Source organism: Talpa europaea, assembly GCF_964194135.1.
Source record: "Talpa europaea genome assembly, chromosome: 3".
NCBI lineage: Eukaryota > Metazoa > Chordata > Mammalia > Eulipotyphla > Talpidae > Talpa > Talpa europaea.
The window spans coordinates 148,343,917-148,404,864 of NC_140069.1; the positions used below are offsets into that span (position 1 = coordinate 148,343,917).

The window sequence follows — 60,948 nt, forward strand, 5'->3', positions numbered from 1 at the left end:
AGACACTCTCGCTCTTGGGTGTGGAGGTAAAAGCACATCCTCTTTCTCAAACAGGGAAGACAGGGTCAGGTTTAGTTGCCCAGCACTGCCTAGAGGACTCCTCTCTGTGGGTTTCAAATTCTAAGGAGAAGAGACTAGATCCAAGAGAACGATTAGTACGTGTTGTTATTCCCGTCCAGCTCTGTACATGATGGGGTGAGATAGCCCTAGAGCAGGGACAGAACTGAGAAGGATAGACGGAAGCGTGAAGAAGTTAATCAGAAATCCCCCCCCAAATTCAAGAAGGATTATGGCCTCTCTGCCTCAGAACTGTGGCTTTTGCTTAGTCCACCGCATCTCCAGGGCACAGGGTGAACACATATTTATTGAGGGCCCCTGCATGCCAAGACAGTGGTTTGTGTGGTGAACAGGGAAAAGGTGCTGCTACCCGCTGCTGTGGCCGTGGACTAGTGGACTGAGACAGCAGGTTAGGAAAGCGTGACAATAAGTTAATGCTGGGTCCAAGCAAATCCAGCGTCAGACGGGGGAGGGGGTGTCCTCCCTGACCTGGGGGAGGGAGTGATTTCCACGGGCAGATGAGACACCTGTGTGGGTGCAGCTGTACTGGGTCCTCTGCGGAAAACTGACCCCTTGGGCCCTCCCTCTGGCCTTCCTCTGCCTCGTGTGGAAGGAGCCTGGAAGGACCCCTCCTCACCACTTCCTCTGCAAGCCCTGGTCAGAGTCTGTCCAAGAGAGATGCCCTTGAAGATTTGGAGGACAGAGGACAAGGATGCCCAGGCACAATGCAACCAGACAGGAGGCGCATCTCTAGCTGCTGGGCCCTGGGACCCACGCAGCTGGGCCCAGTGCGCCTCAGACCCTCCACCCCAGCTGGGAAACCTCTCCTCCCTGGGCAGAAGCACGTCTGTTGTCGATACCCAGCCACTTCGACCCTCCCAGCCGGCCACTCTGCGCACGTGGAGGGAGGTGACATGTTTCTGGAGACTGAGAGTCCAGACAAGCAGACCTGCAGCAGCAAAGAGCATTCGCAGAGATTCTGGAGTGGGAGGTGCGAGGAGACCCGGATCTAAGGCCAGGGGAAGTGTGGGGTGGGAGGGTGAGGGGGGGGAGGGGGGGGGATGGAGGGTGGGGGTGACCACAAGGGGATTTGGGCCCTGTAGCTGCTGAATTCTCATCTGATACGCTTAGAATTTTAAAAGTCTCTAAAGCTAAAAATTAATTAATTTTACCATGTGTTTGCCAATCTCTTCATAAATGTGGGTACCCGCAGCCACGCTCCAGGGTCCTCTCAGGAGTGCCTTGTCACCCTGAGCACACAGCGCCGAGGAACGTCACTTGCACTTTTCTAAATTTCAAATCAAGTCATCTTTGATGTCGGTCAAAGGGTCTGGTCTTCACAGGCAATTGCTCCGTGTCTTCATGAAGGTTGTTCATGCTTTGTGTCCTTTAACATTTTTCATGTTTTCTTAAAAATTTCAAACAAAATTTCCATTGCCAGTTCATAACTTCCTTTACCATCCAGCCTCTAAAGCGGCTGGGAGTGGGGGGATGGGGGTTGGAGGGGTAGGGGAGGTGGGGGGGGGAGCGTGGGTGAGGGAGGGTTGTGCAATAAGCCAAGTTGTTTCATATCTCACTCAAGTTACAAGTTCAGATCTTATTAAACATCCTTTAGAATATTCTGTTGGCTGTTTCATTCAATACCCAGAGGGCTCGTTTTGTCATTCTGGTTTTGCTTATTGATGGGAAACCATTGGCCCCACTCCCTGTGTATCTGCTGCAGATGCCTGTGATGTCCTGGGTGTTCACTGTATCTCTGACAGCATTTCTGAGTGTGTCCCCCTGTGCTCCAGCAAACTGTTACTGTGCTTGTCCTGAGTGTTGCCATATGTGACCTTCCCTTTTCTCTCCTTCCTGTGGTGGATTCCTTGCTTAGCCCGCAGCTGTTCACTGTCACGCCAGGGTTTTGCCTTTATTTTGAAGGCAAACGTGTCCATACTGCAGTTAGAGGTAATTTAATTTTATTACAGATAATAATCAGTATTTAAATTTAATCACCACTTGCAAGGTAGATCAGCTCATGATAACTCATGTGGTCCATAAAAAATTCTCATGAAAGTATTACAAGCAAGTGCACAACTGCTCATTCAAAGTAAGGCCGTTCCCCACACTGACCAGCTCTGTGATGTGTTCTGCATAATACTGGACACAAGAAATACATTCTCCTTTAGTGCAACAAACATGTGATGGACACTGTGTGTATTTCTACCTAAACAATAAAGCAGTGTCAACGTAAAATAGCCTACTCTGCTTGCAGTTGTAATTTAAAATTAAATCCATTTATAATGAAATAAATTTAAAAATCAATTTCCCAGGAGCTACAGCTGGATTTCTCATGCTCAATAGCCCCACGAGGCAAGCGGCTACCATTCTGGATGGTGTAATTTCTTGAAGTTACTCAAATATTTGGGAACTAAGCACTCTTCTAATTAATTCATGGGTGATAAAAGGCATCACAAAGAAGATTATAGGTCAACAGAAAATAGGTAAATAGGTAAAATAGAGTTAGATTGTGTCACTATCTCGTTGTGTAGGAGAAGAAGAATCAGCAGTGCCCAGGAGACTCCAGGTACTGTCATCGCCTCTGAAACAAGATGCATTTGCCCTGGCAGCAGCTCTACAGCTACTGGTAGATCATGCCCACCTCGGGAAGGCATGCTGAGACGCCTCTGCTAAGGGCTCCTCCACTTTACTCTCCCTCAGGGAGAATCCCTAAGACCTGGTGGGCTTTGACTCCTCAGGTAGGACCCCCCCTTTTTAATTTTATATATATTTTACATCATTCTTCCTTTTTGCACAACGTGTGCTTTCTCCTCTCAGGTGCGTCCCTGTAAAATCCCCACCCCCATTCCCCCCGAGCACCATCACCATGGTCCCCACGCTCTTCCCTCCGCTGTTCTGATCCTTCTTCCTCTGCTTCCCCGGCAGAGTGTCTCTGATTAAAAGTTGCCTGCTAATTTTGTTTTTTAAGTTATTATAATTATTTTTTTCCCAATCCCTTATTTGCTTCCCCTTCATTCCGCCTATAAGTGAAACCATCCAGTATCTTCCTTTTTCTTTCTGGCTTATATCACTGAGCATGATCCCTTCTAGTTCCATCCATGGTGCTGTGAATGGCATGAGTTTATCTTTTTTGATTGCTGAGTAATATTCCATTGTGTATATAGACCACAAAAAATAGTTGACTGGATCATCTATTTTAGGGCATTTGGGGTGTTTCCAGGTTTTACCTATTGTAAACAGTGCTGCAATAAACATAGGGGTACAGGTGTCCTTTTGAATCAGTGTTTTTGTGTCCTTTGGGTAGATCCCTAGGAGTGGTGTTGCCGGGTCATATGGTAGCTCCATTTTTAGTAGACTGAGGAACCTCCACACAGCTGTCCACAGTGGCTGGACCAGGTTGCACTCCCACCAGCAGTGCAGGAGAGCTCCTTTTCTCCACATTCCCACCAACATCTGTTGTTGCCTGTTTTTTCATGTGTGCCATTCTCACTGGTGTAAGGTGGCATCTCGTGGTGGTTTTGATTTGCATTTCCCTGATGACAAGTGATGTTGAACATTTTTCCATATGCCTGTTGGCCATTTGCATTTCCTCTTTGGAGAAGTGTCTTTTTAGCGCATCTGCCCATTTTTTGACTGGATCGTTTACTTTGTTTTTGTTGAGTCGTGTGAGCTCTTTCTAGATCTTTGTGATCAGTCTCTTGTCAGTAGTGCTGTGTGCAAAATTTTTTTCCCCATCAGTTGTGTGTCTCTTTGTTTTGGTAAATGTCCCTTTTGCTGTACAGAAGCTTTTTAATTTGACATCATCCCAGCTCTTCATCTTTTCCTTCACTTTCTTTGCTTTGAGGATGTATTTTAAAGATGTTACTGAGATGTCTGTCGGTTTTGCCTATATTTTCTTCTATATATTTTACAGTTTCAGGTCCTATGTCCATTTCTTTTACCCATTTTGAGTTGGTTTTCATGCATGGTGTGAGGTAGTAGTCTAGCTTCATTTTTTTTGCATGTAGCAGTCCACTTTTCCCAGCACCATTTATGGAACAAACTGTCCTTGTTCCATTGCATATTCTTTGCACCTTTTTCAAAGATTAGTTGTCCATAAATATGTGGGTTTATTTCTGGGTTTTCTATTCGATTCCACAGTTCTGTGTCTCTGACTTTGTTCCAGTATAAAAATTATTATTATTGCTTTGTAGTATAGTTTGAAATCTGGGACTGTGATACCTCTAGTCTCCTTCTTTATAGTCAGGAAAGCTTGGCTATTTGAGGTTTTTTGTGGTTCCATATGAATTTCACCATATTTGTTCTATCTGTTTGAAGAATGTCATTGAAATTTTTATTGGAAAAGGGCTTCCCCTGGTGGTGCAGCGGTTGAGCGCTGGGCTGCGAAGTTGCCGGAATAGTGTTGAATCTGTGAAGTGCTTTCAGTAGGATGGCCATTTTGATAATGTTAATTCTTCCAATCCATGAACAAGGGCTGTCTTTCCATTTCTTTGTGTCTTCTATTCTTTTAATATTTTATAATTTTCTTTGTATAGGTCCTTTGCCTCTTTTGTTAGGTTTATTCCCAGGTGTTTGATTTTTTGTTTGTTTGTTTCAATTATAAAAGGGATGGTTTTCTTCCTTTCTTCTCCTTCAGATTGTTTGTTTGCATATAGGAAAGTTATGACTGTGTGCTAATTTTGTATCCTGCTAATTTACTAAAGTAGATGATTGCTTTGATTAGTTTTTCTGTGGAGTTTTTAGGGTTCTCTGTGTATATTATTATATCATCTGTAAATAGTGATAGTTTTTCTTCTTCTTTCCCTATTTGGATTCTTTGTATGTCTTTCTTTTGTCTGATTGCCCTGCCTAGGACCTCCAATATTATATTGAAAAGCAGTGGTGAGTGGACATCCTTATCTTGTTCTGAAGGGAAAGATTTTCAGTTTTTCAACATTGAGAATGATACTGGCTCTGGGTTTGTCATACATGGCCTTTATGATGTTAAAGTATGTTCCTTCTATACCAAGAATTCATCATAAATGGTTGTTGAACTTTGTCAAATGCTTTTTCAGCATCTACTGATATGATCATATGGTGTTTATTTTCTTTTTGTCGACATGTTGGGTTACATTAATTGATTTTTGGATGCTGAACAATCTTTGTGCCCCTGGAATAAATCCCACTTGGTCATGGTGAATTATCTTTTCAATGCATTGTTGGATTCTGTTAGCTATGATTTTTTTGAGGATTTTGCATCAGTGTTCGTTAGCGAGATTGGACTGTAGTTTTATTTTTGTGTGCGTTGTCCTTGTTCAGTTTTGGTATTAGTGTAATTTTGGCTTCATAAAATGTATTTGGTAGTATTCCTTCCTTCTCAATTTTTTGAAAGAGTTTGTGTAGCATAGGCACTAGTTCATTTCTGAACATTTGGTAGAATTCATTTGTGAAGCCATCTGGGCCTGGGCCTTTGTTTTTGAGGAGGGTATTAATTACTGCCTCAATGTTGCTGTTTGTAATTGGTCTGTGTAGGTGTTCTGTTTCTTCTTTATCCAGCTTTGGATGATTGTATAGTTCTAGGAATTTGTCCATCTCTTCTAGATTGTTGCACTTGTTTGCACATAACTGTTCATAGTAATCTCTGATTATTCTTTTGATTTCTGCTGTGTCTGTTGTAATTTCACCTCTTTTGTTTACTATCCTATTTATTTGTGCTTTCTCCTGCTTTTTCTTTGTGAGCCTGGCTAAAGTTTTGTCTGTTTTGTTTATTTTTTCAAAGAACAAAGTTTTGGTTTCCTTGATCTTTTGGATTTTTTTTTAACTTCTATTTCTTTTATTTCTGCTTTGATTTTTATTATTTCCTTTCTTCTATTGGCTTTGGAGGGTTTTTTTTTTTTTGTTCTTTTTCAGTTCTTTAAGGTGGGAGATTAGGTTGCTTTTTTTTGAGTTCTTTCTTCTTTCTTGAGTTTGTATTGCTATCTATTTTCCTCTTATAACTGCTTTTACTGTGTCACATATGTTCTGGAGAGTTGTGTCCTCATTGTCATTTGTCTCAAGGTATTATTAAATTTCTTCTTTGATCTTCTCATTGATCCAATGGTCTTCCAGTAGTGTTGGCTTCAATCTCCATGATGTAGAAAGGTTCCTTGCTTTCTTCTCATTGTTTATTTCTAGTTTAGTGCCTTTATGGCTAGAGAAGATAGTTGGTATGATTTTGATCTTAGTGTATCTGTTGATGTTTGTCTTGTGTACCAGTGTGTGATTGATCCTGGGGAATGATCCATGTGCACTTAAACAGATTTTTTTGGGTTCAGTGTCCTATAGATGTTCGTTAAGTCCATGAGGTCTAGGTCTTTATTTCGAGCTCTAGTATCCTTACTAATTTTTTCTTGTTGCTCTGTCCATTCATGAGAGTGGTGTGTTGAAGTCTCCTACTACGAATGTATTTTCTCTAATGTCTGCTCAGAGATGATAATAATTGTATGATATTTGTTGGTGCTTCTTCATGTGGTGAGTATATGTTGATGAGTGCTATGTCTTCCTGATGCATTGTCCCCTTAATCATAATGTAGTGATCATCTATGTTTCATTTTACTTTTTTTTAATTTGAAGTCTATTTTATCTGATATAAGTATAGCTTTTCTACCTTCTTTTTTGGTCTATTTGCTTGTAGTATTGTTTTCCAACCCTTTACTTTCAATCTGTGTTTATCTTTTGCAGTTAAATGTGTTTCCTGTAGACAGCAATAGGTTGGGTTCTGTTTTTTAATCTAGTCCACCACTCTGCGTCTTTCTATGGATGAGTTTAGTCCATTTACATCTAGAGTTAATATTGATACACTGGCATCCATATTTGCCATTTTGTTTGCCTTTTGGGGATTATATTCCTTATCTTATTCTGTTCTTCCTATTCATTACTCTGTTGGCTTTGGCTTTAGGGTTTCCTGTAATATTTTTTGGAGTAGGGGTCGTGGCAATGAATTTCTTGAGATTTTGTTTGTCTGAGAAGGTTTTTATTTTTCTTTCCTAGAGGAAAGAGAGCTTTGCGGGGTAGCACATTCTTGGTTGGCATCTGTTGACTTGGAGTTTGTTAAATATGTCATTCCATTCTCTTCTCGCCTGTAGTGTATCTTCAGAGAATTCTTATGTCAGCATGATTGGTTTTCCTTTATAGATTATCTGTTTCTTTGCCCTCATCAGTTTCATTATTTTTTCCTTGTTTTAGACCTTTGGAAACTTCACTATAATATGTCTTGCTGTAGTTTTCCTTTCATTGTGGCGGTGGACACCATCCAATAAGCCATGTGACTTTCTAGAAGAGAGAGTTACCAGGCCAGTGAACAGCCTGTCCCAGACCAGACAACATATTGTACAGAAAGGCCATTCACCTACCAAGGGGCTTCTGGAACAGTCTCTGCAAAGTGCAGACCCTTGGCCCCTTGCCCTTGGCTTCCTGAATCTTTGCTGTGGCTGAGGCAGCGCCTCCCCAACGAGTCTCCTTCCTCCTCCAGGATAGGGGCAGGATGGGTTAGGGAGGGGCCCTGAGGCACCCAGGAGCCAGTGTCCTGCACTCCAGACCCCTGTGTGAGCCGCACCCCAACCCCTGCCTCTCCCCAGCCCTGCCCTGGACGGCGCCCCCAGGGGTGCCGCTCAGAAAAGTTCTGTCTCCAGACAGACACCCGCAGGCATGACTCCCCTGTGGGCTTATCAGGATGAAAGCAAAACTGGGGACACGTCCCCTAGGATGGAGCAGCGAGTCTCCTCAGACAGGCGGGCAGGGCACCCTCACACGCACAGCAGGTGACAGCACAGCAGGTGTTCACCCAAACACACACACAGCAGGTGACAACACACACTCACACAACACACAGACCCACACACCAACCTATGAGCACAGCATAACACATAAATATACATGTAGATACAACACACAGCATCACACCCACCACATACACACAACACAGGTACATGCACACCCGCCACACATATGTTCACACATGCGCACACATATACGACACACACACACACACACATATGAGCAGGCACAAACATCTGTGCACAGAAACACAAATACACACATGCTTCACACCTGACTCACCCCAACCACTCCCAAACACAATTCACATATATACACAGAAAAACACTTACACCTGCACACGCACTCCTGCCCACACAGGGACTTACCAGGCTGCTGGCTGCTGGGCAGGAAGAAAGGCCCTTCTTCCTGTCTCCCCAGGCCCCACTCAGGGAGGAGACCATCCCCCCTACGCCCTGACAGAGGGCAGTACCGGGTGTCCAGAGGGCTGGACACAGGGAAGACATGGCTTATTTTTGGAGTAAAATGTGGTGGAGAGCCCAGCTCAGTCTCTGCCTCCCCAGCACGGGTGCTACGCGGCCTGGCAGCTGTGGGCTGCTGCCGGGAGGCGCCGGGAGTGGTCGGAACAGGCCAGGCCCGCCCGAGCGGAAGCCCTGCCGTCTGCGTGCGTCCACGGCCTGGGAATGCAAACAGGAAGGCAGAGCCCAGCGCTGTGGCTGCTTCCCCTGGACGGGGCGGCTGACCTAGCAGGCTTCCATGGCGTGGGCCCTTCAGAGTACAGTGGAAGGAGTGAATTTTTACTGCTCTCCCTTTTCTGGGACCTGCCCCTCCCCGCAGACCCCCTGCGCCTTCTCTAAGCAGCACTTGTCTCGCTGCTCCCCCGAGCCCTCCTTCCTGTGAACATTCTCTCAGGGCGGGTCTGCTGCTCCTCCTAGCCATGAGCCACCCGCAGGCCTGAGCTGCCCCCTCTTCCAGAGGACGTCCACTCTGTTTGCTTACATGGTTTCCATAAATGAACTGTTTCCTTTCTCTGGTCCTTTTCAAGATTTTCTCTTTGTCTTTGTTTTTTTGTTGTTGTTGTATTGTTTTTTTTTTTTTTGTTTTGTTTTTTGTTTTTTTGGTTTTTGGGTTTTTGTTTTTGTTTTTGTTTTGCAGCTTGAATACTCTATGCCTAAGAGTGGATGCTTTGGAGTTTATCCCAGTTTCTCTTAAATTACTGAATATGTGGCTTGGGTGATGTCATTGACTTTGTCTGCCATTTTCCCTAATGATGTATTTATCATGTTTTATTCTCTTTCCTTTTTGTTTTCAGTTATGTTCCTTTTGAAATGGTCACACAATTCTTGAATATTCTGTTCTAACTTTTCTCATTTTTTAATTTCGATTTGGGGAATTTCTATTATCTTCAAGGTCATTAATTCATTCCATGGCTGTATCCAGCCTATCAATGAACTCACAAAGGTCATTCCTCATTTCTCTTATGGCACTTTTGATTTTGAGAATTTCCTTTTGAATCTTTTGTATTATTTCCATGTTTCTGCTTACATTTTTCATTCATTTTTGCATGTTAGATACCCTTTCAGGTAAATCTCTGTCAAACTATTCCAAAACCTGTCTCATATCTGAGTCTAGTTCTAATGTATTTTGTGTTTGTTTCTTACCTTTTAGCATGACTTGTAGTGTTGTTGAAAGTTGGACATGATATATCAACTATTATGAATTGAAGTAAATAGACCTGTGTGTGAGCTTTTACATTAATATGTCTAAGGTGAGACTCTGTTTAATGTTTGTTGTAGCTGTAAGTGTCAAACATTTTCTTTTATTCTGGTGTCCTATTTTTTTTCTCATCTGTTGTCTGTAGGTTTCCCTAAGAACCTTTTCTTAAGTAGAGTTTTGTGTTGTAGTTCTTTCATCTTTAACTCACTCATTTTATATTAAAGCCCTGTTGACATACTGTCCACTTTATCCATCCTATTTTATTATAGTCTCTTTTCTTAGCTGTGCTCTGACCTTAATTAAGTTCCTTTAATTTCGTGAATAATTGCCTCATCTTTTTTTAATATTTTATTTTATACAATTCTTACATTATTTTTCATTTTTTGCACAATGTATGCATTTTCATTTTGGTTATATTCCCCTCATATTTCTTCTCTGCAACTTCTTAAAGAACAAAGACCTTAACTTTTATCAGGGTGTATTCTCTCAATAAAAATACATTTATAAACAATTTAGAGATCAATATAATCTTGGAGATTCATATTGTTCTCTATTATCACAATTTTTAGTGTTTTTCTATAGGAAATAGACAATGAAACCATAAAAGTCAAAAAGGTTTAGATTTTACTCCTGAAAGACATAATCTTGAATGCTAGAATTTCAAAATGTGAGAATCCCTAAAAGAAAATGATAGAGAACAGAACACCCAAAAATTCTTCCAGATATTTCTTGGACTTTTGGAAAGAGCGTGCTCTGCGTGAGAGAGACGGGTGCACCTGCTGCGCCTGTGTCTGGAGTATGCTGGCTGTCCAGAGTTGTCATCAGGATGTACAAGCCGTATGCTCCAAAGTGTGGTGACACACTGCTGTGGACCCCAAGCCAGGGTCACTTTTCATGGTACCAGTGAGAACGATCTTCCCGGCTCTCCCTTTTCCCCGTGAGGTGGTCACATGTGCCAACTGTGTGAGGGGACACGGCACAGTGCTTTCTCATCCAACCAGCTGGAGTATCTGCCTGTGACCAATTCAGCTCTCTTCCCCCCTGACATTTCACAGACTGCCTTCTCTTTTCCCACGGAGATGGAGGCCTTCAGGATTTCCACATTTTGATCGCTCAGGATTATAATCTTCGGACTTCCAGATATCAGGATTTGATCTTCAAGATCTGGCATTTGGGACTGAGTCTTTCAGGACTATGATCAGAACCAAGACAAGTAAATTGCATATATGAAAAATGTAAAGTGTTTGTAAATTTATTATCATTTATAGATGCTACGATCATATATCTGCAAATATCAAGAGAATACACTGATAAACTATAAACAATGAGATCGTTTCCAAGTTGATGTATGCAAAATTGAATAAAAATTGACTAACATTCAAACAATAGTCAATTAGATATGTTATGATTATTTAAATAATATCAAAAATTAAAAATCCTAATAATAAACTTTATAATTGTGTGAAAACTTTCTATATGAAGAAACCTTTAATAAAATTCTCAGGATAGGGAGCAAACAGAATTTTCACATGGTATTTAATGAAAATGTAAACAGGTAAATCCACTTTGGACAGCTCTGTAGTGTCTAGGAAACCTGCCTGTCTCTACAGTCAGTGTCCAGCTACTGCACCCCAAGGGAGACCCCAACCGAGATATGTGGGTGTGCTCACCAAAAGGAATATCTGTAATATTTGTAGTAGTGCTGCTCAGAACAACAAAAACTTGAAACAATGTAAATATCCATCATAACAATAACTGCTCTCACCACAAGAAAGAAGGAACAGAAAATGGTGACTCTGTGAGATAACAAACATGTAATTAGCTTGGTTGTGGTAAATACGACCCAATTTGTGCACTCATCAAGTCATCAAATTGTATATCTTTAGTATGCATAATTTTTATTTATCAATTATATCTTGATAAAACTGAAAAATAAATTAAAATAAGAAAATATTTTAAAATTAAAACAATATAGTTCAAAATAATTGGGCTGATTTTATAACATATACTCAAACAATACTATAAATTGGGTTATAGTCACACAATGAAATAGTATATTGCAATGAGAATGAATAATTTATTGCCAATATAATGTGGATCAATTTCAAAACAGAATATTAAGAAAAAAACCAGTTGTGTATATTCAATGATTCCACTGATATAAAAATAAAAACCAACTAAAAGTTATCCACGCCACTGGCCTCAGCTAGAGGTTACCCTGGAGGGCACTGGGGACTTCTGAGGTGCTGGTGAGGTTTCCTTTGTCAGAGTGCTAGTGACAATCCAGTGAGTGTAAACACAGATGGCCCCTTTTCTCCATGTATTTAATATTTCAACCAAAAAACCCAGAAAATTGAAAAAAAAAAAAAAAAGACAGTGAGTAGTGGACCCACAAGGACAAGAAATGCAAAGGTGTGTAACTCCATGTTGAGTAAATGTCCTGGGTGGGCCTACGAATTTCCTCTAATGAGGATTTTCTACAAGGCCTGTGCATTTTTCCCCTTCTATCCTGGAGGGGGATGTTTGCTCTGACACACAGCTGTAAACACAGCTATAAGGACAGAGGCTTCAGGAGGACTGACCATCCCAGGACACCACCACCAGGAAGCCCCCAGCCCCGCAGCCCACACCTCACTGCAGCCGCCGCTGCACCGCTCCACTGCGGACTCCCGGCTTCCCCTCTGCTCAGGCAGGAAGGTCACAGGTGCTTCAGGGGGTCACCCAGGGCTCCCCAGGAGGCAGGATCCCCTGGAGCAAGGGCGAGTTTAGGAGGCGCTTTGGCTGAAGCCTATAGGAAGGGGAGGGAGAGGCTTGGGCAGAAGGACACCCTGGGCTGCGACGAGCCCCGGTCACACTCTTGTCACTCAGCACGAGCTGGGGGCTAAGAGGGGCCCTAGAGACACCCCAATTGAGACAGAGTCAGGCCTGTTACCCCCACATCAACACTGGATATAAGATTGGGGGACAGGGACCCGGGGGACAGCTGAAGTTTGGGGACTGGGTGGGCCCTGAGCTGGCAGCATGGACACTCCATATGCTGGGAGCCAGGGCCTCAGCTCTGAAAGTTCGGGGGTCTCAGGACAGAGGTCAGCACACCCAGGACTGGGCACACGGGCCAGGGCCACAGGCCTCCTGGGCTGGCTATGACCCGAGGCTCCTGGCAGAACCAGCAGCAGGACAGGTGCAGGAGGGAAATGTGTGAGCTGGGCCTCCTGCAGCCCCAGTCCAGTGACAGGGAAAAGTTTCCTTTTTCTCTGCAAAGGCAAACCCCATCACTGGCTCCGCCCACCTGAGCTTCCTGTGCTTGTGGCCCAGGGCTCAGGGCTCCAGAAGGAGGAACACACTTGTCCTCACTCACAGCAGAGGCAGCAGCTCAGGGCTCTCCCGGAGAACTCCAGACTCATCGTCTGCAGAGAAGGTGAGGCCGAGAGGGCCGTGGGCGTGGTGATGCGCTTGAGAGTGTGAGTGTGAGTGTGGGGGGACCATGGAGGAGAGCGCCGGCGGGGGCTGGTGTGGGGGGAGATGTGTCAGGAAACCAAGAGATTTACTAGATGCCACACGTCAGTTTAGATTTAATTGCTCATCTCATGCTTCATTGACGGTTTTTTCATTTGAATCAAGATGCCCCCCAAAACTAGTAAGATGATCCCAGGTCATCACTTTGTGCCTTTCCTGTCTCGGGCTGTCAGCCAGGCATTCCTGGGAGAACCCCAAGTTCGTTTCGCTGGAAGATGGTCCTGGACTCTAATCTAAGCACTAAAGGGTGTGTGTGTGCAGCGTGTACAGTCACAGACACACGGACCTTCAGGATCCCACAGTAAATTATAAATTATAAAAAGAACTTAAGGCAAATTTAGTTCTTCTTCACCTCAGGGTACACTTGGCTGGAGGTTTATATTAATGTGTTTTTTTAAAACTTGTCATTTTTCGTGTTTGTAGTTCCTCCTACGATGTTCTCCAGCTCACAGTTCTGCTCCTGGCTTCATTTCATGTTTAAGAATCAATTTTCACTGTATTTTTGCTGTAAAATCATGCACAATCTTTTCATCATTCTAAATTCAAAATACAGTGAATCCAAAGAAGCCGGGTCCTACCCCCCAACCCCCAACCCATCCTCCCCTCAGAGAGAGGGAGAGAGAGGGGGAGAGGAAATGCGTGTCCTGCATCCTGCTGGGTCCGAAACCACATTCTCTCTCTCACCCTCCCCCACGCGCCCTCGCCCCTCCGCCCTGGGCTGCGGGAATGAGCCGCGGTTTTGGGGCGCACGGCCTCTGTCACCCTGAAATGCGAGGACCTGCGGGTGAGGCCCGGGGACCGGGCGGAGCCCGCACCTGCCGGGCACTGTCTGCGGGGTATGCGGGGTTTGCCCGGAGACCCTCCCTCTGGGCCATGGTCCTCGGGGGCGGCGTGTGTGGGTCTCGCCCTGGCGCCCCCTCCCCGACGCGCCCTCACGTCCTGGCCGCGGGGTGGCGCTTGTCCTGCATCCTCCTTTGGGGTCTCGGGGACCCCAGAAGCGCTGCAGGGTCCCCTCTCTCCAGCTGTTGCCTGCGCTCAGGAAGGCGGGGTGCGGCCCAGGTGCCTCACTGTCAGAGCCGCACACCCCAAGTCCAGGTGTCCCTCTTAGGCTCCGTTCGCGTCTTTGTTTTGGGGTAAATTTGGGAAAGTCTCCCCCGCTCAGGCTTGGGGGATGCGGGCCTGTCTCCTGCGGCGTCACGGGGCATCGCTTCTGGGGGTGACATCTGGACTCTCCGGCGTGTCCCCGGGAGTGTGAGGGGCATAGGGCTACTCTCCTGGCCAGTCCGGCCTTCCCCACCCCTACAGGGGTGCCCACCTCGGGCCAGTTGGGCTGGGGGTGCAGTGTCCTGCCCGGTCCCCCTGTGTGCAGACCCCTGCGAAGCCCCCCGGTGAGTCACCACCGCCCGGTGTGTTGTCCCCTCCTGGCCTGTCCTGGCTGCTTCTCCCCCCGCGGACGAGGCCGCGCCGGGACAGATGTGGTCTGGGAGTGAGAGCTCGTCCAGCTGAGGGAGCAGCTGTCTCTGGTGTAGACGGAGAGACAAATAGATCATTAAGGGTGTTGTGATTCATATTTTGGGGAATGTTCTAGAAATGAACAGCTATGAATGGATCATATGGACAAATTTCTCCCGTTGAGCTCCCCCAGGTCAGGCAGCTCAGGGGATGCTCCCCTCCCAGGACGAACTGTCAGGTTTCCTCTCGCCGTCTGGGGGTTCAGTGAGGAGGGCGGGAGTCTGCAGCCGAGGGTTGGTGGGATGGTCCAGGGACAGCTCCAGGCTGAGGCTCCCTGTGGCAGCTCCTCCGAGTACTTTCTCTGTGGAGTCTTCACAGTCGGGTCCTTTTCGGGGCCCACACGGATCCCCTGCATTTGGCTGTGACGCACACAGGCAATTTCAGAAAGAGATGACTTGATCTGTTAGCAGCCAGCGTAGGAACAGCTTTTCAACTTCTGAGCCCGATGCCAGAAGCTCACCTCAAACACTTGGTCACTGTAGATCACAAGACACCCCAGGTTGGTCTTTCTAAACATCAGTGTTTTTAAAACAATGACATCAAACTTATCTTTTTCTGGATAACGAGAAAATGAGACACGCTCGGCGTGTCCACAGAACAAGCACAAACACCAGACAGTGCTCACATCCCACCCCAAGGGGTTATCCCCTCGGGCTGAGCCCCCTGACCCAATGCCCACAGCCAGATGGCACCCCAAGACCCCCCCAGCCCACACTCTGAGTGTCGGATGCTCCTGCTCTTTAACCAGCTCTTCCCTAGAGGGAACACTACCTGCTCCCACCAGCTCCCTCAGGTTTCAGATCAAAAGCAAATACCCGAGTCTGTCCGAGATCAGAAAATGTGCGACTCACAAGGAAAAGGAGGAACAGACGTAACACTGTGGGCGCTGCTTTCCTCACAGGACAGAGGCCCGGTCAGCAGACACCAGAGCAGTAAGACGACACCAGAGAGTGACTTCAGTGAGCCCCTGCCTTAGGAGAAGGGCGCCATTTACACAACCAGCAGGGTGTGCAAAGAGAAAATGAAGACTGGGATATTTACCCTTTTTTTTTTATTTCTTCTTAAAATTATAAAGGTGCCCGCCCTTCAGACCTCCTGGCTGACCATGGCTGACCTTCTGAGGATCGTGCTTGTGGGGAGAACCAGAAGTGGGAAAAGCGCCTCAGGAAACACCCTCCTGGGGAAAAAAGTATTTGAGTCTAAACTTGCTTTCCGTAATGTTACCCCGCACTGCCAGGCCGCAGCCTGGGTGTGGCAGGGGAGGAAGCTTCTAGTGGTCGACACCCCAGGGCTCTTTGACACCAAGGGGAGCCTGGACACCACCTGTAGGGAGATCAGCAGTGCGTCTTGGCCTCCGCCCCGGGGCCCCACGCCGTGGTCACGGTGATGCGGCTGGACAGCTACACGGAGGAGTTGCAGCAAACCCTCGTGCTGATCAAGGACATCTTCGGGGATTCCGTCATGAAGCACATGATCTTCTTGTTCACGCGCAGGGACGATCTGGGGGACGGTAGCCTCAGGGAGTTTCTAGCCCAGCAACACACGTCTCTAAAGAGCATCATCGTGAGGGAGGCCAGGGCCGCTGCTGCGCCTTCAACAACAGGGCGGGGGAGGCCGAGAAGGAAGCTCAGGTGCAGGAGCTGGTGGGGCTGATAGAGAAGATGGTGCAGAGCAACGGAGGGGCCTGTGTCTCTGACGCCATCTACAGGGACATGGAGGAAAGGCTCAGAAAAAAGGAGAACTTGATAAGAGTCTACACGGATCAATTAAATGATGAAATGAAACTGGTGGAAGAGGAAGATGCTGATCAGCCCCAGGAAGACAGGAAAAGGAAAATTGCAGAGCTGTGGAGGCGATATGAAGCGCGAATGAGAAATGCATGGTAAGACGTGAGAACAACACATTGGAAAAGGGAGGGAAGGGGGTCAAGATGATGCTCTGGAATATACGGGAGATGCTGGCATGTCATGTCAATTTCAGGTTTTCTTCTTCATCCGCGATACGCGCTGAGGTGGGGCATGCATGTCCCCATAAGGCGTGACAGTACCTTCTGCCTTTTTCTTCTTACAATCTGACCTTGTTACTCCCTCAGTAAGTTGTGGGGTCCGTGTCCCCTGCCTGAAGTGGATGGACCCTGTGGCTGCTTTGATAAGAGGCAGGTGGCTGACGCAGCCCGGGGGACTACTCAGGTAGAGAGGGAACCTGCCCCCTGCTCCCTTGGGTGCCCCCTGGACTTGGCCACAATGAACCCGGGTAGAGGGGCCCATCCCAGGGGGATCGTCCATGTGCTGCCCACACTGACTGGACAGAGCGGTGGGGGTTCAGGGACAGAGGAGCCGGGACTGACCAGCACCATGTCCCTGCACCTCCCACCTCAATGGCCAGGGTGGGGATGGGGAGGGAGGGCTCCCGGGGCATCCCGGTCACCGGTGACGGGGGAAATGGAGAATCTGGTTGCTGTGTCCTGCCAGCCTTTCCCAGAGAGAAGCTGCGGCCCTGGCGTGAGGTGGGGGGAGAACGGGGTGCTCTGGTGAGGGTGGGCTCCCTAAGGAACAACGTAAGTGGAGCCTCCACCCTCTGCCCTGAGTCCAGGCTTGCTGCAGCTCCCCGTCAGGGAGAGAGTGGGCTTTGCCCCCCGCCCTGGCCTGTCTCTGCTGTGAGGTCACCCACATTTGGAATCCTGGGCCCGAGAAGCAGCCAGGGGGAGGCGGGAGTGTGAGTGGCTCAGGGTGGATGTGGGGTCACGGGGACTGAAGTGACCCCCTCTGCCAGCACCTGTAGCAGGCGACCTGGGCACTTTCCTCAGCGCTGTACGTCACCTCAGATTTCCAATGTTAATAGATGGAAAAACAGAATTAGCTTCCCCACGGGCTGCTCGTCGTGAGTGAATGAAACAAACGGCTCCAGAGCATCACCAGTTCCACAGCCGCCCCAGAAGTCATTTCAGCTCGTACATCTGGGGGTGATGGTGCAGAGACCACAGGCTGAGCTGCTGAGTCTCTGCACCCCCCCGCAGGCCCAGGACCCACCCGCCTGGTTTCCTCTGTTGCTCTGTACTCAGCTCCCGCCCCCTCGCTGGTGCCTTAACCCTGGAGCCACAGAGGCCACTGCCCGGGAGAGCCGGCTCCCTCGTGGCTCTTGGTCTTGCTTGTCCAGGCCAGTTTGTGCCTCTTTACCCAACTGAATATTGTGATGGACTGAGGTAGCTGCAGGGGGTAAGAGTGAGGACAAACTTCTTCTATATAAATTTAACAGTTATACTAAAGAAGTGTCTGCTAATTCCAATCTTACACCTGGGTCAGAGTTGAATTTGCTCCATTGTCTCTTATTTGCTCAACAGTCTCTTTTTCGTCTAAATCATCGTACAAAGTATTGTGCGTAAAAATCAACTTTCTCGGATCCTGAGATGGGTCACACTCCTGCTGTGTTACTGTCAGTGTCTAATCAGTTATTTATGATTCTCGTATCAATATTCACCCGTGACCCACCTGGGCAGGATTACTGACTTGTGGAATCTTAGCCTCAGAGAAACATGATAAAGCCTGACGGGGAGCTGGAGGGTCCCCCTCAGTTCCCTACAAATAGGTCGCAGAGCACAGAGATGATCAGGTCAGTCTCTAGAGGCTTAAACGAGTCCCCTGGGAAAGCAGCTGGGCCGGGTGCTTGTAGCGGCAGGAGGACACGGAGCAGGTTCTCTATGACCTGAGCAGACGGGGGAGGGAGGCGTCCTGGAGCCCTCAGTGGCTTTTCAGACTTTCACTGGGATGTACCAGGTGCACGGCAGGCAGGGGTGCTGGGGGGCCAGGAGGCTGGCGGCCTCTCAGCCCCCAGCAAGTGTTCACTCTACCTGGGCTCTCCAGCGTTCTCTGGTGGCCTTGTTCTCTGCTGCTCTCGGGGTTCTCTATGCCTCTCTGCTCTCCTTCGTTCTGCTGGCGTCCCCGTGATGCGGCCCTTAAAACCCAGCCTTAACCCAGCTGTACCCACTTACGCCTGCCCACACCCTACTCCAGGTGGCCGCCGCCAGGCATGCCTTCGGGACCACAGGGTTCCGTTATCCATCCTAATGGCAGGAGGGCAGAAAAGCCTGATGCTTTTTCACTTCCCCTACAGTGCTCCTGGGAGGGAACCCTCTGGAAGGACTGTATTATTCCCTCCATGGTGGGGGACGGTTTCCTCTTCCAGCCTCTCCTGGCATCAGGGAGGACACAGATTAGACTTTCAGGGGGAACAAAGGAGAAAGCGGGCGGGGCGGGTTCCAGGGCCTGGACTGATCCTTCCCTCTTCTTGTCCTTCAGGCCTGTTAGGAGCCTGCCCGCCGGAACCTCCTGGGTGACCACGGCTCAGAGCGAGCACAACGTTCTGAGGATCGTGCTCGTGGGGAAAATTGGAGGTGGGAAAAGCGCCACAGGAAACACCCTCCTGGGGAAAAAAGCATTTGAATGTTAACTTGCAGTGGGCGCTGTTACCCAGCACTGCCTCGCAGAGTCCCGGGGATGGCGGGGGAGGAGGCTTCTTGTGGTCAACACCCTGGGGCTCTCTGACACCAAGGAGAGCCTGGACACCACCTGCAGGGAGATCAGCCAGTGCGTCCTGTCCTCAGCCCCAGGGCCCCACGCCATTGTCATGGTGGTGCCGCTGGGCCACCACACAGAGGAGGAGCACAGAACCGTGGCGCTGATCAAGAACCTCTTCGGGGAATCCGTCATGAAGCACATGATCATCTTGTTCACACACAAGGAAGAGTTGGGGAGTCGCAGCCTGAGTGACTTCATAGCACAGTCAGGTGTGAAGCTAAGCAGCGTTGTCGGGGAGGCTGGGGGCCGCTGCTGCGCCTTCAACAACAGGGCGGGGGCGGCGAGAAGGAGGCTCAGGTGCAGGAGCTGGTGGGGCTGATAGAGAAGATGGTGCAGAGCAACGGAGGGGCCTGTGTCTCTGACGCCATCTACAGGGACATGGAGGAAAGGCTCAGAAAAAAGGAGAACTTGATGAGAGTCTACACGGATCAATTAAATGATGAAACGAAACTGGTGGAAGCGGAAGATGCTGATCAGCCCCAGAGAGACAGGGAAAGGAAAATCGTGGAGCAGCAGAGGCAATGTGAAGAGCGAATAAGAAACATGAGGTAATAGTGGAGAGCAGTGTGTTTGGAGATGTTGGGAATGTGTTTAGAAGATGCTGTCACGAATATGGCAGATGTTTGGGAGTAATGTCAGCCTCAGCTTCCTTCCCAGTCTGCGGTGACGCACTAATGTGGTACGTGTGTCCCCACGTGAGGCCGTGGCAGTGTCTCCTGTCTTATTTGTCCCTGCACCCTGACCTGTTCCCTGCCGTTGAGCTGTGGGGTCTGTGTCCCCTATCTGACGTGGGTGAACAGCAGGTGACTGACGCAGCCCCAGGGACTTCTCAGGTGGAGCCGGAACCTGCCCTTTGCTTCCTTGGGTGCTAGCCCTTGGCCTAGGCCTGTGTGGAGAGGCCCTGTATTTGCTGGCCCATCGCCTGTCCATCTTCCATCTGCTGACCACACTGACTGGACAGAGCAGTGAGGCTTCAGGGTCAGAGGAGCCGGGACTAACCAGCACCATGTCCCTGCACCTCCCACCTCACTGGCCAGGGTGGTGCTGGGGAGGGAGGGCTCCCAGGGCATCCCCATCACCAGTGATGAGGGAAATGGAGAATCTGGTTGCTGCGTCCTGCCAGCCTTTCCCAGAGAGAAGCTGCGGCCCTTAGCATGAGGTGGGGTGAGGACGGGGTGCTCTGGTGAGGGTGGGCCCCCTAAGGGACAACGTAAGTGGAGCCTCCACCCTCTGCCCTGTGTCCCGGCTTGCTGCAGCTCCCCATCAGGGAGAGAGTGGGCTCTGCCCTCCGCCCTGGCCTGTCTCTGCTGTGAGGTCTGCTTTTGGAATCAGGGGGAGGCAGGAGATTGAGTGGTTCGAGGGGGATGTGGGGTCACAGAGACTGAAGTGACCCCCTCTGCCAGCACCTGTAGCAGGCGACCTGGGCACTTTCCTCAGCGCTGTACATCACCTGACAGTTCTCATTTAAAATCTAGATAAATAGTCAGCTTCCGTGGCTGCTCTCGTTGAGAACCAAGCAGGTAGCGTCGGGGCTCAGGGTGCTGGGTGTGGACACGACACGGGCAGGTCTCACTGTGGGAGCTTTAATCCCTCACAGCCCAGGAGCACAGCATCAGGAAATCCCTGTGCCTCATACTGCAGTGTACTTGCCAGTGATGCACACGCGCACACACACCCACACACACGCACACACACACATGCCCGTGCACGCGTGCACACACAGATACACACACGCGTGCACACACACACACAGCCCCAGAGTAGGGATCCTGAAAGCTGCATAAGGTTTCTTTTGCAGTTTACTTGGTGGCGCCGTAAGGCCCACCCTCTGGGTAGACAGAGAATTGCTGCGTTTTCAAGTCTCTTGTTCCATTTTTTGTACATTCACCCACCATATGAAATACCACTAGGTTCACCTGTCTCGTTTGCTTCTGACTTTTATTGTGTCTTTAACTTTTTTTTGCACAGCTGTGTAAGCTTCGTGTGTGTGTTTAAGGTCAAATCTATGAAATCTAAGAATATTAAAAAACTCCGGTTTCCACGTTGATCCCTGTCCCCGCCCCTGAGTCTCCTGTCCCCGGGGAAGGACGTCACGTTTGTTGAGGTTTCAGATCCTCCGCCTGCTTTTCACACAGAGGGAGCGGTGCTTCTCCCGGCAGGGAGGATGTTGTGTCACAATAGGATAGACATAAAATAGGACATATGTCTTAATATATATCTTAATATGTCTTAATAATGTCTTAATATGTCTTATATGTCTTAATAATATAAAGATATAAATATCTTTATTTGTGAAGCCACAGGACACTGCACACAGTTTCCCTTCCTTTCTTCTGCTGCCTCAGGACCCCAGGGTCTCTCCCCATGAGTGGACACAGGAGCTTCTCGTCCCTCCACAGCTGGTGCATTCGCGCTGTGAGCAGACTCGGCCTGTGCCGCCGTCACCTGCGGGTGGCCTCGGGGGCGGCTGGCCCTTTTTTGGCACCAACAGGGCTGCACTGACGAGCCTTTGCGTGGTTTTTCTGTGTGGCTGTCAGTGTAGCTTCGGGACAAATCCTAGAACTGGCTTCAGCCGGCAAAGGGTCAGTGCAGATGGGCTTTTGCCAGATCTCAGACCTTCTCCTCCCCGGGCTTAGCCAGGTCTGGCGGCCACTAACATCTCTGGAGCCTGTTTCCCTGCGCTGCTGCCACACGACCCCTGCACACGGCGTCTGTGCCAGAGACTGTGGAACTCGTTAACCCTGTAGGGAATAACCAGTGTCTCAGGGACATTCAAATTAATTTATTGAACTATTTTTTTTTTCAGTTATTTTTCTTTATTGTGATTGAATCTTAATGTCTGTTTACATCTTCAAGGGATGTTGTGCTATTTTGTTCAAGCAATTTATTCACATTTCTTGTCTCATTTTCTCTTGTATTATTGGACTTTTCTTTCTCTGGTTTTAAAATTTCTTGCATCACAGGAAATTAACTGTCCACAATAGCAGCTGGAAATAGTATTTTCCCCAGTTTGTGCATTAACTTGTCTGGGGTGTTTTTAGCCTCACATCACATTTTAGATTTTGATGTTGTCAGATTGATGAGTCTCCTCCTCCCTCTATTTCAAATCTTGGAAATATTTTCCTCACTCGGGTTACAAAGAATTTTTCCACATTTCTTCTATTTATATGGATTAATTTTTTTTACACTTCAGCCTGTAATGAGTTTAGAATTTGCTTTCTGGTGACTTAGAGCTACCCCAGTGTTGCTGACTGCTCCCTCTTTCTCCCCACGGACGTGAGGTGCTGAGTGAGTGAATATCGATGTGACACAAAGTGATGAATTAAATGTGAATGAAGAGAGTCTCACCGATTTGGTCTATTTCTGAGTTTTGTTTTGTTTCGTTCTATGTCTCAATGCACGCACCAGCATTTGCTGCCTTAATCATAGAAACCAAATGGTTTACCCCCTGGGAGAGCCAGCTTCCTCGTTTTCCTTTTCTTGATTGTCCTCACTAGTTTGCTTGTCTTTATCCAAATGAATCTTATAATTGATTACTTTAGCTGTGGGGAATTAACGATGATTACAAACCATTTTCAATTTATATTATACAATTACATTCAAGAAGTATCTGTTAATTCCAAATTTTATAATGCTTTAAACATGAATCAGAGTTGAGTTTGCTCGAGTCCTGCATCTAAGTCATTTTCTTTTTGTTATAAGATGAATGGGGTGTAAAATTCAGTTTCCTCAAGCTCTGCAATCACTCACACTCACACTGTATTATCTCTAGTGTCCACTAAGTTGTTAGGATTCTTGTATCAGGTCTCACAAACGGCCCACACTGGCAGCTTTATCTACTTGTAAAGTCCTAGCCCACCTTCCATAAATGTGGTGACACCTGGCAGAATGTGGAAGGCTCATGAATGGGTGACAGAGCACGGAGAGGATCAGATCTTTCAGGGATAAGATGAGTCCCCTTGAAAGCACCTGTCGCTCTTTGCTGGAAAATTCTGTAGCCTGTTCCCTGGGCAGTAGGTGGACTGTTGCATGTTTCAGATTCTCCAGGGAGCAGCAGGACACAGACGACACTTTCAGGGGGACAAGAGAGAAAAGCGGGCGGGGGTGGTTCCAGGACTCACACTGACCCTTTCCCTCTTCTCGTCCTTAAAACCTGAAACCGCCCGCCCTCCAGACCCTCCTGTGTGGACACGGCAGCCAGTGAGGACAACGCTCTGAGGATCGTGCTCGTGGGGAAAACCGGCAGTGGGAAAAGCGCCACAGCGAACACCCTCCTGGGGAAAAGAGTGTTTGAATCTAAACTTGCAGCCCATGCTGTCACCAAGCACTGCCAGGCAGCATCCCGGGAATGGGGGAGGAGGCTTCTAGTGGTTGACATCCCAGGGCTTTTTAACACCAAGGAAAGCCTGGACACCACCTGCAGGGAGATCAGCTGGTGCGTCCTGCACTCGGCCCCGGGGGCCCCACGCCGTAGTCATGGTGATGCAGGTGAGCCGCTTCACAGAGGTGGAGCAGCAAACAATTGCACTGATCAAGAACGTCTTCGGAAAGTCCCTCATGAAGCACATGATCATCTTGTTCACGTGCAAGGAAGATTTGGAGGATCGCAGCCTGAGTGAGTTTATAGCACAGACACATGTGAGTCTCAGAAGCATCATCAAGGAGTGTGGCGGCCGCTGCTGCGCCTTCAGCAACAGGGCCGAGAAGGAGGCTCAGGTGCAGGAGCTGGTGGGGCTGATAGAGAAGATGGTGCAGAGCAACGGAGGGGCCTGCTTCTCTGACAACATCTACAAGGACATAGAGAAAAAAATTAAAGAAAAAAAAGAGAACTTGAAGAAAATCTACACAGAGCAATTAAAGAAAGAAATTAAGCTGGCAGAAGAGGAAGATGCTGATAAATCCCTGCAAGAAAGGGAAAGAAAAATCGCAGCGCTGTGGCGGCAGTATGAAGAGCGAATAAAACATATAGAGGAAGAATCCGGGAGCAGTGTGTTTGAAGACATTGGGAATGTGGTCAAGAATATGAGACTATGGTAGATGTTTTGGGAGTAATGCCAACCTCAGCTTCCTTCCCAGTCTGCGGTGACACTAATGCGGTATGTGCGTCCCCACGTGAGGCCGTGGCAGTGTCTCCTGTCTTCCTTGTCCCTGCACCCTGACCTTGCTCCCGCTGTTGAGCGGTGGGGTCTGTGTTCCCTGCCTGATGTGGGTGAACAGCAGGTGGCTGACGCAGCCCCAGGGACTACTCAGTGGAGCTGGAAACTGCCCCCTGCTCCCTTGGACTGGCCACCATGTTGTGAGCAAGCCCAAGGGGCCTCCAAGAGTCCCTCATGGAGAGGAGTTCGGCTCACTGGCCCATCTGGCTGATCATCTATCCCCGACACCTGTGAGGAACACGGACGTGGACACGCCAGCTGCCCGAGGGCCCTCCCATGAGGCTAAGAGAGCAACGATGAACCCCCACCCTCCCCCTGACCTGTCCACAAGGGGATTCATTAAAATAAGTGATGCGTCTTTTGAACCACTAGGTTTTAGTTTGTTTGTTTTGAAACTTTTTTTAAAAAGATTTATTTATTCATATAAGAGCTGGGGTGTAGGCCAGAGGTGTGCAGGATTAGCGGATTCCCCAGAGACAGAGTGGGGGACAGAACAGACAGATCTACTGAAACCACTGCTGAGGGCAGCAGCGGGGAGACAGGAGAGGTCTGTTGCACTATGTGGGTAGCTCTCTGGCAGGGGACTGAACTCATGCTGCAGTAGCTGATGATAGCTTGATAGCACTGTGTCTTTAATCCCTGCGCCACCAGGGAGGCCCTGCTTTTAAACTTTTTTACTTTCTTACTTTATTGTTGATTTTTGCACAGTATTTGATCTCTCCCCTCTGGTGTACTCCCCATAAATCTCCCACCACAGCACCCGCGATCCATCACCACAGTCCCTTTCCCCTATCCTGTGCTCTTTCCTCCCTGTTTTGATCCTTCCCCCACCCTCTCCCCTGCCAGATGCCTCTGGTCTATAATTTCCCTGCAAGTTTTATCTTTTTTCTCACCCTTGCTGATTTCCCTATATTCCTCCTATAAGGGAAACCATCCAATATTTTTCTTTTTCCTTCTGACTTATTTCACTGAGCATAATCCCTTCCTGCTCCATCCATAGAGTTTATCATACCATTGCTGCCAGTGCCATGAGTTTATCTTTTTTGCTTGCTGAGTAATATTCCATTGTGTATATAGACCATATCTCCATCCTTCTTCTGTTATGGTCAGTTAGGTTGTTTCCATATCGTAACTATTATAAATAGTGCTACAACTAACATAGGGGTGCAGGCTTCCTTTCGAATTAATGTTTTTGTGTCCTTGGGTAGATTTCTAGGAGTGGAATTGCTGGGTCATATGGTAGATCTATTTTTAATAGCTTTCCACATGGCTTTCCATAGTGACTGGAGCAATTTGCATCCCCACAGCAGTGTAAGGGGTTCCTTTTGTCTACATCCTTGCCAGCATTTGTTGTTGCCAGTTTGTTTTTTTTATTTTATTTTTTAAAGATTTATTTATTTATACAAGAACTGGAGTACAGGCCAGAGTTGTGGGGGTGTGAGAGGATTCCTCAGAGACAGAGTGGGGAGCAGAACAGGCAGATCGACTGAAATACACTGCTGAGGGGAGCAGCGGGAAGACAGGAGAGGTCTGCCGCACCATGTGGGTAGCTCCCTGGCCGGCGGGGCTCAAACCTGAGCCGCAGAGGCTGCAGACAGCTTAACAGCGCATCACTCAACAGTGCCACCAGGGAGGCCCTGCATTAAAATTGTGAAGGTGTGAAATCAACCTTGCGTTCATTCCTGGGATGAATCCCGCTTTTTCATGGTGTAGATGGATCTGGTGTGCTCATATTTTGTTGAGGATTTATGCGTCCATATTCACAAGACATATTGATCTATAAGGGTTTATTTATTTATTTATGATTTGTGTGGGGGTGGAGGGGTGGGGTGAGGGAGATACCCCCTTAAATGCAACTGTCCCCGGGGGGTGGTTCTGTGGAGATTCCCTGAAGGCGCACTGAGGAGGGCCAGCAGGTGGCAGCAGAGACCCTCCCCGACAGGCCCCAGAGCAGAAAGCAGGGGTGGGGGAAGCTTCCCAGGGGGACCCAGAGGGACCCATGGGATCTAGAGGCAGGCGGTGGCGAGAAAAGGGCAACTGGCGCTGGACCCACCTGCTCAGATGGTCAGGAGGTGGGAGGGGCTGGGGGGCACCATCCTGCCTCCCTCCTGGGCTGGGTCCAGCTTTGTCTGCCCTGAGGCTCATGCCCTTGTCCCCACCCGGTGCTGCCACTTGCACAGTCCCGACCTTATAACTCATCAGGCGTCTGGGGCCGCGTGTTACTAGATAACGTGCAGGGCCTGGCCAGGGGCCCTGGGTGCTTCACCTGGCGCTTAAATTCCATTTTAAAATCGGAGGCTGACTTGACAACCTGCAGCTGCGCTGAGGCCGCATTCACGTCTCAGCAGTGGGGAGGAGATGAGCACCCCCCACGACCCAGTGAGGCTCCTTACCCCCCAGGCCCACGCTTGTGCGTTAGTGGTGGTAACACGTGTGGCCTCGTCTCTTAACTTCAGATACCGGAGGAAGCTAATCGTGTTCTCTGCATCTCAGCAAGGATCAGCTGAGGGTCCCCCCGAGAGGCTTGTGGGGGGTCTGAAGGTCACCTTCTGCAGGCTAGGCCTTACCATGGTCCTCTGGGCCCCTCCCCACTTTGCTCCCCATCCCACTGCCCACTCTGGGGGCCTCAGTTCTGCCGTCACATTTCGTGAGTCTGTGTGTTTCTCTGGAGAAGCCACTGGACTTTTTGTCGGGCTGGGGTTGAATCTGCAGATTTAGGTTGGCCGTTTTGACGATGTCGATTCTTCAGTTCATGAGCAGGGACTGGCTTCCCACGTCTCCATTTCTTTGTGTCTTCTTCTATGTCTTTCAACGCTGTTTTATAAGTTTTCTTTGCAGCGGCCCATCACTTTCTTTGTTAGGTTTACTCCGAGGTTTTTAAATTTTTTTTTTATTTTGGTGTGATTGTAAATGGGATCATTTTCTTAATTCCCCCTCTGCTAGCTCAGTGTCTGCATAGAGAAAGGCAATTATTTTTCTGTACTGATTTTGTAACCCGTCACTTATTTCTTTATTTTTTTAAAGATTCATTTATTTATGCATACAAGAACTGCGGTACAGGCCAGAGGGGGGGTGTGTGTGTGTGGGGGGGGGGGTGAGAGAATTCACCAGAGACAGAGTGGGGACAGAACAGGACGATCTACTAAAATCCCCTGCTGAGGGGAGCTGCGGGTAGACAGGAGGGGTCTGCTGTGCCATGTGGGTAGCTCCCTGGCCGGGGATTGAACTGGTGCTGCAGTGACTGCAGACAGCTTCATAGGTTGTGTCTTAACCCTTTGCACCACCAGGGAGGCCCTGCCACTCATTATTTCAATGAGTTTTTCAGTAGACTCTTCAGGGCTTTGTGTGTATATTATCACATTGTTACAAATAATGAGAGTTTTACTTTCTTTTTCCCAGTTTGGATTCCTTTTATCTCCCTCTCTTGGCTCATCGCTCTAGCTAGGACTTTTAACACCATGTGTGTCTTGCACCAGATCTTAGTGGAAAAGCTTCCAGCTTCTCACCATTAAGAGTGGTTAGCGTGGCCTGTCCTAAATGGCTCTTGTTATGTTTAGATATGTCACATTTCCCTCCAGTTTTCCAAGGTTTTTTTTTTTTATTATCATAAGTGCATGTTGAATCTTATCAAATGATGTCTCTGCATCTATTGTTCTGATCCTATGGTTTGTATCTTTCTCTTTGTTGATGTGGTGAATTACATTGATGTTCAGATGCTGAGCCAACCTCGTGTCCTGGTGTGAATCCCACATGGTCAGAGCGGGTGGTCTGTGTGATGCTTTCTTCGGCTTGTCAAGATTTTATTGAGGGTTTTTACCTCTGTGTTCACTGGGGAGGCTGGTGTGTAGTTGAAGGGGTTTTCTGTGTTTGGTATCAGAGTGATGTTGGCCTCATAAAATGTTCTTGGAACATTTGTTTTCTCAATTTTCTGGAAGATGAGTTTTTTCTTAACTCTGTTCACCGTCTCCTCTATTTAGGGGAGATGATATCCCACCCGCCTGTAACTTGCCCTTGAGCTGACCTCCACTTCTGCCAGTGACACCCAGGATGAGCCACGCTGACTGGGGAAGGCTTGGTCTGGTCACTTGAAGAATTGATTTGATGGTGCAGGGGTGAAAGACAGCGCGATCAAGCTGCCGCCAGTCACGGCAGCACGAGTTCGAGCCCTGGCCAGGGAGCTACCCGCGTGGCACAGCAGATCTCTCCTGTCTCCCCGCTGCTCCCCTCAGCAGTGGATTTCTGTGGATCTGCCTGTTCTGTTCCCCACTCTCTCTGGTGAATCCTCTCCCCTCCCGCACCTCTGGTCTACACCCCAGCATTTGTATGCATAAATAAATAAATCTAAAAAAAAAATTGATGTGACTGGACCTAGTGCCCAAGGCGGGTGGGGTCAGGACTCTTCCTGGAGTTCAGCCTTTTTGGGGGGATGGCCACTAGAGTGGGGGATGGGAGCGGCTTTGTCAATTTTCCCACCAAGGTGTAGCCCCAAGCCCCTAAGCCCCCAGGGCTCCCTAGCCCCCCATTCCATCCTCCCAGCCCCAAGCCCTCGGGACCTCGAGCCCCCGGTCCTCCAGGCTCCCCAGCTTCCGCAGTCCGCCCACCGTCCTCGTCAGCAGCCGCAGCCCGGCGGGGCGGGCTGAACCCCAGAGGGCGGCTCCCGCGGAAGGGGAAGAGCTGCGCGTCTCCACCAGCGCCCCTCGGGCCGGTGCTCCCGGAGCTGCCCCCCGCCAGCTCCCCCCAGGGCCTCGGAGCCGGAGCCGGGTCGGGAGCCTCTTCCCGCGCAGACGGCCGCGCGGAGCCATCCCGCCGCCTCCCGCTCCCTCCCGCGCGCCATGGAGCCCGGGGAGCCGGGGCCCCGCGGGGACACTGCGGCCGCCACAGCCCGGGCGCCCGCTCCCAGGTACGGCCAGCCCTGGGGGGGGGGGGCTTGGCCACCTGCAGGGCTGGACTCTGGGGCGTGGCGGGGCGCCCCGCTGGGGCGGCAGGTCTGAGGTGGGGCGCAGGGCGCACAGCCCTGGGGAGCCCCGCCAGCAGCCAGCAGACTGCCCGGGCCGGCGTGTCTGGAGGGCGCGACCCCCTCCCGGGCTGCGAGAGGAGGTGTGGACGGGCAGGAGGGTTCGGCTCCGGCCCGGAGCCCTGCCGCAGAGGGTCCTGGGGCAGCGAGGGGGGCTCAGGGGAGTCACTGGGCCTGGTGTGCTGGGGGGAGGGGGGGGAGCAGTAAGAAGGGGGCAGGGACTGGCCGTCTTGAGGTTGATTTCCAACACCCCGTTCCTGACAGTCCCCTCTTGCTGCTGCTGCCTCCCCTGCTGGGCAGGGGTGAACCTCCCCAGCCAGGGCAGAGAGAGAGAAGGGGAGAGGAAGAGAGGGGGAGAGGGAGAGAGAGAGAGAGAGGGAGAGAGAGAGAGAGGAAGAGGGAGAGAGAGCTAGGAGCGCACACACGCGCGGAGGCTGCCTGTGGAGTCTCCACCTGTGTCTGCAGAGAAATCTCTCTCTCTCTGTCCCTCTGCTGTGTCTCTGGGGTGACCAAGGACGCGTCAGAGGGGCCTGGGGGTGTCAAGGAGAGAGGGAGGGAAGGGGCATTTGGGTTCCCTTTGGGCCTTAAAAAGTTTTTGCTCCATGCCTGGGAGAAGATGGTCCCTGGGCTGTTGTGAGTGTGGGGGGTGGGGACGCTCATTCAATATGGTGTCGTGGGCGGCAAGGGGTTCAGCAAAGACTTTCATTTGGGGCCACTGTGATGGGGACCACGTGGAGCAGCCTCGCTTACTGGGAAGATAAATTCTCTCTCCTCAGACCCGCGCGCTCCCCTGCTCTGCTCCAGGGCCACGCTGGCCAGAGCTGCTCACCCCCCTTTCTTCAGCTGCTTCCTTCCCTGTCAGCCCCCTCCCCAGGCCCCACAGGCCCCTCCCCAGGCCCCCTCCCCAGGCCCCACAGGCCCTGTGGGGGATTTCCTAGGGAAAGTGACGGGTTGTAAAAGTCCCAGAGAAGGTTAAGCAGCCGTGATGACAAGGCTGGCCCAGAGCCGGGCCTGCTTGCTCAGATCACGCCATCGGATTTTCAAGTGCAGTAACCGAGCCGTGCTGGTGTTGGCAGTGCAGGGACTGTGCTTCGGGAGCAGACTGAGTCAGATGGGCACACGGCGATGTGGGCGCCAGGTCAGGCAGAGCCGGGGGGAGGGCCTGGGGGTCAGTGGTGCTGGAGACTTGGGCTCTTGTGTGGCTGAGCCAGTGAGGACCCAGTTTTTAGCTAAAGGTGTCGCCCACCAGCGCTTCTCCGCCTTGAACGTTCAGGAGAATCTCCTGGAACTTGTAAACTACAGACGCTGACTCAGCAGGTCTGGCAGGGCCTGAGACTCTGCATTTCTCACACAGCCTCGGTTGCTGGCAACATCTCTGGTCTGTGAACCATGCTTTGAAGTGCAAGCACGTGAGACTATCCAGTGTTTATTTAATGGAGAGGTGTCTGGGGGTCACCTGGCAGCTCCCTCATGTCATTGTTGTTAGTCTCTTAGTCAGGGGACGAGAAGGATCCTGGGGTTGGAGAGAGAGACCGGCAGATGGTGGGCACTGACCTGGGGGATTTTCCATCTCCCTGGAGCCTGGAGGGCTGCCTGTCAAAGGGGGCACCTTGTGAGGGTTTCATAAACTGGGCTGTGCTCCCACAGGTGCCGTGGAGCCTCCAGGTGAGGCATCTCAGTCTAGTCTGTGGCCCAGAAGCTCTGAAAGTTGAGCGTCTAAAGGCGGGCGGAGGTGTGAGGTGCAGCCAGCTCTGGGGAGAGGAACACATTTTATTTTGCTCCTGAGACAGTATCTCAGGGTTTCCTGTACACAGCTGCACAGATGTAGATTCCCAGTTTTGCGCTTTATAGGATAATGTTTCCCAAATTTGTCCAACCATGACAGCTACTTGGGTAAAAACCAATTTCTAGGCACCTCCCTTTGAGGTTCTGATTGGGCAGGTGCGGGCTGGGCCCAGAAATCTCTATTTAAAAGTCTGACCAGGGCCTCCCCGGTGGCGCAACGGTTGAGCGCTGGGTTGCGAAGCTGCCCGCAGCCTCTGCAGTGCCGGTTCGATCCCCGGCTGCTCCCCGGCCACCAGAGGAGGGTCCCACATGGCGCGCAGACCTCTCCTGCCGCCCGCTGCTCCCCTCAGCAGTGTACTTCGGTCCTTCTGCCTGCTCTGCTCCCCGCTCTGGCTCTGGTGAATTCTCTCACCCTCCCGCGCTTCTGACTGTACCCAGTGCTTGTATAAACAAAACAAACAAATAAATAAATCATAAATAAATAAAAATGCATGCCTCTTTAAAAAAAAAAAATAAAATAAAAGTCTGACCAGGGCTTCCCTGATGACCAAGGGGTTAATTAAGTCTCAGCTCTATCCCAGCTAAGTTAGCCCCAGTCAGATCCCCAGCCAGGGAGATACCCACACGGCACAGCAGACCCTCCTGTCTCACCGCTGCTCCCCTCAGCAGTGTGTTTCAGTAGATCTGCCTGTTCTGTTCCCCGCTCTGTCTCTGGTGAGTCCTCTCACCCCCCCGCACCTCTGACCATTATCTTAATGACCATCGTATCTCAGTTATGATATTTCTTTCAACACTGAAAGTTGGAAGGCATCTTGGGCTGCAAGCCACAGATAAGACAGAGAAGGGCCTCCCTGGTGGCGCAAGGGGTTAAGCACCAGCACCATGAAGCAATCTGCAGCCTCTGAAGCATGATTTCAATCCCGGGCAGGCCAGGGAGCTACCCACATGGTGCGGCAGACCTCTCCTGTCTTACCCGCTGCTCCCCTCAGCAGTGTTTTTCTGTTGGTCTGCCTGTTCTGTTCCCCACTCTGTCTCTGGTGGATCCTCTCAACCCCCGCATCTCTGGCCTATGCCCCAGCTCTTGTATGCATAAATAAATAAATCTTTAAAAAAAGAAAAGACAGAGAAGACAGGAAGTTCCCGGCACTCACACACTGCTCTTGTTCCCGTAGCACCAGCCAGAGCACCCCAAGTCCTGAGAGCAGGATCCCCGACAGCGCAAGACCCAAGCGCGGCCCGCAGCTGGGGGGCGCCCCACCAGAGCTGAGGCTGCTGCTCCTGGGGAAACGCGGTGCAGGAAAAAGCGCCACGGGGAACAGCCTTCTGGGCAAAGCCGTGTTCACGTCCAAGTTCAGCGCGCAGCAGGTGACCAGGGCGTGCCAGCGCGAGTGCCGGACCACAGGAGGGAGGTGGCTGGTGGTCATCGACACCCCGGCCCTGTTCTCCCCGCCGTGGGACCCCCAAGCCCGGCGCGGCCACCTGGAGCGCTGCGTGGAGCTCTGCGCGGGCGGCGTCCACGCGCTGCTGCTGGTCATCCCCATCGGCCACTTCACAGCCGAGGACGCAGCGATGGCGAGGGGCGTCTGGGAGGCGTTTGGGGCGGAGGTCAGGGAGCGCGCCCTGGTGGTCTTCACGCGCAAGGACGAGCTGGGGGAGGCCTCCCTGACAGAGTACGTGGAGCGTGACGCCCCGGACGGTCTCAGAGAGCTGGTTAGAGGCTACGGCCGCCGGTACTGCGCCTTCAACAACAAGGGCGGCGAGGAGGAGCGGGCCAGCCAGCTGCGGGAGCTCCTGCGCTTGGTGGGCGACAGAGCGGACCCTTGTTGCCTGAAGGTCAGCGCCGCCTGCAGTGGACCCCAGGTGAGGACCGTCAGGCCTCCCAGGCCTCTGACCCCCTCGCAGTGGCTGGAGGGGGCAGGAGCCAGGGCAGTGGGCACTGTGTGCTGTGTGGGTGCATCCTGGAGGGGACACGCACCACCATGGGGGGGGCAGATGGCAGGCTCTTGCGTCACCCTTTAATTCATGGATGCAGCTGAGTCCTTCTCTCATACCCTCCTGGCAGCGCATGGATGGGCTCCATTCTCTCTTCCTCTGGGTCAGTGAAATGACCTCTTCTTGTTTCTCTCCCTCTTTCTGGCTGCCCTAGAAAGTCAGGGCCCCTCTAATGCCCTCTGGACCTTGGCCTCTTGTGGCATGTTCTAGCTCAGCTACAAGGCCCCACACTCTCTCCTGGCGTGACCCCACATTAGTATGTGTTAGAGCTCCCCTGTGGCCAACAGTGTCCTAACTAGTGACTGAGTTGAGGTCCACAGACGTCAGTGTCTCCTTCCAGGGAGTCTAGAAGCTCTTGGAACTCTGGTCATTCTCCATGATCGCTGTCACCATGATGCCCTTCTGGTGCTCTGAAAAGTTCCCGATAAATTCAAACTGGAAAAGCTTCCACATATCCCATGCTGCCAGCTGTCCCTCAAGCATAGACAGCTTCCGCACAAAAACTATAAAACTTTACCATTCCTGGGCCTCCCCGGTGGCGCAGCAGTTGAGCGCTGGGTTGTGAAGCTGCCCGCAGCCTCTGCAGCACCAGTTCGATCCCCGGCTGCTCCCCGGCCACCAGAGGAGGGTCCCACATGGCGCGCAGACCTCTCCTGCCGCCCGCTGCTCCCCTCAGCAGTGTACTTCGGTCCTTCTGCCTGCTCTGCTCCCCGCTCTGGCTCTGGTGAATTCTCTCACCCTCCCGCGCTTCTGACTGCACCCAGTGCTTGTATAAATAAATAAATCTTTAAAAAAAAACAAAACAAAAAACTTTACCATTCCTGCTATTCAGGGCTCAGTCTTTTGGGAGCCTCCCACTGAGCCCACAGGGGAGACGACTAAATCTCCCCTCTCCACCTCTCTGAGTGCTGCCTAGTTTCTCCAAGGAATTGCCGTAACGGTAGGAGTACAGTTAGAGAAGCTTCAGGAAAAATGCCTTGGATCGACGGCACATGTAGGGTCCCTCTGTGGGAGAACAAGGTCCTTCTCACTTTCTGGGGGGTCTCCCAAAGCAGCAGTGGGGTGACAGCACTGATTCTGGACAGGTCTACAAGGGCCATTGAGGCCTGGAGGCCTCATCCTGTCCCCCCTGTGGTGCACCCATATCTGTGAGACTCATTCTCCCCCTTCACTTCTAGGATCCTGTGGCTGAACCTGCACCCCAGAAAGGAGACAGTCCACACGGTAGGAAGATCCTTTCTATGTTAAGCTCACATCTGTATTCTTGCACCTGCATCGAAGTGAGGTGGGAAAATGAGCTTGATAAGTCAGAACAAAGCTGCACCCCAAGACCTGGCTGAGGCCCTGCCACAGCCTGTCCCCCAGGAAATGCCTCCCACATCGTAGGGGCAGCACAGGCAAAGGTCCTGGGGTGGGTGTCATGGAGCTGGATCTGCCTTTCGTGGTTTCTTTCCTGACTGAGCCTCTTCCTGAACCTGGTCCCGGGACCACCCAGGTTTGGCCTCCTGTGGGGAAAGCTGTGGTCACCCCTCCAGGGAGAGCCCTGGGCTAGGAGTCTCCAGGTGAGGGGTGCTAGTAAGGATACAGCCCCCCATGGCATGGCCTTCCTCCTGTTTAGGGGTTTTAGGGAGTGTGATTCGGTCCATAGGAGGAGCACACGCAGCTAGCGCAGGCATCCTTTCCTGAGGAGCCTGCAGGCTGGTCTGGGCCAGCTCTGAGCCAGAAGTGAATCAGCATCTAATAAGACAGATGAGGTCTCTATCACATGGAATATTCCAGAATAATGATTAAAATCAAAGTTATGATAATTGCAACTGACATTATGTCCTGGGTGGGTGGGGGACGGTCCATAGTGTGGTTTGCACGGTCACCTGGAGGTGACACACAGGGGTGAGATGTGGACACTGTGACCCTGTGGCGCCAGGACCCTGATAAGTCTACACTTGGGACTGTAGAATTTCCAGACGTGGCATTTCCAGCCCTGGGGGTCCCGCTGGCCCTCCCCAGGGAGCCCTCTCTCCAGACTTCCCTCCCTGTAGACGCTGCACTGCCTGATGACCCCCACGTGAGGAGCCCAGGTGTGCACTTGGTCTGGTTCCTTCACTCGCGAGTTTTCCAGGCCCACTGAGTTGCGAGTCGCAGCTGGTGCTTTGTCCTGACTCGCTGAGTAGCAGCTGCCGCCTGAGCAGCCACCGCGAGCACCGTGAGCCCAGACTCACCCTGGCCCGTCCAGCCACGGACGTCCGCCCTCGGGTCCCCTCTGGCAGCCAGGGAGAGGGGCCCTGAGAAGGGTGAAGGCCAAGGCGCACATTCTCGCGTTCCTGGGCAATCTCGAGGCTTGGCCCGCACGGTCCTTCCGCGGGGTCCACTGGGAATCATAACCCCGTCCTCGTCTCCAGGGTCCCGCGCAGGGACAGACTCTGAGCGCGTCCTTGTGTCCGCAGGGCTGCAGGCCGCGGGAGGCGAGCCGGGCGCCGAGCCGCCGGAGCTGAGGGTGCTGCTCGTGGGCAAGCGGGGCGCGGGGAAGAGCGCGGCGGGGAACCGCCTTCTGCGCAGGCACGCCTTCCCGGCCAGGCTGAGCTACGAGCCCGTGACCCGGAGCTGTCAGGCCGCGAGCAGGGTCTGGGGAGGCAGGAAACTCCTGATCATCGACGCCCCAGACGTCTCCTCCTGCCCGGACATCAAGTCGCAGCTGCTGGGGCTCGCCTCCGAGGGCCCCCACGCCGTCCTGCTGGTGACCCCGCTGGGCTCCTTCTCCTGGCGCGACGAGGCCGTGCTCGCGGCCCTCCAGCGCTGCTTTGGGGACGAGGTCACGGAGCACATGACCGTCCTCTTCACCAGGGGAGAGGACCTCGGGCCGCAGGACGCAGCCACAGTCTTGGAGACCGCAGGCCGAGCGCTGCAGGCGCTCCTCGACAAGTGTAGCCGCCGCTGGGTTGTCTCCGACTGCAGAGCCGCGGGCGCGGCCGAGGAGCGCCAGGTGGACGAGGTCCTGGGGCGCATCCTGGACTCGGTGGCGCAGCACCAAGGCCGGCCTTGCACCTTCACGGGGGAAGGTGAGCACTGGGACAGGCTCGCGGGGGGTAGGCCCCGGAGCCCTTCCCATCCCGGGGGGCAAGGAGAGGCTGGCGAGGACGGGCGGGCGTCCTGTGGGGAACTTTCCAGGGTTTTCTCTCTCCTGCCCGGTGGTTTCCCGCGGCTCTGTGCCCTCCAGGACGCCCCAACACCGGGTCCCGAGTCCTTCCCATCACCCCCATCCCTCCTGGGTGGCGCGGGTCTCCAGCTGACTTTTTATTCATCTTCTCAAGTTTTCCTTGCGGTCCCTTGGCGTGGGGACTCGCAGAGGCTGCGGGGTGCGCGTGATCATCACCTGCAGGGGCGACCTTCAATTCTATGGCCAAATGGGTTAAAAATTCCAAACCCCTGTTAGAGGCAAGCACCCGGTCGTCACTGAGGAATGGCCAGAGAGCGCCTTCTCCATATCCAGCCTCCTCCTGACCACACGGAGACTCTTCGGGTCCAGGGCTAAGTGCCCTAAAATTTCCACCTCCTACATCGCAGTGACCCCAAAAGCACTGATATTTGGGGCCATTGATTTTCAAATCAGTGCTTTGCCACTTGCCGTCCAACAACTCTCCCACTGTGAGCACAGCCGAGGACCCCGGGGAGCCCGGGGTGGTGCTTCCACCGCACACTCCTGCTCCCCCACTTGTAGGTGCTTCCGTCATCTGGAGGGGACCTTTCCCATCTCCTGTTTCCCCCACGGTGTCTCTCGCCCTCTCCTGACTCTGTCATTCTCGTGTTTCTCTCCTCTCTTCTCTGCTGGAGGGGGCCGTGCTGATGGGACAAGGGCCGGAGCTGAGCCTCCCCTTGGGGGCCCGGGGGGCTTTATATGGGGTGGTCGCCAGTTACTGCCTAAGCCCAAGTGCCCAGCCCCGTGTGCTTCTTGTCCTTGTCCCCCCGCGAGAGGCTCCCGCCCAGCCTCGCCCACCCGGTCCCTCCTGCTCCCAGTATCCCGCAGGGGAGACTGTCGAGGCCGGGGGGCAGGTGTGTATGAAGCTCTTGCACAGTGTGCATGGGGGCGGGCAGGGCGCCTCTTACGGACGTGTGTCCACGTGGGAAGCAGGCGGGGCTGAGTGGACATAGCCCGGGTAGAAATAGTCCTGGACAATGCATAGAGCTTGGACTTCTAGAAAGAACCTGCCGCTGAAAGCTGGGTGGGACTGAGCCTGCCTCTGGGGCAGGGGGGAGCAACAGGGCTGGTCTGGAGAAGGTGGGGGGTCACGCCTCCAGGTAAAGTGGGCTGCGGGTCAGACCAGGCCCCAGGGAGCTGGAGAACTGCGCCCTCGGGAGGGCCGGAGGCCGTGGCCGAGATGTGTGGCATGTGGCGGTCAGCCGGCTCTGTGGCCTGTCAGCCTGAGTCAGGAGATGCCTTCAGGGGAGCCGGTCACTGATGTCCCTTCAGGGAAGAGCCCGACGGGCTTTCCTCCCGGTGTGGAGGCAGGAACAGTCACTTAGGGAAGATCCGTGATTGAGATTCTCATCACAGAAGAGACTGAACGGAGAGAGAGGCCAGAGCAGACGTGCCAAGGCCTGAGGGACCCCAACAACCGTGTTGTGAGAACTCCGTGCCCCCAAAATGTCCTTTACAGGGAGCTCCACTCCACAGCGTGAATCCACACAGGTGCCAGCCGTGCCCCTTGGTGTGGTGCCCGAGTGCCTATGACTGGCTTCTGTTCAGCGTGGCCTCCGTGAGGGGCTTTCGGCAGGGCCTGCTTCGGGGGTGGTGACCCGGCCGCGGGTGTCTGGCTCTCCACGGTCTCCCGGCCTGTGCAGTAACTCCCAGGGCCAGCTGCTTTGCTGTCCTGGGCAGCTGGCGACAGGGAGACATGGTGGCGGCAGGGAAGGCGAGGGGGTGAGACGGGCGGCAGAGTCAGGAGGAGGCGAGAAGCCAGTGGTTGTCACTGGAGTAGGTGAGGGACCGGGGAGGGGCCGGGCGGAGCCAGCGACGGAGGCGGTGGCGCGTCTGTGCACAAGCCCAGGAGAGACCAAGCCAAGCCGGGCCCGGCTGGGGACGAGCCCTCCTGCTCTGGATGAGCAGCAGCTGGGGCCCTGCCCTCTGCGCGTCCTGCTGGAAGCCACGGCGTCCCCGGGAACAGCATGCCCAGCTCGCCCACCTCACCCACCTCTCCCCTTTCCTCCCGCAGCAACCCTGAGCCTCCTCCTGGTGGGGCGCGGCGGGACCGGGAAGAGCGCGACGGGGAACAGCATCCTCGGGCGGCCCGACTTCCCCTCCCAGCTCCGCGCGCAGCCCGTCACCACCACCTGCCGGCAGGGCACGCGGCTGTGGGAAGGGCAGAAGGTCGTGGTGGTGGACACCCCGGCCCTGGACCAGGTGCTGGGGGCCCAGGGGGATCCCCGACAGCTGCAGGGGGAGGTCCAGCGCTGGTTCACCTGCTGCGAGGACGGGAAGAAGATTCTGGTGCTGGTGTCCCAGGTGGGACGGTTCACGCAGAGGGATGAACAGGCCCTGCAGGGTCTGGAGGCCATCTTCGGAGGGGAAGTGACGCGTCACATGATCGTGCTGTTCACCCGGAAGGAGGACCTGGGCGACGGGACGATCGAGGAGTACATCAGGGGCACGGACAACGAAGCTCTCAGGAAGATCGTGGACAAGTGTGGGGAGCGGGTGTGTGCATTTAACAACAAGGACACTGGCCAAGCGGGGGACGCCCAGGTGAGGGGCCTTTTGAACATGGCCAACGCGCTGGTGAGGGACCACGGGGGGTACCCGCTTGAGTGGGAGAGCGTCAGCAGGAACATTCAAAAGGCTCTGGAGAAGCCCAAGCTCCCAACCTGGAAGATTTTCCAGGATTTCTTGAAAGCTCAAGCCTCCAGAATGCCTGGCGGTCACTTTAAATCAGAGACAGTCTAGGGGACAGAGGATGGGGGTTCGGTGAGGCCCTTGACTCTTGGGGCTGGAGAAGCAAATGTCTCTCACCTATGATGCTTCAGGCAAAACACGCCAGATGGCAGGGGGTCAGAGAGGGAAGAAGGAATAAAATCAAGCCTCCGGAGAGGCTTCAGAGATGAGGCTGGTGGTGGGTCAGCTCCAAGCCACCAGCTCGCATCAGCTGTGTGGGTCGACTGGTGTCAGGACGGGCAGGGCCCAGGTGGAGGTAGCTGAGGTCAGGGAGCAGCCACATGAGAGCGGGGCCCCAGATAGGGGTGGTTGTCACAGTGAGACAATCTTACCAAAATTTTTTATATTTTATTTTTTAAAAAAAGATTTATTTATTGATGTACACAAGAGCTGGGGTACAGGCCAGAGGTGTGGGGGGGGGGGGAGTGAGAGGACTCACCAGAGACAGAGTGGGGAACAGAACAGGCAGATTGACTGAAATCCACTGCTGAAGGGAGTAGCAGGCGAGACAGGAAAGGTCTGCTGCGCTATGTGGGTAGCTCCCTGGCTGGGAATCGAACTGGCGCTGCAGTGGCTGTGGATTGCTTCATAGATTGTGTCTTAACCCCTTGCGCCACCAGGGAGGCCCAAGTTCCAAAATTCTAATGTAATTCTAGATTTCCACCAGATCATTGGAAACACCTTTGTGCTTTTCTCTCTTTTAAAGTCCTGGAAGCTGGGCCTCCCCTGGTGGTGCGGGCGGTTGAGCGCTGCGCTTTGAAGCTGTCCGTAGCCTCTGCAGCGCCAGTTCGATGCCAGCCGGCTGGGTGAGGGTCCCACATGGCGCAGCAGACCTGTCCTGTCTCGCCCACTGCTCCCCTCAGCAGTGTATTTCGCCAGTCTGCCCGTTCTGCTCCCCGCTCTGTCTCTGGTGAATCCTCTCACCCTCCCGCACATCTGGTCTGTACCCCGGTTTTTGTACAAATAAACAAATAAATCTTAAAAAAAAAAAGTCCCAGAAGCTGGGAATTAGGGTGAAACTCAAGGAACAATGAGCTCCCCGCTCTGGGGAGTGAGGTGCCTCCCGTCTAACAGGCCGGGGGGCATTGACACCCTGGCCTCACCCCCTCTGTCTGGCTCCGGGGGCCCCTCCACACACAGGGTGAAGGTGGGCCCCACCCACAGCTGAGCACAGGATGCTGAGAGCTGCCGGGTGGGTGATGAGGAGCCAGAACCTTCTCCAGGGGATGTGGGGTGGAGGGCGGCAGTGTCAACACTGCACGTAATGAAGGTGGGTCCCACGTGATGTTTATTTGTGAAAGCGTCAGGTAAACCTTCCAGATGAGCCCGTGAGGAAAAGCACAGCTTGTCACCTTTGTTCTCTTGTTCTCTACGCAACCCTCACTGCGACAGATCCTGGCAAGTGTCATGTTTTACCATAATGTTAAACATAACGTAGGTAAAAACATTCAGGTGAATGAAATAATAAAGACAAATTCTCCGTGAGCGCCTCCCCAGCCAGCAGGTCCGCGTCTCCGTCTGTGTGTGGGGGAGGCCCTCGGGCTGCACTGGGCTCTCCCCCTGGGGGCCCAGAAGAGGAAGGTTCTGGATGAGCCCCGGCTGTGGCGCTGCCTCGCTCCCGGCTGCCGCTGGTGCTCCCCGTCCGCCTCCCCCCTCAGCTCCTCCCCTTGGGCTCTTTCTGTCCAGCTCAGTCCCTCCCTGTTGGGGACCGGAACCCTCATGCCCGAGGGATCTGAGACCTGCTGAGCTCCCCCTCCTGAGACGGGGGTGGCTACCCCCCACTCTCAGCTGCCGTTGGGCAGGGGCGTCCCAGAGATGGCCGAGGGGGCTCCGTTCCCTCCGGGCCCCTATTTGTGTCGCAGTCACTTTTCCTCTGCTGACCGGGGTTAATGACCGCCCCCCTCCCCGATGACCCTGCTTTTCTCTCCTGCTGACTGTCCCGGGGCGCCCAGGTGCCGGGGGAGGGTCACAGGTCAGGACTCAACGGGACTTTCTCCTGCTTCTCCCACCTCGGGTTCCCAGCCCTTGTGTCCTTCGGCCCCGTCCCGGGGTGTGGGCGGCGTCCTCACTGGGGCCCCTGTCCGGGCCGGGGCCCTGGGTTGAGCATCAGCCCTCGGGAGCGTGCGTGTCTGACCGCGGCCACCAGCCACCGGCCGCTCCTCCTCCTGTCCCGTGTGACAGCCCTGGCGCCAGGGGATGGGCCCCAGCTGGGGCGATGTTGCCCACAAGGGACAGGGCGACCCTGGAGACATGTTGGGCTGTTCCCACGGGGGAGGGTGCGGCCCACAGGCGTGGGCAGAGGCCCGGGCCGGGCCGGGGCGGCCAGTCTGCACCGCCCAGGGAGCCTCCGCGCAGAGTAGCCCACGCCCAGAGTGTCCGCAGGGCCGAGCAGGGAGACCCGCGTGCCGTGCGCCTGTGCCAGGTGGGGTCCCCGGGGTCCCACGTCCTCGGACGAGAGGGTGAGGCGCACGTCCAGGAGAGGCCTCTCCTTGCTCAGCACCGCTGACCACTCCCGCGTGAAGCTCGTGTCGCCTGTTCTCCCCGGGCCTCCCTCCAGCCTCGGCCTCTCCCCAGGCCCCTGCCTGCTCCCCCCTCCCTCTCCCTCCCTCTTCCCTCCCCCCTGCGCTGAGACCCACCTCGGGGACAGCGGCTTCTGCGGCCACATTAGCCTGACTGTGAAGATGAAAGTTTCCTGACTACAAAGACGGAAAATCCCAAAATCCCCCCACGGTCCGGCTGTCACGGCGACCGTTCATGCCACGGGCTGCGGGGCCTTCTCCGCGGTGCTGCGTCCTCCCCGTGGCGTGGGGTGTCCCCTCCCGCTCTCCCTGGGGGTGGAGCGGCCTCCAGACAGCCGGGGCCTGAGCGCCTTCCCAGAGCAGCCCCGGATGGCTCAGCCTATTGGTGACAACAAGGTGGGTCCCGCAGCACGTCCTGCTCACCCTCCTCCCCAGGCCGCCCTCCCTGTGGGGGCAGCGTGACCCCTTCCTGACCCGGGGGACACACAGCGTGAGGCCCGATGATGATGGCCCCTGCTGGCCCACGTGCTGCCCCACAGCCCCCGCAGGGTGTTTTGTCTTTCAAGAGGCTGCGTCACCTGAAGCTGAAATCACCTGAGCACGCTGTTCCTTGGGGCTGGGTGAAATTTGGTCAAACAACAGGTCAGAGTGCAGAGCCCCCCCATCCCCCCTGGGTTCCGGGGTCCCCTTCTTTTCTTTTCTTTTTTAAATTATCTTTCACTTTTTTTAAGATTTATTTATTTATTTATACAAGAACTGGGGTAGAGGCCAGAGGCACAGGAGGGCGAGAGAATCCCCAGAGACAGAGTGGGGAGTAGAATAGCAGAACAATGGAAAACACTGCTGAGGGGAGCAGCGGGGAGACAGGAGAGGTCTGCCGCGCCATGTGGGCAGCTCCCTGGCCGGCTGGGATAGAATCTGCGCTGCGGAGGCTGCGGACAGCTTCACAGCACGGCTCTCAACCCACTGCACCACCGGGGCGGCCCGTGCCCTTCATTTCTTCCCCAGCTGGTTCTGTTTCCTCCTCTGGAGTCGCCTTCCTGCTTCAGCCTGTGACTCTGACAGCCCGACAGGCAGCTTTCGCTTTTATGTAAAGCCTGGCGTCCTCACGCGATGACTCGTGCTTGGTCTCTCCTTTCTTCCTCACTCTCAGAAACTGTCCCGGGAGCTCCCGGGGCGTGGGGTCCGGGCCCAGCTCTGTGCGGGGCTGTCTCCCTCCCCTCACCTGGGGACACGCTGGGGTCTGCCTGTCAGGTCCCGGCCCTCAGCAGCGATGGCGGCTCCCTCAGCCTCCGACTGTCCTCACATCCCAGAATTCTTTTCTTTTTTTGGCTAAAACAAAAAACTTGTTTCCTGCCTAGGATTTATGTGACTTAAGAAACATTAAACATCTTGCCACAGGCCCAGAGCTGTGGACACAGTAGAGGTGAGCCTCAAATGTGCACCCGAGATGCCCAGGGTCGGGCTGACCAGAAGGATCGTTTGGCTTCTCTCCGGCGCCGTCACCTGTCCCTGTTTAGAAGGCCCAGCGCCGAGTCTCCTGGCGCCAGGCAGAGGCGTCTTTCTAGTGTTGTCCCACTTGTGTGCCCGTCGTTTGTCAGCGTCTGCTGGTTATCTCAGTCCCCCGACTGCTTCCAGTTTCTCTGGTTCCCGATATTTCCCATTTCCGGATGTTGACTGAGAGAAGGTCTCTCATGCTGGCCTTCCTGTTTTGCAAACTTGGGCCTCATTTATGAATGTGTGGAGACTGTTTTTGGCAAAGGTCTATCATCTGCCCTCCCATGTCACACTCTTGATGGCTTCTCCTGCAGCAGGGGGCGGCTGGCCTGTCTCTCACAGTGGGGTGCTGACGGGGCTCCCCGAGGCTCCTCACAGCTGGCCCACCCAGGACGGCTGCAGCAGTGGCAGATCCCGTCAAACAGCGCATCCGAAAACCTGCCTCGAGTGGCCTGTTTCTGCCTCTCGTCACCCGCGGTCCTCGTGCCGGGAGAGGGACGCAGTGCAGAGTCCATCCTGGTCGGTAACACCCACCCTGAGCTCCACGCCCCTTCCCCGGCAGCTGGTGTGGAAACATGTCTGGGTCACGCCCCCCTCACCTGCACCTCCCTGACTCCAGGCCACGAGGCCCTGATGCCGTACAGGTGGGAGGAGCTGCCTCAGGAGAAGCGGCTCCAGGTGTCCCAGCCCCAGAGGCAGCAGCAGGCCCCGTGGCTCTGACTGAGGTTTGGTTAGAATGGAAGTCACGGTGATGGGTCGTTGGGGGTCGCAGGCAGCTCGACTCTTGCCTGGGCCCCGTAGCGGGGCTGTGCTCATTATGACCAAGTCACCGGGAGAGCGTAGACCCCAGAGCTGTGAATTCCAGCTGAAGGGGATTTATTCTAATAAAAGAGGGTGCACCCTTGCTTTCAGGAATCTTCCCAGCCACTCCCTGATGTGTCTGAGGTCCCGGGATGATACAAAACCTCGGTCTCTTGACAGTCAACGCACGTGTCATATGTGACCTAACGCAGCGCCACATGCTGCCACCTCCTGGCATTGTTACTCCTCAGGCGCCTGTAGGGCCCTGGGGGGCTGCCGGAGTGTCACCTGGAGCCGCAGACACTGGGTCTCAGCCGAGCCGCACCCACCAGAGGAGCCAGTCACGTCTGCTGCTGTCAGCTGGGGCTGGGCCGTGAGGGCAGCCCGGTGGGCATCCCCCCGCCTGCAGTTTGAGCTTCTCACCCTGGGGCCGGTTCTATCCACAGAGCCGCCTCCACGAGCCCCTACATTCTCAGAGAGCAGCTCTTGCTCCTCAGTTTCTAAAAGGAGAGGATATTTAAATTCCACTCCCTGGAAAGAGAATCATGTTCATTCTTTTTCATAGAAGGAGGAGGAATTTGGGGGAAAGGATTTGGGGGCGACTAGGACACTCACTGTTCCAGACAGTGGACCAGAGTGACTTGTTCATACCAGGAAGCATTTCCACGCCCCTGGCTGGCTTCTGGGGCCCCTGTGCCCGTGGCAGCCCCCCGCCCCATGCCTGTGGCAGCCCCCCCTCACCCCATGATGCTGGAATCGTTGTTCCAAACTGAGCGGAGCTGCTTCTGGCAGCTCAGGCGTGTCCTCCACCTTTGGCTACTCTTCTCTGTCCACGTGGGATGGATGCTGCCGAGTCCCCCTCTGACCGGGCTCTTCTGTTCCAGAAGCTTTGGGAAGAATCCCCTTTAAAAAAAGATTGATTTATGCATACAAGAGCTGGGGTGCAGGCCAGAGATGCAGGGGGTGAGAGGATTCACCAGAGACAGAGTGGGGAACAGAACAGGCAGACTGACTGAAGTACACTGCTGGGGGGAGCAGCGGGCAAGACAGGAGAGGTCTGCTGTGCCATGTGGGTAGCTCCCTGGCCATTGATTGAACTCATGCTGCAGTGGCTGCGGACAGCTTCATAGTGCTGAGACTTAACCCGTTGTGCCACTAGGGAGCCCCTGGGAAGCCTCATTTTGACCTCTGATTCCTGCTGCTTTTCTTCACCCCAATTTACTAGGGCTCCATAGTTTGGCTGCAAAGGGGGCAGTTTGCCTGGTGGATTTGGCGCTTGTGTGCACGCGCTGTTACAGTTGATGGAGGACAGAAGTGGCTTGAGGCTCTGAATCTGGACAGTGGTGCCTGGAATGTGAGCAGTAGCTCCAGGTCAGGGCCTGCTCTTCTGCCTCCCTAAGCACACGACCATGCCAGAGGCTCCGTCCGCGGGGAGATCAGATGTTTCCTTACAAGATAAATGCAAAGAGAAAAACCACAGGACATTCAGATCCAAATTTTTTTTTTAAATATATATATTTTTTTAATAGAGGCATGTTTTATTTATTTATTTATTTAGTTTTGTTTTGTTTACACAAGCACTGGGTACAGTCAGAAGCACGGGAGGGTGAGAGGACTCACCAGAGCCAGAGCGGGGAGCAGAGCAGGCAGAAGGACCTAAGCACACTGCTGAGGGGAGCAGCGGGCGGCAGGAGAGGTCTGCGCGCCATGTGGGACCATCACCCGGTGGCCGGGGAGCAGCCGGGGATCGAACCGGCGCTGAAGAGGCTGCGGGCAGCTTCGCAACCCAGCGCTCAACCGCTGCGCCACCAGATCCAAATATTTAAAAAAATGTTTTTGCGTAAAAAGCCGACAGCAGGGTTTGTCTAAACATCTCAAGGGTCATGTCTGGTGAGTGAGGCTCTCGGGAAACTTAGAAAAGAATTTGAATCACATCTGTCTTCTTAGAACAAGCATTGGAGGCATTAGTCATTTCTCTACAAAAAAAATTACAAATATTTTCTTGGTTATCATTCACATTTCATCTTGTTTCTGTTATGTGGCTGTGTATCACTGTTGTGTAAACAAATTTTTCGGTAATTTTTTTAAAGATTTATTTTATGTATTTATGCATACAAGAACTGGGGTCTAGGCCAGAGACAGGGTGGGGAGCAGAACAGGCGGATCTCCTGAAATCCGCTGCTGAGGCGAGCAGCAGGGAGACAGGAGAGGTCTGCTGCGCCTGTGGGTCACCTCCCTGGCTTTGGATCTCAGGCCGCAGGGGCTGGCTAGAGCTTGATAGGGCTGAGTCTTTAACCCATACGCCACCAGGGAGGCTCTAATCAGTAAATTCTTTTGAGTGTTCTGGTTTTGACTCCAGCTTAGACCTTCCCTAGGCATGGATTGCAGCGTAACACTTTTGCTAATATTTACATATTTTGCTCACATGTAAATTATCTTGCTTTTCCTGCAGAAACTGTACCTTAGGTTACTAAATAAGTGAAGAGAGGAAAAGTGTCCTCACAGAATTATTCTAGCTACCTGATGAAAGATATCTCCGGTTTGCAATTCCTCATGAATGGTTCGATACCATGTCTGATCAAACAACCACAATTAATGCCTAGTTTAGAAAATGTCTGAGACAGAGGAACACAGGAAATAACATCATGAGGATGTAAGCAGCAAAAATCAGAGTAAAGGGAAATCAGGAGCACAAATGTCATGTCCTTGATAAACATTTTGCAAGAAACATGGGTGTGGGGTTTTCTGTGTCTGGCCCTGATAGTATAACTATGATTGTTACTTACTCTTCTTCCAAAAAGAACAAAAAACCATGTATATATCTAAACAGATAAAAAAGAAACCTCTTTCTAGACACCCACAGTAGTTATATTTTTTAAAAAAATATTTATTTATTTATTTATGCATACAAGAATTGGGGTACAGGACAGAGGTGTGGGGGGGGTGAGAGGATTCACCAGAGACACAGTGGGGAACAGAACAGGAGGATTGACTGAAATACACTGCTGAGGGGAGCAGCGGGGAGTCAGGAGAGGTCGGCTGTGCCATGTGGGTCAGCTCCCTGGCTGGGGATTGAACTCATGCTGCAGTGACTGCAGACAGATTCACAGGTTGCATCTTAACCCTTTGTGCCACCAGGGAAGCCCCAGTAGTTGTATTAATAACAGACAAACTAGACTTCAGAACAACACCACGTCTACCCCAGGGATACAGATGGACCTCAACAGGTTATTGAGGAAGACACTATAATACTGAAGGTACCATGAATCTCCTAAGTAAGAGACTTTCCAAAATAAGAAAGAACTTCAAAACGTAAGAAGTAACAAGTGACAGAAATGAAGAAATAGATAAATCTAGTTATAGCTGGAGATGTCAACACTCCTTTCTCAATCATGTATGTTATTTTCCCCTGTTCCGAAGACTGAGCAGATAAGGAAGGAGACATTCTGGGTCATAGTTCAGGTTTCTTTCCCACCAAACTCTTGGGGTTTTATTTCCACATTTCCCACAATTTTGTCTTTGAGTGAGTGGGGTGGGGTCTGAAGAAGGGAGGTGCAGAGAGAGGCTCTGGGTCCTGCCCAGGGGGTACATGCCGTCTAAGCTTCCTGGGCCCCCTCTCCTCCCTCCTAGGAAAAGCCAGCCGTCTGTCTTCTGTCTGAACGGGAAGCTGGAGCCGCTGCTCTTACTATGAATGGATGGGGAGGCATCTGCTCGCGGGGTGCCAGAAATATGACCTGTGGGGTTCCCTTTGTTCTGTGAGCTTGATTCTCAGCATCACCTGGAAGATGTCAACCCCCACCAAACAGCTGCTCTGAGTTCTCCCCCTGGGGACACAGACACCAGTCTCGGCCCATCGTGCCCACAGGGATAGCTGCGCCGTCACTGGTGAGCAGAGGCTGGTCGAGGGTGAGATGATATCGAATGTGTCCGTTCTCAGTAAACTCCTCTGCACTCAGAGCGGGACAGGACTGCGTGAGCGGTGGGAGCAAGAGACGTGCGGCAGGGAAAACAGCGCCCTCCCTTCTCCCAGGGACGGAGGATCGTGGCTTCAGTGCCGGTCAAGAAAAGGGGAGACGGCCTTTCTCCCTCACTCCCCGGGCACAATGTCCGAAGTATTCCCCAGGCCCAGAAAGAATGCGCCCACTGTCAGAACGAGGACTCATCATGGGGCCTGTCAACAAGGACGTCTCTCCGATCCTGGTGATTGCTCTAGGATGACACAGCGCAGGTGTCGTGGCAGAGGAGAGGAAGCCCCACAGGGATCCTCAGCGCGGGCTGGGGCAGTACGGGAGCAGCCTCCAGTGAAGCTCCCAGTCCTTGGCTGAATTTTATCACCTCCATCTTCTAGGTGTTCTTTTAGGTTTCTGGGTGCAATTCATGGCTCAGTCAATGTGCTCCATCCTGGGATTGAGATTCCTGGGATGGAGCCGGCACCCCGAGGTGACACTTCCTGTCACTGCACCTGCAAGGCCCATCAACCCCCTGACCCTCAGCTTTTACAAGATCCCTATGTTAATCCCCCTGGATGTTAATCTACCCTCCTGAGCTCCGTCATGCATTTGCCAACAGGTCTTTGGGGGCTCTGGGGAGTGTGTGAGGCAGCACTGACTGTCCCATGCATATTCCCTGTGAGCTTCCTCAACTTTAGAAACTTCAAGGAGTTAAAATATGTACGCTGGAAAAATACTAAATCATTAGTGAGCAGTGGCACGCTCAAGAGGGTGATGGGGGCAGCCTGCACCCCCCTTCCTGCCCTGCCTCCCCGCCCCTATGACCTGCCACTTCAGCTCCCCGAAGGTCATGATGCGTAACGACTGTGCTACCGCATTAGCTAGAGGGGGTCACAGCTTGGCAGGTGCCTTAGTCTCCCTGGACGGCCGTGTCTACGCGCCCCAAGCCGGGGGCTTATAATAGAGTAACACAGAGTCCTTCTTTTATAGTTCTGGATGCAAGAACCAAACCCAGGTGTTGGCAGGACCGTGCGCCCTCTGGAGACTCTGGGGGATCCTTTCCTGCCTCTTGCAGCTTCTTGTGACCCAGGAGCTCCGCGGCCTCCAGTGTCTGCCTCTCTGCAGCTCTCACCCGGCACAGTTACCGCCCCTTTCTCAGGGGAGCAAAAATGACAGTTTTCCCTCCTGCCCGCTGCCAGAGCAGGTTGAGAAGTGAGTCAGACCGAAGTCAGGCTTCTCTGTCAGGGCTGCTACTGGGCCGGCGCCCAGGCTCTCAAGCCCACATGCCGCTGGCCTCTCTGCACACGGCCCTCGGAGTCCCGCGCCCCACCCTGTGCAGGTGTCACAGGTGTCACAGGTGTTTTCCCTTCACCTGTCCCTGAGTGAGCTCAGCACCGCTCCCCCGAGACCCCGGGCCGGAAAGGCACGGGTCACGGCCGGAGAGAGGCTTGGATCGACCTGGGGTATCAGAGGAGCTGGGATCTGCGCGAGGATGGACAGGCGTGCGGGTGGGGGGAGCAGGGCCCTCGGTGAGGACGGGGGCTCACACAGACCGCGCATTGCTGGGACCACGCAACAGTGGACGTGCCCGCCGGGGACTCGGCCACGCCGGCCGGTTCTGATCTCAGCCCAAAGGCACCCAAAGGCCTGCTTGCTGGTTTTTTTTTTTTTTTTTTTTGAGTTTCAAATAAAAGAGAGATTTCCAAACTGATTGAACGTTTTTATTTATCCCTGAATCAAAATATGTATCCTTACCCCACGAGTGGGTGAGCCAGTGAGGAACTCTGGAAGAAGAGTCTCTGCAGAACCCCAGCGGCCCCGGGAGCCAGTTTTACTCTCCTTGGACTCTCCCGCCTTAGAGCTGCTGAGGGGTGTGAACGGGACGCCGGGGAGACGGTCCTGCTGGTGGATGCCACGCCCGCAGCTTCACTTGTGATCACACACCCTCGTGTACGGGTGTGACGCCCCACATGGCCTTGCGGGAGGGTGAGGATTGCCGCAGCGCGTGGGGCAGGGGAATCTAGAAATCTGCTTTCCTTCAACAAGGGGAGACGGTCCAGTAGTTTAATTTCTCAATTCAGACTCCACTGAAAGAAAGGGCTGCGCCCGAGGCTCTGCTCCACAGCAGCCCTCACTCGGGTCTGTGGGAGCGAGGGGGCCAGGGCTCCCCATCTGTTCTCAGGAGAGGAGACACCTCAGAGACAGGGAACGGCAGCCCAAGGTCAGCGGAGAGTAGAAGAAAGCAACATTTGGTGGCTTCCGTCAGGGGAGAGCTGGGGGGGCCAAGTCCCACGGGAAGGTTCTGGAGACGTGGGAGCTGGAATGGGCGGAGGCACAGAACACCAGGGGCGACGCCATTCCCAGCGCACCCAGTCTGTCGGCCAGGGCTGGGCTCCCGCGGCCCCGGGCTATCTCCTGAGGAACAGCCAGTAGAGCAGGAGCAGGCCCCCGAGTAGGGTTGCCAGGCCCAGCGTCCTCCTGGCCGCGGGCAGCTTCCTCCACCAGCGCCAGGCGGGCCGCGCGGGCGTCCCCGGGCTCCTCATGCGCGCGGCCACGCTCTGGGCCACCCCGCGGAGCCGCTCCTCGGGGCTCGCGTGGGCGAGGGCCAGCGCCAGGCGGTACACGTCGTTGGAGAGGGGGGCGCCCCCGTGGGCCGCCAGCAGGCCCTCCAGCAGCGCCTGCAGCTCCCGGCCCTGCGCCTCGCGCTCGGCGCCCGCCGCGCGGTTGTCCAGGGCGCACACGCGCTGCCCGCACTCGGCCACCAGCTCCCGCAGCGCGCGGGGCTCGGCGCCGCGCACGTACTCGAGCAGCGAGCCGCCGCCCAGGTCCTCCCCGCGCGTGAAGACCACGACGGTGCGCGCCGCCGCGCCGGGCCCGAACATGGCCTTGACCTGCCGCCAGGCCTGCTGGTCCTGGGCCGTGAAGCGGCCGAGCTGGCACACGAGCAGCAGCGCGTGCGGCCCCGGCGCCGACAGCAGGTAGCAGCGGCCTCGCTCCCGCCAGCGCGGGTCGGCCGGGGGCACGTCGGCGCCGAACAGGTCTGGGGTGTCCACGATGTCCACGTGCCAGCGGCCCCACGGGCCCGTCCCCACCTGGCAGGCGCTGGTCACCGAGGAGGCCCCCAGCCTGGACTCGAACCACCGCCGGCCCAGGATGCTGTTGCCCGTGGCGCTCTTCCCGGTGCCGGTTCTGCCCACCAGGATGAGCCTCAGCCTGGGCTCCCGCGGGGACAGCGGGGCGTCCTCTGACCCTGTGGGCACCGGGCTGTGAGCCTCAGACCTGCAGGCGCTTCTCCCGGCAGCTGGGGCGCTCGGGGCCTTTTGGGCAAGAGCTCAAGGAGCCTGCACCTGGCTGTTCAAACCCTGCCTCGGGGAGCTATCTGGTTGGGGAGCTGGGGCTCTGGAACTCGGGGGGGCTTTACCATCCACCTTACTCCTCTCTGGGTGGAGCGCCTCTGTCCCTGTGGGCTGGGGACCTCTCTCCAGGGGCTCCCTGCTAACTCCAGGCCACCTGACGCTCCCTGGGCCAGGTCTCCCACGCCCTGCAGAGCCGATCCCCATCTGACAGCTCCAGTGGGCCCCCCTACTTCCCTCAGAGGCCATCCCGGGAAGAGAGGGACTGTGGGCTTTCAGGAACCCAGACTCCTGGTTCAGTCTCCCGCTGTGGAAACTTGGGGGAGGTTCTTAATCACTCTTGAAGCTTTCTGCAAAATGGGGGATACTGGCCTTGCTTCTCAGAAGGCTGAGGGGCTCCCTGGAGATCATCCCGCGCCTCCCCTACCCACTTCCTTCTGTCTCTTAAACCAGCTGCCTGGCAAGATGCCCGACATGACCCTGGGGTCCTGTTCTCTAACTCATTCCACTGGTCACTCCCCCAGCACCTCCGTGAGGCCTGGCCCTGGGGATCAGAGACATCACGTCCTGTCCTCACTTCACACGCTGGGGGCAGAGGCGCAGGCTCCTCAGGGAGCTGAACAGCTCACCGCGGGGCAGCAGGCATCTGGCTGACATGCAGCCTCAGGGGCCTCGCTGGCTCACAGCAGCAGGGGACTCCGGGGTCTCCCTTCAGTCCTGACTTAGCCCATCCCCCTCACTCCCCGGAGCGTGCACCCTGGGGGCAAAGACGCGCTGGGAGAGCGGTCCTTACCGTAGGCGTTTTCTTCGTCCCTTGCCATCTTCCTTCCTCCCATGCTCGCCTGCAAGGGCCCCAAACACAGTGTGTCCAGCCATCCATCCACCCTCCCTCCCTCCCTCCGCGTGGGTGGCCGACAGCGGGCGTCAGGCTCCGCAGCGCGAGCGACAAAGAGCCACAGCCCCGCGGTCCCGCCTCAGGACCCAGGGCCAAGCCCTGGCCCGGCTGGTCTGATCCTGGGGGCGCTCGGGGAGCCTGGCTGGGTCCTTTCGGGGAGTCCAAGGGCAGAAGGCCCTCGGGGGTGATCATGACGCTCGTTCTATGTCAGTGAGTCGGTTTCAGATCCTATTTCTCATCCAGCGTCAGTGACAGGAGCGCAGCTATGAGGGGACTCGCTGCTTTGTAGGGTTCCTGTGTGCTCTTTGAAATTGTGCCCTCCTCGCCACCCTCAGAGATGCGCTGCGTGCAGCCATGTCTCTCCCGGGTCAGTTCACAAGGCAGGGTCGGGAGCAGTTACTTATCCAGACCCCTTTGTGGTCCAGGAGGAGACGGAGACCCCTGCGCAGAGCTGGGGGAGCTTGTCAGGGGCCAGCTGTGAAGGGGGCGTGCAGGGGAAGGGGCTGAAGGCCCTCAGAGGTGGCTGGAGCGCTGGCACCCCAGACAGTGAGGTGGGGCGAGCTGGGGAGCTGATCCAGAGCCTGCACCCCTCTGTGGGACCCCTCGCTCTGGGGCCGGCTCCGTGGGTCACAGAGGTGGTTTTGCCCTCGTTGAGCGGCAGCTTGGGCCGTGTTCGGTGCCCTTAACATATGCCCCATTCTTGGGAGCGGCTCCAGGCCAGTTCTCAGGCTGTGCCCAGGGAGAGGGAGGACTCGGCCCTGCCCCTCCGAGCGTGTGTGAGTGCATCCAGCTTCCTCTCTTTGGCCCCGGACCTTTCTAAAGATCTGGAAGCTGGTGCCTAGGCTGGGGCTCTCGCTCGTCTGAGAGCGCCCGGTGCAGTGCAGGCGCCCAGGCAGCCGACCCTCTGGGAACCCTGGATCTGCGGGCTCAGCCAGTGCCCCCTCCCCAGCAGCTCCCTCTCCCCTGCTGGGGCTCACCTTTCCTGGGATGGGCTGAGGGAGCTCTGAGAAGTCCCTGCCTGGCATGTGAACAGGGCAGGCTACTTCCTGGCTCACACAGAGGAAGTCTCCCTGCCTCTGAGAGCTCAGCTCTCAGGAAGCCCAGGGAGGAGGCCCTGGGAGGAGGCCCGCGGTGGCAACTTAAAGAGACAGAAGCAAGCTCTGGGGAGCTGGGTGTGCAGCTCTCTCCTCCTCCTGCAGAGACTCAGGTGGCGGGAGGCTCCAGCTTGGAGTGTGATACTAAATAATCTGCTTTACCTAAGAAGGGAGGGTTGTGCAGGCTTTTGAGGCACGGCTCAGCTTGTGCATTTGGTTCCTAATCTACCCCTCCATTACCTTGTCCCTGCCAGTGACTGTCCCTATAAAGTAGGTGCAGAGAGCGTCAGAGCAAGCAGCGCGATAGCTGACAGCTGCTCCCCACAGCTGACCATTAACTGCTATTCCCATGGCCAGCACTACTGTGGGGTCCCCTCTGTAGAACAGCACAGCCATCCTCCCCTGTGGAGGGAGCGTGTCCCCGCAGCTGGAGGGTGAGTCCCTCACATGATCCCTGAACTGGTGTGTTTCAGGCTGAGTCCAGCATCTGTGCGGCCCTCACCAGGTCCAGTCGGTCTCTCTTCAATCAGAGGGGGACGAGAGCAAGACCAGCTGAAGAGCCAACTGTGAGGTGAGCCTGCGACAGAGGGACTGGCCGTGACCTAGCCAGGTCTCTAACCAGCTGTGCCACCTGCCTCAGCACCTAACCTTCCCAAGCTGGCAGTCCCCAGGGAGGCTGCTCCGAGCCCCAGATCCCTGGCTGGGACCCGCTTCGTCATCTCGTCATGTGCGCCCATCGCTTCTGCCACTTCCCGTGCTTTTGTGGGGTCCAGTTCCTCGGGTAACAGACACCGCTGTTCCCACTCAGTGCAGCTGAGCGGGGAGCCTCCCCTTCTTCAAGGACAGCAGCAGGACCAGGCGAGTGTGCGGCGAGTGAGGCATCCAGGAAGTTTAAGCAGCTTGGTCCCTTTACTCACTGACTTAGCATCAGTTGTGGAAACCTTCTAAGGGCCAAGCCCATGCGACCTCTAAGTCTCAGAACCACCCTTGTGTTCTGTCTTCCCTGTTCTCCAACACTTTCTTCTCCCCTTTCACTGTTTGCGTGCTCAGTCACCCAAATTGCCATTGGGAGAGGAGGTTATAAGAAAATTCCTCCTTCCATGCAATATTGCCCCACTGTGCCCCGGAATTTAGAAGGACTATTCCAGTGTCCATGTAGAGCCCACTAAGTTTTTTGAGGAGAGGGAAGGTGGGGTGGGCCAGGTCTAGGTGCTGTCGGTACCAGCCAAGCAGGTGGAGCACGTGCAGTTTTACCAGACAGCCGCCAGGGCGTGCGCCCTATATAACTTAAAAGGAGACGGAAGTTTGTAAGCTTGATAATAAGTTAGAATGCTGAGTATTTCATTTCAAATACTTTGTGCCATGGGACAACAACGGAATAGAAGTTCTGAGTGAGAGAGACTCAGGTGTTACCATAAACTTACTAAATCTGTGCATGAATCTAGGATAAGTTTCAAAATTTCAAGCCGGTGATGTGCTCACCCTGACTACTAGATGGATAATGGCCTTTTCCAGGAACTAAACCAAGCAAGGTAAACATACACTTCACACCTCAGTTTTATTGTCCTAAAACAATAAATCTTTTATATGACTTATGAAGAGTCAGGAAAGTATAACTGATAAGATTAAACAGAATAAACAAAACCACAGATGACTTATTTAATGGAATTATCAAAGACTTTATAAAAAAGCTATTTAAAATGTGCTAAAGAAATGACTGAACTGGGCAGAAAAATATTTGAGGATATAATAACTGAAAACTTTTACATTGGTTGAAAACATTCAACTCATAAATCCAAAAACTTGTATCAAATTCAAGTAGAAAATACAAAGAAAAGCAAGCTCAGGCACTTTATAGTTAAAATACTGGAAGCCAAAGTAAAAGGGAAATGTTTAAAATCAACCAGAGGAGGAAAAAGAGACTCACACCCTGGGAACAAGACAAGAATAATGGGAACTTCCTTATCAGACCAAATGTGACAAGAGGACACTGGATCATATTTCAAGTAGGAAGGAAAATAGTAAATAATTGCTTTAGTCCCTAGAGCAACCACTGGGAAAACAAAAAGCCAAAAGAGAAAGTAGGACAATTTTTAATACTCTCACCAAAGAATGAAAAAGAGGAACAAAGAAAAAATAGGGCAAATCGGAATCAGGTGCAAGATGGTAGACTTAAGTCCAACCATAACTGTCTTTACACTAGATGGATCTGATCTTTGACAAAGGAGCAAAGATGGTTCAAGGAGAAAGGTCTGTCTTCTCAAGAACATCTGTGTGTAAAAACATCAATCTGGACAGAGATCTTACGCACTGCACAAAAATTAGCTCAAAACAGATCGCAGATATCAATGCAAATGAAAACCATAAAGCTCCAAAGATAACATTGGAGAAAATTTAGGTGACTTTGTGCTTGGGGATGAGTTTTTAGATATAACACCTGAAGTAGGATCTATCAAATAAAAATGGATGCTTGATTTCATTAACTGCTCTGGAGAAGACAAATCCTTCAGTGCATGCAATAAAATCAAGCACAGAAAATAGAAAAAAATCGAAGTTAGATTTTTACAAAGTTGAATAACATTGATAACTTCTGGCCAGACCAGTCAAATGAAAACAAATAATCCTAAATTACTAAGATCAGAATTCAAAGAGAAAAGATTAATATAGTTTCCATATACGTTAAAGACATATAAAAATATTTGATGAATTTGTGCAAATAACAGAAACCGCCTTTCTATAAGCAAAAGTTCTTTGAAAAGCACAACTTACTAAAATGAAGTTAAAAATATGAAGCATCAGAACAGTCTTTATATTTGCTTAAAATGAATTTGTCATTTTAATTCCCTGGAATGACTGGATCTTCATGTCAGAGTCTTAGAAAATCGGCCTTTCTTTTTTTTTTTTTAAGATTTATTTATTTATTTATTTATTTATTTATTTATTTATTTATTTATTTATACAAGCACTGGGTACAGTCAGAAGCGCGGGAGGGTGAGAGAATTCACCAGAGCCAGAACGGGGAGCAGAACAGGCAGAAGGACCGAAGTACACTGCTGAGGGGAGCAGCGGGCGGCAGGAGGGGTCTGCGCGCCATGTGGGACCCTCCTCCAGTGGCCGGGGAGCAGCTGGGGATCGAACTGGCGCTGCAGAGGCTGCGGGCAGCTTCGCAACCCAGCGCTGAACCGCTGCGCCACCGGGGAGGCCCCAAAAATCGGCCTTTCAACGTGGCTGACCAGCCGGGGCTGACTGTCCTGAGCTCGGGTTGGTGAGGTCAGCTCAGCCCTCCGCGCTGCCCCTGCCGCGTGGCTGTAACTCCAGTAGCGCCACCTTCTTTTTCAGGATTGTTGGCTTCATGGCTGGAGTTTTCCTTATTTTGTAGTGAGCTGCCACGTCCACGGGAGAGGCAGGAGACCGGGGGGGGGGGGGGCAGGTGCAGGTGAAGAGTGAGCCAAGAGGACAAGCACTGCTGCCGGCTGAACCCGCGCCCCCAAACCAGAGCCCAGGCCCAGAGAAAGCGCCTGCAGAGAAGGGCAAGAAGATGCCCCCGGGGAGACGGGAGGGGGGTGGCGAAAACGGCGAGGACCGGACAACCCCGTGAACAGCTGGGCCGTGTCCTTGGCCCTGCCGCAGAGAGAGGCCCTGGGGAGGGGGCAGCACCGGAGGTGTATTTTGGTTATCCCTGGACCTCAAGCGCTGCTCCTTGGAAGAAATACCACTTTTTACATCAATTTTATAAAAATGCAGAAGTTTGGGTTTTGAATGTATTGCTGCACACGCGCCGCTGTCGTGTTGCTGGAAGGACGAAGGCCACTGTGCGCGGTCCCCAAGCAGCACCGAGCGGGAGTGGGAGTGTGTGGGGTTTGGTGATGCCCCTTGGTTCCCGGGGACCCTCTGGCTCTCACAGGCAGACACGGGGCTCGGAAGCTTTCAACGTGGGGAAGCTAAATGCTGTCTCCTCCCCTGATGCCAGCAGCATGGACCTGATCAGCATGGACCTGACTTCCTGAAACCAGGCTCATAGCATGCTCTGCTCCCCTAAAATCAGCCGTGCGCCCTGAACCCGCAAAATCAGCTGTGTCCCTTCGCCATCCTCGGGCTGTTTGGTGATCCCGCCGAGACAGTGTTGCTCAAAGAGCCCCGATTCCTGATGGAGCATGAGGCTCACCCCGAGATTCCTGCAGCTTGGGGCTCCCCATGTCAGGGCACCCTGTGAGTAGCGCTTACATGCCTGTGATGTGTCCTGGTTCTGAGAATGATTCCTGTTCGAGCAACACCACAAGACTTGGTTGAGTTTGAGGGGCAGGGGAGGGCCTGGGAGCTGTAAGGTGTGAGGACTGTGGCCCATCCTGGTGATGCTGCGGCTGCCCCAGCCTTCCTCAGCCCGCTCACACTGAACCCCGCCATGTTAGCCTAGAGAGTGTGACCCGAGTGGGGAGGGGTAAATAAAACTAGTGGCCCCCAGGAAGAGCCTGGGAAGGGGTGGAGTGAAGGTGAGGATGAGGCTGGGGCCGTGGGGAGCTCTCGGTGCTCCCAGGAGGCGGGGGCGGGGGGGGGGAGCACCAGGAGGTGGAGGTCAGGCTGTGTATACGCGACACTAGAGAGGGAGGCGGGTGAGCTGTCCAGGACCCTGCATGTCTCCTGAGGGAAGTGGGAGATGCCTGTGGCTGACTGTTCCCATGTGACCTGCGGGCGGGTGGGGGTTGGGGAGCCCTGTCCCCACTCCCGCTTCAGGCTGGGCAGGGAGCAGCTCCCCAGGCCTGCTGCTGCCCCTTCACAACCCGCCCTGACCTCCTCCGTGCAGGAAGCAGCGCTGTGGTCCCCAGAGCCCCGGCCATGACCTTTCAGAGGCTGCAGCTTCCTGACCCCATCCTGACACCCCGGGCTCAGAGCTCAGCCCCGCTCCCGCCAGGCCCAGGCACGAGACCTGTAGATTTCACTTCTCTCTGAGCTCAGCTCTGCCCGGGAGACTCGGCTTCTGGGCGCTTTTCCCAAGTGTGAAAACAACCGTGTCTGCTTCAGTGTGTGAACGGAAACCACAGCCCAGGCCGCGGGGAGGGAGCTCGGCCCCCTCACCCCAGCCCCGAGCTCTCCTGGGGGGCCCAGAGGGACCGGCCTCCCTCTGCCCAGGCGCACCAGCCCCCCTGCCCTGAGCTGGGCCCCTCCTGAGTGACGGTCTCCCCAGGAGGCTGGTTGGCAAAGGGAGTCACTGGGGGAGACAGAGAAGGGGCGGGAGGCGCTGAGCAGGAGACAGAGCTGCTCTATGAGGAGCAGAGACCCTGGGGTGGTCTGCGCCCCTGTGCCCTCCAGGGCGGCTCTTGTAAAGGAGAAGAGCTCCATAGGCCACACCTGTGTGTGAGTGTGTGTGTGTGTGTAAGTGGTGTGTGTAGTGCTGTTTTGAGGGCAAATTATGCCAATAACTCACTAACTCACTCCGCTGCAGGGCTGTGACAGGCAGGGCTACATTATTGCTCACACAGGCCGGGGGCACAGGAGGAGCCTCCCCACCAGCAGTGCAGAAACCAGCGCGATTGCCACTCCCTGCCCAGGCATAGGCCGAGTCCACGCTGGGCCCAGGCACCTCTGTGGGCAGCCGGGTGTGGGTGCCAGGGCTGTGAGCAGCGAACCAAAGCTCTAGGGGCAATGCTGTCCCAGCAAGGGCACAGTGTTGGAGGTGAGATGAGCTGCGCACGGCCGCCGCCCAATCACACCCTGCCCACGGGGTGACCCCATCCTGCCCTCAGAGTGACCACAGCCTGCCCACGAGGGCAGCCAGATTGGGCAGGGCCTAAGGCTGCAGAGGCTTGGGTCAGCTACTCAGGTCAGCAGTGTGGCCGGGCAGACCCTGGCACGGCCTCAGGAACTCCGTGGTATTCAGGGTTGTACCACGATGGGCCCGTCCTCGCCAGGGCCGGGGTGGGGGCGAGACCCTCTGCGTGCTCTGTGGAGCCCAGTGATTCTCCTGATCTCTCCCATCGGCAGGACCCCGTGTCCTGTCCACTTCCACATGGACGGCCTAACACCCAGCGTCCAAGCAGTCTCATTCAGACGAGCATCCAGAGAGCCGAAGCCACCCCACGGGCCTCGGAGGCGCAGATTTGCTGTCACGGGGTGGCACGTGCGTGTGTCTGGCGTGTCTGCGTGTGTGGGGTGTGTGTCTGGTGCTGGCACGGGATGTGTGTCGGGGAGGTGCACGTGTATGTGGCTGTGCACCTGCTGTGTGTGCGGTGCTGGGCCCGGCCAGGGAGTGAGGCGGGAAGGAGGCCATCGCCGCATAACAAGTCTTCCCGAGAGACCCTTCAGGTGGGAGGGGAACAAAGCAGGCAGGGGTGCCCAAGAAGGTAGACCTGGAGCTGGCTAAGCCCTGGGGCTGCCAGAGGAACATGAGAAGAGGACCCGTCCCCAATGCCCACGCGCTCAGGCCTGACACCTGTCACTCCTCAGGCCTCCTGCCTCCCGGCCTTAGAAAACGAAGACCTTTTCAGCCCTGCCTCAGCCCCTTCCTTCCCCCTTGCTGGTGGAGAGAAGACTCGGGTGGGTGAGTGTCTGGTGCGTGAGCCCCCCAGGAGGATATCTGGGGGACGAGTATGGAGGGAGGCAGTGAGGAGGGGCTTGCAAGGGGAGCAGATGATAGAGTTGAACATCCTGGGAGCACCTGCTGGTTGCCGGGGAGCACTCCGCAGGGGCGTCTGCACCTGCAGGCAGGGTTCAAGGAAGCAACGTGGGGCAGGAGCAGACGGGAACATGACGTTGGTCAGGCTCTGGCCCCTGAGTGGAGCTGCCTGGGAGACAAGACTCTTGCCTATGTGTCCTCAGCCCCGGGAGTCTGATGACTGGTAGGTCCTCTGTTCTCAAGCAGAGGGTCCTAGCTCCCTCCTCTGAGGAGCGGTGGAAAGCAGAGGTGGGGTGGCAGCCCCCGGACAACCTGACCCCCCAGGACCAGGCTCTGGCCCATCTCATGCCCACCCGCCAGCTGCTGTTTCACTCCCTCTGACCCCCTGGGCCTCCGGCCTCCAGCTGAGGCCGAGCCCCCGCGTTCCCCAGAGCACAGACCCCTAAGACAGCTTACACTTTCTTCTGCTATCCAGGAAAGTGTCCTGAGGCAGCCCAGAGACTCACTTGGGTGTACGCTCCAGATAACCTGTGCCCCAGAACCACTTAATAAGGGTTCATTCCCTTTGAAGTCAAACATAACATTCATCCTGCATTAAATTTTCATGCTCCTGAAGGTCCGGGTGAGGTTTCCAGTACGTTTCCTCCTTCTCCCTCTCTACTCTTACACCAATAAAATGTTGATTTGATTACTGGGGCTTTGATGATGACATAGTCAGCTCCCTTTTTCAGTCTACCTTTGTACATTTCCTTTGTTTTCCTCAGACATTTATTCTTCCATGTGACGCTTAACCCTTGTTTAATTTTCAAAAAAGCTCATCCTGTTGGCAGTTGAAATTATCTTACATTTATGTATTACTTTTGGGAGAATTTGTAAATATTTTAAGAATAAGTGAATAGAAAGCTCGTTTCTAAGAAATAAACTCAACTTCAAAGTTACTGACTTAAAAGCTAAAATCGTTTGCATTTCTATTAGGATTAAATACCTTTCATTTCAGTGCTTATAGAAAAGACAAATTCTTATTGAACTTATGTAAATAAATATATTATTAAGAGCTTTTAAAATTCAAGATGGTGTTGAGGGAAAAGGGGTAGTTGTTTCTTTTTTGTTCATAAAGTTCAATTTTGCTGCTACCTTAAGAAAAATTTCATTAAATCTGAAAAAAAAAGACCAAAAACTTAAAGATT

At 53.6% G+C, this 60,948-nt stretch overlaps 3 protein-coding genes and 1 pseudogene across 4 annotated transcripts; 3 read left to right on the top strand and 1 right to left on the bottom strand.

The window, feature by feature from the left end:
- Positions 1-15,703: 15,703 nt before the first annotated feature.
- Positions 15,704-16,484, top strand: LOC311169029 (GTPase IMAP family member 7-like; annotated as a pseudogene). The gene has a single exon. The product of its transcript is annotated as a GTPase IMAP family member 7-like (transcript).
- A 1,646-nt stretch (positions 16,485-18,130) lies between these two features.
- On the top strand, positions 18,131-24,225 carry LOC311169030 (GTPase IMAP family member 8-like; the record flags this gene model as incomplete). Its single annotated transcript, XM_084230726.1, is given in 6 exon segments — positions 18,131-18,207; positions 18,894-19,041; positions 19,045-19,444; positions 19,447-19,720; positions 23,347-23,629; positions 23,631-24,225. Coding segments are annotated over 6 exon segments (1,761 nt in total). The 3' UTR covers positions 24,210-24,225.
- Positions 24,226-29,160: 4,935 nt separating this feature from the next.
- On the top strand, positions 29,161-43,778 carry LOC311169031 (GTPase IMAP family member 8-like; the record flags this gene model as incomplete). The annotated part of the gene is made up of 7 exons (XM_084230727.1): positions 29,161-29,228; positions 32,300-32,987; positions 34,298-34,343; positions 35,564-36,175; positions 38,327-38,889; positions 43,401-43,581; positions 43,678-43,778. 7 exons carry the CDS (start codon positions 29,161-29,163, stop codon positions 43,776-43,778), a joined length of 2,259 nt encoding a protein of 752 aa, XP_084086853.1.
- A 6,439-nt stretch (positions 43,779-50,217) lies between these two features.
- On the bottom strand, positions 50,218-51,998 carry LOC311169032 (GTPase IMAP family member 1-like; the record flags this gene model as incomplete). Its single annotated transcript, XM_084230728.1, has 2 exons — positions 50,218-51,059; positions 51,956-51,998. The coding sequence occupies 2 exons, from the start codon at positions 51,996-51,998 to the stop codon at positions 50,218-50,220; spliced, it is 885 nt and encodes a 294-aa protein (XP_084086854.1).
- Positions 51,999-60,948: the final 8,950 nt, after the last annotated feature.